The sequence below is a fragment of the Nicotiana sylvestris genome, chromosome 7 (genome assembly GCF_000393655.2).
Source record: "Nicotiana sylvestris chromosome 7, ASM39365v2, whole genome shotgun sequence".
NCBI classification, from domain to species: Eukaryota; Viridiplantae; Streptophyta; class Magnoliopsida; order Solanales; family Solanaceae; genus Nicotiana; species Nicotiana sylvestris.
The window spans coordinates 119,085,618-119,157,706 of NC_091063.1; the positions used below are offsets into that span (position 1 = coordinate 119,085,618).

The window sequence follows — 72,089 nt, forward strand, 5'->3', positions numbered from 1 at the left end:
CAGCTGGAGGCTGCTTGGGTCGTTACTGGTTGTCGACTGTAGTCGACGGGAATGGGAGGTTGACGACGAGGAGATGAAGAAGCGGCCATGGATGCTTGAACGAAGAAGAAAACGCAGATGTCGTTTGGGACGAAGATGAAGAAGCAACAGCCATGAATGACTGTTGTGTGTGTCCATTTCCACTGTGTGTGTGTGTATATTGACGTGGTGAGGGGGTGGTTGTGAGGATGAGGGGGAAGGGCAGCTGCCATGGGAGGTGATGGTGGAGCTTGAAGATGGTGAAGGAGAAGAGAGAAAGAGAAGGGGGGATGAGTTTAGGGTTTTTTAGGGTTTTTTTTTGTTTTGTTTTGTTTTTGAAATGCAAGATAGGGGTGTTGGGTTATGGATTGGGTTGACCCGGTTTGAAATGGACCGGGTCGTGGGGAAGGTTGGACAATTGTTTGGGCCTGGGGTTGAAATTTGAAGAAGTGGCCCAATCCGATTTTTCTTTGTATTTTTGCTCTCTTTTCTTCTTTTATTTTTCTAAAACTAAATTCTAAAAATCCTTAAATTATTATTAAGAACTAAAAGCGCAAATTAACTCCAAATAATAATTAACGCACAATTAAGTAATAATTAAGCATAAAATTGTATATTTGGACATTAAATGCTAAAAATGCAAAAGATGCCTATTTTTGTAATTTTTATTTTTTGTAAAACAAACTTAATTACTAACAATTGTAGAATTAAATCCTACATGCAAAAATGCGACATATTTTTGTATTTTTATTAATTTAACAAATAAACATGCACAGACAAATACAAATAATTATTCAAAAATATCACAAAATTGCACACCAAGGAAAATCATTTTATTTTTGAATTTTTTGGGAGTAATTCTCATATAGGGTAAAAATCACGTGCTTACAACATGTGTCTATGTTGAAGAAGGTAGTTGGAGATCCGACACTCATTGTCCCGGTAGAGACTACTGAGGTTAACGAACAATTTACTTGTGAGGAGATTCCGATTGCCATTCTTGATAGGCAGGTCCGAAAGTAGAGAAATAAAGAGATTGCCTCCATGAAAGTTCTATGGTGAAACTAATAAGTTGAAGAGGCCACTTAGGAAGCTGAGGAAGAGATGAAGAAGAAGTATCCTCATTTGTTTGAATAATTATGTAGTTGTGTTCAATGAAAATGTTAAGAGCTAACTTTCTACAAATTATGTTTCCCTTGTGCTGCCTATGTTAAGGATACTCCTTTTTTGAGTTACATCATTGTGTTGTGGTTATGTTGTTAGGACTGGTTCCTAGGATTCTCAAACAGGTAGATATGCCTATTATAGGGGAGACTCTGGCAAATTTTTGGAAATTTAGGGAGTTAGTCAAAATTTGGAACTACTGGTGTGTGAAGTAATAGTTAAGTCACATTAGATGCTAATGGCAGATTTTGATCCTCATTCGAGGATGAATGATCCTAAGCGGGAGAGGATGTAAGGCCCCATAAAATTTTACCTAGAACCCGGGGTTTCGTGGTGCCGAGGCAAGCTAATGTGATTTTGAGGATTGTAATACAAAGTTTTTGGGTTGTACAATGCGTAGGGGAGTTGGAGGAAAAATTATTGTAGAACATTGTGTTTCTGCGATCTAGTATGTGACCACAGAATTACTCCGCAGACCGCAGATCTGTCGTGTAGTGGTGCAGAAAAAGGGACAAATATTGAAGGACATTTTGCAGTCAATTATGCGACCGCATAATTATTTCGCGGGCCGCACAATTTGTCACAGATCCAGCATGAGGAATTTCGATGGGAGTTTCTGTGGTGCGTTATGAGACTGCATAACTATTCTGCATGTCGCAAAACGGCCACAGACTTGGGCAGGCCAACCCAGTTTTTGGGACCGTTTTTACGTCCATTTTGCAAGCTACAGACCTGATCTGCGGTGCACTCTGCAACCGTAGAGTTGAGTTCGGAGGGTCCATTTTTTGATTTTACATCCCGACCCCATTTTGATTGAAAGCCATTGAGGCTCGTATAGAAGGCAAAAATCTAGTGTTTAGAGAGAAAGGAAGGGAGCAAGAGAGATGAGGAAGGGCACCCAACATCTCCATATATCAAATCCTTGCTCAAGCCTTAAAATCCAACAAGGAAAGCTCACAAGGCCTTCTTCTAGGAGGTAAGATTCTACTCCCTAGCCCTCAATTTTGGGATTGGACTAAAAGTAGGTAATGAGAAAGAGTGGTTCTTAGGTGTATGAGTTGTCCCTTTTGCATGCATGTAACAACAAGAGTTGTGGGGAGGTTGTTGAACTCAAATGGGTGAACATTGGGATGTGAGATGAAGGAAAAACCACCATAAAAGAACCTTGAAATCATATTGCACACCTAGTGCTTGATAGAATGCTTAAATGAGCTTAACCCATGAATCTTTTCCTTATTATGGTTCAACTTTGTCATGTCTCTAATAGATTGAAGTCGCTAGGATTTCTGAAATGTAATAGTAAATTAAGGAAAGCTCAAGCGAAGTATGTTGGCTAAACTTCTCTTTTAGAATTGACTCCCATGATGTTCTCGCAAGTCTCAAGTGTGATTGGCCCATGATTTTTATTCCTCGCCTCATGAGTTATTCCTAATAAATTCGATTATTCAAAAAAGCATGGTATCAGAAAATATATGTTTAAAATGTGTTTCAATTGCTCATATCACATTATGCTCTCCTTCAGAAATGTGTTCAAGTATGGTTTGTGTATTAAACTGTTTTGACTTTAATTCGTGTTTCAAACGAAAGTTATTATGCTAAATTATGGAAGAAAACTCAATGTGCTTAAGACTCATGATTGCTCATAAGCATATTTAAGGTCTTGGTTCCAGATGCTCTTGTTGTCAATAATCTATGATGATGCTTGAAAGTGAAGGAAGTAAATATGAGATATGACATACAACCATCGTGCCAAGAATGGAAACTACATTTGTGGCCAATAGTGCCAATGGAATGGAAAGAAGTGTGGAAATTATGAAATATGTTGAAACTCCTTTTTATAGTAAATGTTTTAGTAGTATCGTTTAGTCACCGAGGAAGGGTAGGTTTAAATAACATAACCCCGAAACTCCACATGCCGGTGTAGGAGTGATTAAAGGGTAAATTCCCCCATTGATGTGTTGAGATTGTTCCCCTTAAATGGGATGAGATTGATGTGTTGAGATTATTCTCTCTTAATTTGGATGAGATGATTGCTAGCGAAATGTGATATGATGTCGACCCACACGACATTGTGGTGAGACGGCTTAGCCGATTCGGCTAAGTTCGGATGCTATGTTGCGCTCATGGTGGTATTGTGATTTGATGTCTTGAGTGAGACGGCTTAGTCGAATGGGCTATGATCGGACTCCGTTCTAATAACATGGTAGTATATTAGTACTAAAGACCTCCCAACTTTAAAATATTGAAATTTATCTTTCTCTTAACTTGACACTTTAATATTGTTTGAGGCTCTCATTAATTCCATATTTCTTTCTCATTGCACTATTACTCGTTCTATTGAGAGGGTATTTAGTCTTACATACTAGTACTATTCCCTATATACTAATATCCCTTTTGCCGGGGCCGCTTCATCTTTAATGGTGCAAGTGGTCTACAACAGGCGGTATCTATCAGTGGTAGCAGTACACCCTCTTCTCAGATGACTTGGTGAGCCCCACTTCTTTTTGATGTATTGTATCTTTTGTCCTCTATGTATAGTGTTTTGAGGTATAGCCGGAGCTTTGTTGCCGGCAACATCATACTACTCTTTTGTATCCATTAGAGGCTCCATAGACGTAGTGTGGTTTGTTTCTTGGTTTTGGAAAAGTTAAACTAAAGGTGTTATATTTGCATCACTCATTTCCTCTTCTAAACTATTAATGTAATGTAATATTTTGGGAACTCTTGATTGAAGTTCTAATGGTAATGAAATTGTTGTTGTCCATATAATATTCTCATTGTCTAATTAATGGAATATATCTTAACTTTATTCTTGGGTAAGATCAGGTAGATAACATAAAATAGGCTTGCTTGACCGGGGTATCTCGGTTGAGCGTCGGTCGCGCTCCCCGAGGTTGGGGTGTGATAAGCTTGGTACTAAAGCCTAAGGTTTTAAAGTATCCTAGGATGTCTCGGAGCCGTGTCTAGTAGAGTCCTTCTTACCGGTGTGTTGTCGACCACATCTACATTTAGGAGGCTACTTGGAAATTTAGGAATGCCACCTTTCTTTGATGTTCTAGATCATGCGATAGCACTGATTGTAAGATTGTTCCTCTTTTAACTCATGCATTGCTCTGATTTTTAGTACATGGCGCCTAGGAAGAAGGCAAGAACTGGCCAAAAAGGCAAAACCACCCCAGGAGTGGGTGTTGATTCCATACCTGATGATGCGGGCGAGCATCCAAGGGGTGAGGGTATTCCCCCGACTACTACACCACATGATTCTACTATTCTTGCTTAGACAACACCAATCCCTACTTCCATCGAGGGTGCATCTATTCCACCTCCAACAGATACTCTGATTCCACCACCAGTTCCAACATTTCTGATGGGGACCCTAGAGGAGCCATATAGATGTTGGCTCAGATAGTGGATTCTCAAGTCCAGATACCTACTTCTTCCAACCAGCTAGGAGATTCTATTAGCTCCAGGGTGAATAGGTTTCTACAGTTAGATCCTCCAGTATTAGCGGGCACTGATCCCGAGGAGGATCCCAAGGACTTTATTGATGAGATGCACAAGACTTTTCGAGTTATGCGTGCTACTAAGACGCAGGCAGTTGAGTTGGCCTCCTACCGCCTGAAGGAGGTGGCATATTCTTGGTTTGAGCTGTGGGAGGAGTCCCATGAGGATGGGAGCCCTCCGGCAAGGTAGAGTGAGTTTGCCGACGCCTTCATTATACTAGTCCACATTCTGCTATACAAACTTCTCCTTTTCAACTCCTCTATGGTTATCCTCATCCTTTGCATTTGTCTTATTTACCAGGTGACTCAGATGTTGCTTCTATTAAAGACATCTCCTTTTTGCGTGAATTCAAACTTCAACTGGCAAAGTTTCACCTCACTCGAGCTCAACAGAGAATACAGTCTCAGGCCAATGCTCATAGGTCTGATAGACATTTCCAAGTAGGTGACTGGGTCTATGTGAAGTTTCGACCCTATCGACAATCTTCCTTGTCCACCTTCCCTTACAATAAACTTACATCTCGCTACTTTGGACCATATCCTATTGTTGAAAAGATTAGTGTCGTTGCCTACAAGTTGTTCTTGCCTCCTGAAGTTCTGATCTATCCTACTTTTCACATCTCCCAACTCAAATTCTGTCATGAAATATCTGCTGAGATAGTGCATCCTCCTGTGGTTAATTTGGCCAGTTTGTTTTTGCCTCACTCCTGAGCAAGTCCTTGAGAGGGAGTTGATCAAGAAAGGCAATAAGGCTATTGCCAGTGCCTTGTGAAATGGACAGGTTTGGATGCATCCTATACCACTTGGGAGCTTGCGTCTGCACTTAAGGCTCACTTTCCTTCCTTCATCCTTGAGGACAAGGGTGTTCTTCAACCAAGGGTATTGATACACAAATTGACAATTAGAATTTTGAAAGTTAGTTAAATGTCTTGGCGGGAAAAGTAGTTATCACCTGAGTCACACTCTCTACATTTCATCATTTACCTTTTGTATTTTCTTTAGCATGCTTTAGTCTTATAAATAGCAACATTCAAAATGTAGACTATTTCCAATATTATATTGGATGTGAGTCCTCTTTTCCCTCTTCTCTCTCTCAATTCTGCCTTTCTCTTCTTCTTATTTCTTTCTCCTCTTATTTTGCTCGATTGCACTGTTACGTTGGCTTGGTTCCTAGATTTTGGTATCAGTGATGGACTATCTCACCAAGTGGAGATAATTTTGAGAATTTTCTATGTGGGTACAACTTCTACTGAACTTGCTGGGTATTATTATTAACTAATTTTTCTTATAGAAGACTTCAATATCTCCAGTAAGAAAACGTAGCTTAGGAACAAGATTGGTAGGTGGGTGTAGAAATTCTTGATTTTCTACTTTCTGGTGGCGGATGAGCGGCGGCGATAGAGACACGATGCTGGTGCAGTGTCCTTTAAAAAAGTGGGGTTTTTAATTAAAAAATAATACTATGATTTTAGACCCATTCACACACTTATGACTTAACAGTAGTGAAAGGCACCTTTTTTTGCCCTTATAACTTTATTGTGTTTAATAGGCACATAAGAAATGAAACTGAAATGTCATACTGATCCTAGTTGAAATGCTAAAACGAAAATTTGAGGTGTCTATGTATAGTGGAAATAAAAAGATTATTTAATAGGTCATATGTGTGAAGTCGTAGCACCCCGCATTAGAATGGACATGTACGCAATATGGTAAAAGCAAACGCAGTCCTCTTTATTCATCTCCCTCTCCATAACTTCATTCTTATCGAGACAGGAAAAACCAAGACACTTTTTCCGTATCTCTTATAACTATTCTCGACAGATCACTGCATCTATCTCTTCAGATAAATTAAATGGGGACTGGTTCATCCAAGAACCCGGATACCAGCTCCCATGGCAGCAAGGATGACCAAGGCGGAGGACAACTCTACGTCTCTCTCAAAATGGAAAATTTCAAGCTCAAAGGCGAACTCGTCCCTCACATCTATGGCTCTGTCCCTCTCATTGGCTCTTGGGATTCTTCCAAAGCTGTAATTCATCTCCTACCTCATTTCTATGTTTCTATCTTCTTTCTTATAGCTAATTATGCAATTCAAAATTTAATCATCAGCTTCCTTTGGAACGGGAATCAACTTCTATGTGGGAATTGAGTTTCGTGGTTCCTCCTAATCACGGTTCGCTCCTCTTTGCATTTTATTGTTTCGCATTTCCTCTAAGTTGTTGAATTCGTGGAATCAAATCAATTTATATTTTTTGGTTTGAGAATTATGTAGAGACATTAGACTTCAATTTCCTCTTGAAGCCAAAATACAATAACGCCCCCTGTACAGTGGAGGAAGGTCCCACTCGTCATCTAACTGGTGGAACATTGCAAGGAGATGTGCGTTCAGCAATTTTTAGGTTGGATGACGAGGAGATTATTGAATATAGAGTGTTCATTAAAGCAGATAGAGTTTCACCATTTGATCTTGCAGCAAGCTGGAGAGCCTTTCAGGAATACCGTAAGCCTTCTACTGTTCGAGGTATACCAGATGTTAGTATGAACTCTACAGCCGATACGGGCCCCGAGGTAAGTTGAGGTGCATTACCCATGCTTCTTTCTTAACCTTTTAAGCTAGAAGCCTTTGGATAGTCTCTCCATCAATGAATATTTAAATAGTCTCGTTGGAATTTAGGTGTTTTTTGCTTTATCATACTACCATGCTTTGATTTGAGGTTGGTAAACTGCAGTATTGCAAAAACTAAAGGTAGTTGATGACTAACCAAGTCAATTATGCTACTTATCACGACAAAAAAAGCAACTCGACTACGCTTTATGCACATATTTGAAGGCATGTAAATAGAATGATTTTAGCTATAACTAGTCAAATATAGTGTTTGGTCTTGGGATTAAAACTGTTATAACCATCAGTGCTCATAAGTGCTATCATTTTCTGTTCTTGACTGTCATGGAGTTGTTCACCTTTCTTGCTTCAAAAATGGTAAATCATGAATATTGCTTAGGAGGCTTGTTATCTGTTAATCGTTAACAGGGTGATATGAGTTCCACGTAACTTCATGACATTCCATCACATTTTAAACATTCTTTCTGGGCAGAATGGCTCATCAGCGAGTCTAGAGCTCGATCTAGAACACTATGTTGTCCCTGCTCCAGCAACCTCTGCTTTGGTTTATGCGGCTAACTTGACAGCAACTCCTAGGTCACTAAATCGCACCAAGGTATTTTCAGGGACTGATGGATCTACCAGCATGTCCAGTCCCTCAAAAGATGGTCATGCTCCAAATGATCGACCTGCTGCAGTAAAGGTTTTCTTGTTGCCTTTGTTTCTTATTTGTGATTTCATTTGATTGTAAGACTTGAGATTCTGTTCTTTGCACTCCATGCTTATTACACGGAATATACTCCATAACATAGTTACATATTGATATTAAGAGGTTTACTAATAGTCCTGAATTCTCTTTCTGGCATTCTATAATTAGCAGTCATTACTATTACTGTGAGTTTGGTCTAGGATTTAGTTTGTATGGGATAGTGATCATCATTGTCTCCCAGAAGATATTCAATGGCAGTCTAGCTAATCATCTTATCCCACCAAAATTCTTGTATGAAGAAAAGTTAAACCATTTATGCGTGTACAATTTCATGACCAATTATACATGCACATTTTAGTTTTTTGCCATTGTTTTGAATTAAAGGGACTGCATTGGCTGCCTGACATCCATCTGCGTGCTCAATGTCTAGGCAACTTAGTTTGCTTACCTTTTGGTCTTCTTTGTTCCGTCTATGTTATCATTTGACTTCAACATTATAGCTTGTTGTTTGAGAAGTCATGTTAGTTTTGAATTCTGCTGTCTTGGTATCATTCAGGATATGGAAGTAATAATCCCAGATCCAGCTAGAGTTCCTTCAAGTTCTGGCGTGGTTGAATCCAAGTCTATGGTAAATTCTTCATCATTGCAAAAGCAAGATAGCCACAGGGGACTCCTTGTAGATAGGGGTGTGGGGTCTCCTAGACTAGTTAAATCACCCAGTACAAGCACCTTCACTCTTGATACGAAGCCTGACTCAGATACCAAGGTCTGTAGCTATCTAATAAAGAACAGCAATGAATAGTGTCATAAAATGTCATTCTAGATATGTTACTTTTACACATCTGATCTATTATTCACTGTTAATTCTTAGAATATGATGCCGGCAGCTGCAGGAGCTGTTGCAGCTGCAGCTATATCCGATCAAATGCTTGGACCAAAGGAAGACAGACATCTTGCAATCGTCCTGGTATCCATTTTGTCAGCTTTGGTTCCCAATGCTTGTGCTTTTATTTTACATTTTCTTTGTGGAACTATACCGTATATAATAGCTGTCCTGTGCAACTCTAGTAGAGGAGTAAGCAGTATCTTAAGACTTGTATTCATGCAGGTAGGCTTGCCGGCTCGTGGCAAAACTTTTACTGCTGCTAAACTTACTAGGTATCTTCGATGGTTAGGTCATGACACCAAGCACTTTAATGTTGGGAAGGTAAGTCATGATTTAAGATATTCTGCAATCTCTCGCGAATTTGTAAAAAAAGTAACAATCTCTTCCTTTTGTGTGACAGTATCGGAGACTAAAGCACGGAACTAATCAGGTAGTTTTATTATCTGAATTGAACTTTTTCTCCTAATTTATGGTGTTAAAAGTTACAGTTCGTCATTTGGTAGGACCCCATATGCAGAATAAACTAAAGAAAAAACAGACTCTGCACGACTCTCAACAATACGCGAAAAGGTGGCTCGGGTATATTTCCTGTGTTTGCCGGAAAAAGACCTCCGGTTAACTGATTTTTCTTCCCGGAGTCGTTGGAATTTATGCACAGCGATAAATCTGTCACGATTGCTCTGATACCATGTGAGAAAGAACGGGAGAAAATAATATTATTGATTAATTAATTAAAGTGTCGTACAACCCTATTTATATACAGTGAGTACATAATAATATTTATCTACTTCCCGATGTGGGACACTTATACACGACTAACTACTTAATATAGACAAACTAGATAAACTAGGCACCATCTTTTGAAGCTCCGATAAACTCGGATGTCCTAAACGTTTGTGAATTTGGTCTGGAGGATCTGTAACTGGACATGCTGGGGAAGGATTGAGTGAGTCAATGTAGTAAAGGCCTTGTGATTCACGTCATGTGCCAATTAAACCTAGAAAGTCGCCAAAATTTGACGCACGCCAGCTGTTTGACTTTCTCGGATTGTCTCACTCACGCTCTAAGAGAAGTAGTACACGGAAAATTATATTATTGATGTTATATTAACTATAACAAGAACCCCTATTATTACCTATCAAAAAAAAAAACAAGAACCCCTATTTATAACAATACACAATAGCTACTCTCTACTCTTATTCCATGTGGGACCTACGTTGTCGGATCCTCTAAAAGTAGTGTGTTTTTAAAGGATCTGACACAGGTGTGGCAATATTTTGTGAGAGTCCGCGCAACATTGTGGGACTGCACTTTTTTACGTAACTATCTAACATGAAGTGAGTCCATAAGTTGTGGAGATCACGTATTGAAACTTCTTCCCCTCGGAAGTTTGTATATGTATTAATCAAAACTAACCTTGTGAACATTTGTTTTTTTTTGTACATCCTTTTGACGCAGTCTGCTGATTTCTTCCGGGGTGACAATCCAGAAGGCATGGAGGCGCGTAATGAGGTAATGTCTCTAAGATACAATCTTTTTAGTTTTCTCCCACAAAAAAGATTCATGCTTAATTATGTATTTATTTTCATCTACTAGAAGCCTGAAATCATCTTAAAGGGTTGCCACTCTAGCTTGCCAGTGAACTGGAATAGTTGATGGAATCATCTTCTGGCATATAGTATGCAGAAGAATTGCCCTTTTCTTCTCCATCATTAATCAGCTTCCATTAATTGGATAGAAAAAGTGTTGCTGGTTTATCGGTATCGCGTTATTGGTTTAATGGTTTGAAAATGGTTTTGTATTTTATGCTATTGGCTTATCAGTTCAGTTAACGTTTTTTTTTTAAATTTCCTTAATGGTTTAACCGGTAACTCAATAAGGTATGTTAAATTTACCCTTTTACCCTGGTTATCCACTTAGGGCATTTTGCAAAAGCTTTGGCGGAAAAGGTGAGATTATGGATATGTTTTGTGTAGAATTTCGTAGACTTTGGCAAAACTAGTGACTGCTAAATGGAGCTGTGTTGAACTTGTAATCCTTTTCATTATTTAGTTGGAAGTATGCTTTTCTCCATATTAGAAGGATAATGAATTAGTATCTTGAATCTTCTGAACATGGTGTTTTGGACCTTTGACTAGCTTTACTTAATTGTTCTTCAGCGTGTACTGTTGTTCCCTGTGTGTATTGCACTGTCACTGGATGCTGCTGTTCTTGTTTCGTTATGATCTAACTTTCCAACTCATGGCATGTTGCTCTCTTAATGCCGTTTCTCCTTTTGGGGTGTAGATAACGCGGATACATTCTTAACAATATTTGTCTTTGTTTCTTTTCGTGGTCCGTATAAAAGTTACTTTTAGATATTGTCCTACAGTGCAGGTCTTGATGATACCAATATAACATGCGGCACTTCAAATAGGGGTGTAATATATTCTATTGCAGGCGTTTAAAAAATATAAGCTTCCAGCCCATTTGGGTTAACCCAATAACCGAACCATTAACGACCACTACCGACAACCGATATCTTATTGGTTTGGTTATTGATTTAGTATGTTTATAAACCGATAACCCATAAACCGAACCGATAACATTCAAAACTAAACCGACGATAAGCAGTCCTACTATTATTTTGTACCATTTGTCCAATTGTCTTGCTTTTGGGATATTTGGGTTGGTGTTATATTTATGTTGTAAGGTTTTTAAAAAGGAATATATTTCATTTAAACTCATCGGAGTTATTTTTCTAGAGTTACATTTGATATGAATAGCCATAGGCCTTTAGATTTATAGCTTCTGTTAATACCTGGAGAAATATCGGTTTCACTCGGTACCTTCAATTTCTGTTCTTGTGCTTGTAGCCATGTTAAGAGTTTGTAATCCGACCAACCTTCCAAGGCTGATATTTGGAAAGTATATTTTAGCTTATTACCAACATTTATTATGGTTACGTTATACTCAGTTTATTCATTGAATTAACTTTTTCTGTTGCAAATAGTTTTAATCAATCACATGCTACTAGGTAGCAGCCCTTGCAATGGAAGACATGATAGTATGGATGCAAGAAGGACGTCAGGTAAGTCTTATATGATTTTTGTGGAACACCATTTTCTTCTAATTTGTCAATGTTTATATCGGTTGAAATGCAATGATGTACTTTCAAGGTTTTACACCTCTCAAGCATAAAGAAGAGAGAAAACGGAAGTGCCCCCTAAAGTTTTTCATAAAACTAGTGAAAGCGTTCTTCAAACTCACGCGAGAAGAATGTAAGATGAAAAGAACCTTACCCACTCATTCTTCAATCCCGTAAGATTGCAAGAAGTGTTGAATAAAGGAAGAAGAAATAAATAAACGAGCACACATTTTTGATGCAAGAGCTTAGAAAAACTAATCACCAATGTTTATTTTCAGCATATTGAGCCCTTTAAATAGGCTTTACAATGAGTAAAACAGATAAGGTTAAGGAAAACTAATCCTAATTAAATAGGAATAAGAATAAGGCTAAGAAAAACCTATCCTAACTAAATAGGAAAAAGAACTCTAGTATGAATGGAATACCAATGAACAATCCTAGTTTGACTAGAACTATAAATATAATCCTACTAAAACAAGAATTAAGAACTCCTAATTTTTAAGGAAACGAAATCCTAAACTTGAAGGAAAAGAAATCCTAATCTTGAATGGATTCTTGGACTTCTGCAATTTCTTAAGATTCTTGAGCCTTAATTGGACTAGGTCTAATTAGTGTAACTATTTTAAATTCGTGGCTCAATTTTCCAAATCAATTGGCATCTTCGTGAGCCTAATAAGTCTCCATTGTTGTAGAAAACATGGCCTCTATTTGTGCTTCTCTAGCACCACGATTTGAGCTTGTATGTTCATCATTCTCCCTTAGTTGAAAAGGAGCCGCCTTCGAGTTATAGGAATAGTAGGGAGCAAGATCTACTACATTGAAGATAGGTGATATCTCAAAGTCATCGGGAAGCTCCAAGCGATAAGCATTATCACCAATCTTTTACAACACCTTCTAGGAGTTACGACAAAGTGCATGGCGGTTTCAGTTTGGGAGTTAGAAATGAAGGAGGAACCTCACTATTGGATTTCACTAAAGCCTTCGATTTGGTTGTAGCTAACTCATATTTTCAGAAGAAGGAGGAGCACTTGATCATCTTCCAAAGTAGGTGGCCAAGACCCAGATTGGTTACCTTGAGAAGTCATAAACTGATGAAACTTAGAAGATAAATATTCTAAGGCATTATCATTGTGAAAAGTGCGAATAGAAACACCAAATTGATTTTTGATTTTAGCACAAAAATTCTGGAATATAGAAAACAACTCAGAACGATCTTTCATTAAGAAAAGCCAAGTACATCTTGAATAATCATCAATAAACCTAACAAAATAACGAAATCCCAAGGTTGAACTGACTCTGCTAGGACCCTATATATCAGAATGAACTAAAGAGAAAACAGACTCTGCATGACTCTCAACACTACGTGGAAAGGAGGCTCGGGTATATTTTCCAAGCTGACACGACTCACAATCTAATGTAGACAAACTAGACACCATCTTTTGAAGCTTGGATAAACTCGATTGTCCTAAACGTCTGTGAATTAGATCTGGAGGATCTGTAACTAGACATGCTGTGGAGGGATTGAGTGAGTTAAGGTAGTAAAGGCCTTCTGATTCATGCCCTGTGCCAATCGTCTGTCCCGTATTGCAGTCCTGCATAATAAAAGAATCATCAATAAAATATATACCACAATGGAGGGCACGAGTCAAATGACTAATAGATGCAAGACTAAAAGGACAACCAGGATAAATAACGGAATCTAGAGTGACAGAAGATAGGGGATTAGCTTGTCCAACTTCTTTTGCCTTAGTTTGACACCCATTGGCTAAAGTAACAGTGGGAAGAGACTATGAATATACATTATTCGACAAAAGTGATTTATTACCCGAGATATGATCAGAAGCGCTTGTGTCCGTGATCTATGGTGCAAGAGTACTAGACTGGGAAACACAAGCAAAAGAATGACCAGTAACAGAAGTATCAGTCTGAGCAACTGAGGCTACTCGTGGAGATGTCTGCTTACTTGCTCGATATTGAAGGAACTCATTATATTCTCCTTTAGATAAAGAAAATCCCTGGTTGCGTGTAGTCTTGATCTAGGCAACATAAGCTTTTTTTTTTGGGGGGGGGGGGCGACCATGTAAAGAATATCATACTTCACGAGTGTGTCCAAGTTTATGACAAGAAGAACACTTGAGTCTAGATCTTCCAAAACGACCTCCTCCTCATCTGTTCTCCATAGTTTGAGATGCCCGATTGTCTAGTGTCTGTGATGCGAGAACAGATGAGTCAAGTGTCTGTGATGATATCACTGGATGACTTGGTGCTGTAACGAGGCAAAGTAATCGAGAGAATAATTCATCAACTATGTGGACAGTCGGACTAGCCAAAATCTGGTCATGTACTGAATCAAGATCATTAGGAAGTCCAGCGAGGGTAAGAACTAGAAACATCTTCTGTCGCTGCTCTTGTTGCTTTTCAACACTAGCAAAAACTGGTATCAGCTTCTCAAATTTCTCCATAACTGCCTGTACTTGTCCCAAGTAAGTAGACATACCTAATTCTTGTTTCTCTAAGTTTGTCATCCGCGATATCACATCATAGAAACGAGATATGTCATTAGTGTATAAAGTGCGAGCTTTTTCCCAAACCAAATAACATTTCTGGATTGGACGAAACAAGGGCATCGACTTGGAATCAATACAGAATACTACATAACTGAGCATCGATCTTTCCCAAAGTGCTTTGGCCATTTCATCTATTTCGCTAGACTTTTTGATTAAATGATCTTGAACACCTTGACCTTTACGACTCAACTCGACAGAAGAAGCCCAAGCTAGGTAGGTTGAACTTCCCATTAAAGGTTTTGAGGTAATCATAACACAAGAACTGCTAGAGCCCGTGTTTTTAGACCAACTCCCAAAGACAACATTGGATTGAAGAGAGGTCTATAAAATTATCACCAAATAACATAAATCAATTGAAACTCGAAACAGATGAAAGAGACATTGTATATGCCGGAAAAATTACTGTAGCTGCTGGAAAATCAATGTAGTCACCGAAGAAATCTCAAACTGCTCGGAATTAAAAGAAAACAGTATGGGCCTGGTCGGAATTACTAGACGATGAGACTGTCATGAAGAAACTTTTCCAAAAAGTGGCCGGAACAATGGTCACGCACCGGTGCGTGGGTCTGACGCGCCGCCGGCTCAGAAGTTCTACAAGCGCGTGAGAGCATGTTGCTGTTGTTCTGCCGGTGTGATTTTCTGGGGTTTGCTCGCCTGAGAATTCTGTTCCTGTTGGTGGTGTTATTTTTCATAAAAAACAAAAACAGCCTGAAATTCATTGGAAAAAAGGCACGGTAACTGTCCCGGACTCGCTGGTTACTGCACAATGGGGATCTCACTAGTTGCTCTGATACCATATGAGAAAGCATAAGAAAATATATTATTCATGTGTATTAACTATAATAAGTGTAACAATAAACAATACCTACACTACTCCTATTTCATGTAGGACTATGCTTATTTACTTTACGACTAACTAACTAACTAACCGTGAGGACAATCAACTTGTATATGCCCAAGTCCTCCGCATTTATGGCATTTCTTTTTAAAAATAGTTTCAGAAGTCATGGGCTTCCTTCAATTTCTGGATACTTGGTTTTATTGTAGATGATTGTGGCTTTGTAGAGCTCAAACTAGTACTCCCATGGTTGGAAGTGTTCGGCTTTTGATGGTAATTGATGAAAATGTGGCTTTGGCTTCCCTATGTTGTGTCTCTACGACCTTGGCTAGTTTGACAACATCTCTAAAATTCCAATGGGGCTGCAATCATATCACATTCGCAATAGGCTTATTTAATCCAGTCAAATAACGAGAATTAGGCGAGCTGGTTTTTCCTTAATGTCACTCTTGAGCCTAAGATTTCAAATTCTCTTGTGTATTCATCCACGGATAAAGTTCCTTGTCTAAAAGAATGAAACTTCAAGTAAGAATCTTCTTCATATGTCTCTTGCAAGAACTATTTGCACAATTCTCATTTCATTCGCTCCCAAGTGTAAATTCGTGTTTTCCTTCAAGCTCTCGCTCCCTTTTGAGGTTTTCCTACCATAGCGATGCAACAAGCTTGACCTTTTTCTCATCAGAATATTCTTTATAATCAAAAACACACTCAATAGTTATAAGCCAATCAATGAATTCATCACCTTGAGATTTGCCATCATACTCCAGAATGTCAAGCTTCATATCATCACATTGATTCCTCTCTCGATTATTATTGTGTGGTCTTCTCTGATGTCTCCTTCTATCATGTTGATACTGAACTTCGTCAGAGTCATACTCTTCACTACCTTGATTATCAGAGTATTCCGATTATGAGTTTTATCATTGTGAACATGGTGCCTCTGTACTCTTATGCCGTGGTCAGCTATAGCTTCTTCCGCTTGCTCAATGTGTCCCCCTCTACGCGATTGAATTGGTGGATCTCGAAGTGGAAGACGTGGCGGCAGCACTGGTATATTGTGTCTTGGTGGTGGTGGAGGTTGTAGGCGTTGTGGCGGATTTGGTGGCTGGTATTGAATCACCAAACCTTCAACCAATTCAGTCAGATTCTGCATTGATTTCCTCAAGTCATCTAGTTGCACTTTAAAGCTATCTAGCTGCACTTTAATTTCTTCATTGTTTCGTTCGAGAGCGGTAGTTCTTAATCTTTCAATCTGAAGTTGTTCATCAATTGAAAAGGATCCCCAGCTTGTTATTTTCTTGTCTGGCGACATGATGAACAAGATAGCAATTCAACAATTCGGACCTGTAACCTGTGCTCTAATACCAAATTGATGTACGTTCAAGGTTTTGCATCTCTCAAGCACAAAGAAGAGAGAAAACAAAAGCCGCTAAAGTTTTACACAAAACTAGCGACAGCGTTCTTCAAGCTCACGTGAGAAGAATGTAAGATGAAAACAACCTTACCCACTCGTTTTTCAATCCCGCAAGATTGCAAGAAGCGTTGAATAAAGGAAGAAGAAATAAACAAACGAGAAATCATGTTTTTGAAGCAAGAGCTTAGAATTACTTTATTGATAAGGCTAAGGAAATAGGCCTTACTTTATAGAATTACTAATCACCAATATTTATTTTCAGCATATTGAGCCCTTTAAATAGGTCTTACAATGAGTAAAATTGATAAGGCTAAGGAAAACTAGTCCTAATTAAACTAGAATAAGAATAAGGTTAAGAAAAACCTATCCTAACTAAAATAAGAAAAAGAATTCTAGTAGGAATTGAATACCAACTAACAATCCTAGTTTGACTAGAACTATAAATATAATCCTACTAAAACAAGAATTAAGAAATCCTAATCTTTAAGGAAAAGAAATCCCAATCTTGAATGGATTCTTGGACTTCTTCAATTTCTTGAGATTCTTGGGCCTCAATTGGACTAAGTCTAATTAGTGTATGCATTTTAAATCCGTGGTCCAATTCTCCAAATCCATTGGCACCTTTGTGAGGTCAATAAGCCTCCATTGTTGTAGAAAACATGACCTCCACTTGTACTTCTCTAGCATCACAATTTGAGCTTGTATGTACATCATGCAGGTAGGAATATTTGATGCCACAAATAGCACAAGGGGAAGAAGGAATATGCTTACGGAAATGGCTGAGGGAAAATGCAAGGTAGATTTTAGTAACTTTCTCAAAGTTACCTTTGTAGAAGATTATACTGTATTTAATATGTAGTAGTACTGAGTGCGAAGGCAGAAATTGTTAAGTTCCCGTGATGGATAAATCATAACTTTTGTTATTTGCAGTATCTTCCTCAGTAAATACAAGGTCCTATTTTATATATGGGGTTGCAAGTTGGGTTGGTGGGATAATATCCGAGTCCTCATAGCTATGAAATCAATGTGTTCTTACTGCTCATTTGAGAGGAGTTAGTTGCCTTCTTTTGTTTAGTCAGCAGGATTTCTAGAGAAATATGAAGTCTCTCTCAAGCTTCATGGGTGTCTTTTTAATTCCTTGCCAATAAAGCTCTGCATTGTAGCCATCCCAAGGAATTGCTAGAATTCTTATGATCTCAGTAATTTAATGCTTATGCGCTGCAAAAGCTTTTCTTTTAACATTATTATCATACCATCACAAGATAGGGGTAAGGTCTGCGTATGCACTACCCTCCCCAGGCCCCTCTTGTGGGATTACACTGGTTATGTTGCTGTTGTTGCTGCGCTGCAAAAGCTGTTCTTTTAACATTGCCGTGAATTATCTTATGTGTTTCTCTTTTCTTCGATATGTTAACTTTATTCTACTACTGGCTGGAGACAAGCCACAGGAAAATTTTACTTTGTATGGTGATATTTATTGGTTGATTTGCTTTGTATGTTGATATTTGTTTGTTGGTTTTAATGAATCTTTATATATGGAAGTTTTAGACTTCTATCTGATTGTAATATCCTCTCCTGATGCCTGTTGTTTTTCTACTTGCAGATTATTTTCTTGGAAACAATTTGCAATGATCCTAATATAATAGAAAGAAATATACGTCTAAAAGTTCAACAGAGCCCGGACTATGCCGAAGTGTACAATTCTTATCACTTTGTTTTTCGTATGTTAGTGAAAAATACTCATACACTAGTGGCATTTTTTCAACAGGCCTGATTTTGAAGCTGGTTACAGAGACTTCAAGAGTCGCCTTGATAATTATGAAAAAGTGATATTCTTGATCATAATTAGTATGGTTGTTTTCGTTCTATTTGCAATATTCACTTTAGAATAATATTACGTTGTTTCTTTGTTTTTCAAGGTTTATGAGCCTGTAGAGGAAGGATCTTATATCAAAATGATTGATATGGTTAGTGGCCATGGGGGACAAATACAAGTAAGTGACCTTTTCTCATAATCATAGACTTTGTGGTTCATCTGTATCGTTAAGCAAAGAACGCTTCAAAAGGTTGAAGAAATGTGGTCCCAAATGCTGCATTCTATGTCTAAGGAATTCCGAATTTGATTACACACAATTCAAACTATTTGATTTCTTCATGTTGACTTGATTACTTCAGTAAATGCATCTGTGTGTGTGAGGCTTAGCTTAAGCGACTGTGAGGGAATAAATGAATTCTCTAGGAAATCCCTTTTTTCAGGATAAGTGGCCTGTAGAAACTTCTGTAGGAACTTTTTATAAAGTGACATGATTTTGAAGGATCTCTTCTCGTTTCACAGGTGAATAATATCAGTGGCTATCTACCTGGGCGGATTGTCTTCTTCTTGGTAAGTTGCTGCTTATTCTACAAAGTGTATTCTGTTCTCTTCCAACCTTCTGTTCTCTCTTCAGGCATCTTTTGATTTTGTTGATTAAGTTTTGTTGGCCATGAAATATTTCTATTTAACATTGCTATGGATCTCCATTGTGGACCTCCTCGGTGGACAGAATACAAAAAGGAACTTGCAGAGGCTGCAGATAAATGTGCATCAATAGATAATTAAACCAAATGGATCTATCATTTAGGTCTTAAATATTCAAGATCTGTTCTTGTAGTTGACATCTTTGTAAGAGACACTTTTTAAAGTAAAGCGTTCAGTATGACTCCAAATATCCTTGCGACTTTTGATGTAAGTGATTAATGTTCAGTACAGACTTGTCAATGAAACTTAGCTTCCTTATTACTGCCAGTTACATGGTATGAAATCTTTATATCAGGTGAGGAACGTATACTTATTTTTTCTGTATGTAATGCGGCCTCTTGTTATCCTGAGAAGGCAAGGAAGAAAAGATAGTTTTCTAAAGTTCAGCATTAAAGTTGCAATTTTGCGTATGGTGGTTTGCCTGATCTAGAGATTCTTTTTTTCGCTAAATAATTCGCTTTGTTTTAGAATTTTGTTGAATCCCATTATAGACTTATCTGATATGCAGGTCAATACACATCTTACGCCTCGTCCAATTTTGCTTACAAGGCATGGAGAGAGCCTAGACAATGTTAGAGGCAGAATTGGTGGTGACACTGTATTAAGGTCTCTCTAGAAACACCAAAGATGCTAGTTTTTTTCCCTTACCTTGCATAATCCTATTTACTTTTTATTTGAGATATCAGATGGTAAATATGTACCATTTTACAATCTGCAATGGTACGAAAGCAAATTGTTGACCTTTAATTTGACTTACCTATTTCATTCAATATCGAGTGAGGACCGTGGGAGGGGACTCGGAACACTTCCCAGTTATGATGGGGTTACACCAGGAGTCAGCCCTCAGTCCATTTCTTTTTGCCTCGACGATCGACGCATTGACGTGTCACATACAAGGGGAAGTGCCGTGGTGCATGTTATTTGCAGATGACGTTGTTCTGATTGATGAGACACGAGGCGGTGTTAATGAGAGGTTAGAGGTTTGGAGGAACACTCTGGAGTCTAAAGGTTTCAACTTGAGTAGGACCAAGACAGAATACTTGGAGTGTAAGTTCAGTGGTGCAACCCAGGTAGTGGACAAAGACGTGAGGCTTGATTCACAAGTCATACCAAGGAGAGAGTTTTAAATACCTTAGGTCAGTTATACAAGGGAATGGAGAAATCGATGAGGATGTTACACATTGTATTGGGGTTGCATGGATGAAATGGAGGCTCGCTCCCGGTGTTTTGTGTGATAAGAATGTGCGACCAAAACTTAAAGGTAAGTTCTACAGAGCAGTGGTCAGACCGACTATGTTGTATGAGGCAGAGTGTTGGCCAGTCAAGAACTTCCATGTCCAAAAGATGAAGATGACTGAAATGAGGTTGTTGAGATGCATGTGCGTGCATACCAGAGTAGATAGAATGAGAAATGAAGTTATTCAGGACAAGGTGGGCGTGGCCCTCTGGAGAACAAGATTCGTTCGAGCATGTGAAGAGGAGAGGCACGAATGCACCGGTGAGGAAGTGTGAGAGGTTGGCCCTGAAGGGCCTAAGGAGAGGTAAAGGCAGGCCGGAGAAGTATTGGGAGAGGTGATAGGCAAGATATGACGTTGCTTCAGCTTACTAAGGACATGACCATGGATAGGAAGGTGTAGAGGTTGGAAATTATGATAGAGGGTTAGGACAGGTAGTCGAGCGTTGTCCTTGTCGGTAACAGTAGCTTTAGTACGTGATTTAGTGTTATTTGTGTATTCTCGTATCCCTTGACTTCTGTGATTAGTTGTTATTGCTTTCGTGTCGGCTTTCTGATTGCAGTACCTAGTGTATTTAATTTTGTATTTTTGCTTCGGTTTTCTAATTGGTATGCTTGTTGTTGTTGCCCTTCATTTTACCTATCCTAAGCCGAGAGTCTTCTGAAAACAGTCTCTCTGCCTTCTTGGAGGGATAGGAGTAAGGTTTGCGTACATACTACCTTTCCCGGACTCTACTTGTGGGATTAGACTGGGTTTGTTGTTGTATTTCATTCGATAAATGACCTGCTGCCACTGTGACTTCACCCATTAACTTCTGTTTTGCTTTCTTAATGTACTTGAGAATATTCCCCCCCACCCCATCCCCACAAAACCCCACCCCTGCCCCAAACCCCGAAATGTTTTTGTATATTATCTTATTTGCTCTGTTTACTTGAGGGGGGTGGGGGTGGCGGCAGAGGGAGAGTAAAAGCAAAAACCATTGGTGGCATAATAAACTTCAAGGTTTAGAAAACAGAATTACGAAGAATAATAGAAGTCGGGTACTCTAAACTAAATCCTTCCATATAACCACAATGTTTCAAAAACCATTACTGGTTCAGAATCTCCGGCAGAGTCTTGAAACGTGACTTTCTCATTTATACCTCCTTTTGTGCTGGATTTGTCATCTGAAACGAGAATTCATCTATATGACACATGATAATTCCTCTGGTATGAGTAATTTGGATTCTAGGCATAAAAAAATGCACTCCATGGCTTTGGACATAGAAAATTCAATTTACCATCTTCCTGTGTGACCTTTTAAGTTCATACATGGTATTGTAAAACTTCGAAGCATTTCATCGGCTGAAGATATCAGTCATTTGTTGACACTAAGGTTTAAGATAGGATAGGAGACTCTTATTGGTGTTTTCAATTTTCATTTATATTGGTACTAAGGAGTTACGTGTGTATTAAGTGTAGAGTCCCAACTTCCTCCAGGCCTCGAAGGTTTAGGTAGTTGTTGGAGATCATTTGCTGCTGTTTCTAGCAATTTGGTGCAAGTTTTTTACTAATGCATTCGATCTTCTTCCGAATCTCAGTTTGATTCTTTCTTGTCAAGTCATGAACTTTAGACTCTTTTATCATATGTTTGCTTATATCACTGACAAACTACTCTAACAGTGAAGCTGGGGAGGTCTATGCGAAGAAGCTTGCCAAATTTGTTGAAAAACGACTGAAAAATGAAAAGGCTGCTTCTGTAAGTTGTACCAATTGATGGTTAATTGCATAAATTTTTTCTTTTTCTTTTTGATTTTGATCTATGCATTTGTCGAAATGTATAAAGTTGAGATTGCCCTACTTTTTTACTATGGGGCATCTTGCAATAAGAGGCGAGGCTGGGAGAATGTTTGTCATTCTAAACATTAAAACAATTGATAAAGCATAGGAGTGACGATCAGTTTCATTTCACCTTGATATATATATATATGGTGGGTGGTTCTCTCTCAGCACAAAATATCACGTTCCTGAGGGTACCTGGTAGTGCTACTCTGCAAAAAAATTGCTAGATAGCTTAAATTTAATTCTATTGCTAGAGAATTTGTATAATATGCTCTCCTTTATTTTTTCATTGGCCTAGATATGGACCAGCACACTGCAAAGAACAGTTTTGACAGCTAGTCCAATTGCTGGATTCCCCAAGGTTAGCTATCATTTGAGTCTTTCCATCCCAACATTAACCTCAGATGATTCTGTTTTATTATGTCCCCGCACTCCTTTGCAGATACAATGGCGAGCCCTTGATGAAATCAATGCTGGTGTATGTGATGGAATGACTTATGAGGAAATAAAGAAAAATATGCCTGAAGAATACGAGTATGCCACAACTATTCTTAACCTTGTATGATGCATTCTTCCCCATTCTCTATGAAAAACGAAGGTAATCAGCAGTTCGAATGTTCATGATTTTGTTGAGACAGTCAACAAACTCGAAACACATACTGAGAAGGAAATAGTACTGCTACCAGTTTATTCCAAAGATGACACTGAAGTTCTAACCACCTAAGATCTTGTACAAAGATCAAGCATTTTAGCGGAGCTGTTTAATTTGAAGGCCTTCGTGTTTGACTTGCAAATCAAAGATATTAATATTGTGATTGGCTTGGGAGGTTGTAGTATCTTGTCACTCACTTATTGACAAAAATTACACACCTCTGACAGGCCATTGCTCGAGTAAATATAAACTTTTCTGATTTCTCATGTTACTTGTGGTCTAGTGAGAGTGAGTGAACACTACTTAAGCCAATGGTTAATATGGGATAATACTTAAAAACCTCAACTACCAGTTTAAAGGAATTTAAGTGGAAAAGTGGAAGAAACAGAACGAAGAAGGTAGATTATACTGGGAAATATCACCTATGAGTCATCTGTATCTCTTCTCTGCTGCAAGGCAATTAAACTGTGACGCAGATTCGTACCAGCAAGACGGAAATAGTTGCCATTATTTTGCAACTGTGGCTTATGTTCAAGTTTTGGTTCAAGAATAACTCTCTATAGAGTCAGTTTTGTGCTACCGAGTCTGTCTCACATCTTTAGAATACTCCATAAAGAGAAGAACCAAAAACAGTGGAGAGAATGAGGGCCGGGTGTTACCTATGAGCATCTTTATCACTTCTCTGCTGAAAACAGTAAATAATGAAGCAGGTTTTGTACTAGCAGGAGAAGATGGTCGCCATTATTGATCTGACTGTGGTGTAATCTCATTTTCTTAGTTAAAAGTTAATCCTCTGTCGATTGGTCTTGTGAGAGCAAGTTTCCTTTGCTCTTATAGGGTACTCATTTTTGTGGTCCGCTCTTCCTCTTCATATTCACTGTTGAAGTTGTCTGTTTCTATATTTTGAGTGGAAATGTTGGGGGATGAGTCGAGTCCATTCTCTTGTAGTGATACTATTTATGTCATTTTCTTCCTTTTTACTTATTACAATTTACAGGTCACGTAAAAATGACAAGCTGAGGTATAGATACCCCCGAGGCGAGTCTTACCTTGATGTCATACAGAGGTTTATTGTCAGAATGCTTTCAGTTAAACAAACTTTAGAACTCACAATTGCATTCTATTGAGATTCAACATGCTGCAGGTTGGAGCCAGTGATTATAGAGCTTGAAAGGCAGAGAGCACCCGTGGTAGTGATATCACATCAGGTGGCAAAAGTTTCAATAACATGAAATGTTTTCCTCTGCAGTGTGCGGGTACCGCATTTGCTGGAACCAGTAACATGTTTCATTCTAAGTTTTCTTGTAGGCGGTATTGAGGGCTTTGTATGCTTATTTTGCTGATAGGCCTTTGAACGAAATTCCACATATAGAGGTAATTCCTTTAATAATACAGTAACTACTTCTATGTTGCATTTCCATGTGAAGCAATTAATGAATATGATTGTTAATTTGTTACCAAAAAGAACATGGATGTATATCTGTTTACATCCTTGCTCTTTTTGGTAGTTAAAAGTGTAGTGTTAATGTCATATATAATTGTTTTCAGAAACATAAATGAAAGATGCTGAATATGGTTAGTTAACCCTTCCCATATAGAAAAACTACACCTTAGTGTTTTTTAAGCAGGGGTGTACCCAAGGGGAGGGGTATGGGTTCACCTGAATCCCATGCTCTTCTCCTTAAATCATGTATAACAATGTTATATTTTTTCAAAATTAGTTAAATATATATGTGTGCACCCAAGCTTAAAGAGTTCTATGGTACAATGAGTATTGGGTGCACTTTTACAAGTGAAAGTCGGGGTTCCAAATTCCACGTCTATCTTATATTTTTTCCTTTCTTTTTCTAGAATTGAATTTGGAGGTTCAAATTCTCAAGTCTATCTTATTAGTTTTTCCTTTCTTTTTTTAGAATTGGATCCACCTGTGGGGATGAACATATCTTATATCCCCTCGTGAGTTTTTAAAGTACTTTTTTTCTTTTTCTTTCTTTGTTTGGTTTACTCTTTTCTCTGACACATTGAAATCTGTATTTTTCTTTTGTCATCACCGTTATATTTTGTAAAAATAAATCGAAGGTCTATAAAAAAGTTAGCTGCTATGGTGGAGGATGTAGCATACCATGAATAGGTTCAACCGATCCCGATATTATTGATACGGAGATGGATACATATGTGAAGGAACTATTAAAATTACAATTAAAAAAAAAACCTAGAATTTCAAAAGTGTAATGACTAATGAATTCATGGTAAGAACCTAAATATTAAACCCATTAAATGTAGATCATGGACTCACCTCTTCGTAATGGTGCACCTATTTTCTCAAACTCTTAGATACGCCTCTGTTTTTAAGTGAATGGTAGCTAAGGAACTGATAGGATTTTAACAGAAATCTTGAACATAAATCTACCCTTAGCTTTTTTTTCCCTTTCCAAGATCGTGAAATGTTTAATACTAAGGAGTCATTTGGTAGGGTGTATAATAATAATACTGAATAGGATGTATTACTAATGTTGGGACTAGTAATTCTGTGATTAATTATGTTGGGATCATTGTTTATTGATTGTTCGGTTTGGTATATTAGAAATACCATGCATTGCATAGGGTGTTTCACATGCTTATCCATGTATTAAAAATCCGGTTTGATACGTATAAGAATAGTATTGAATACTTGTTTTAATTATACATGGTTTGAAAAACACTACCAAAGAAGGAAATAATAATATCAAAGCTAATACATGTATTATTTTCCTTAATACATCCTATCCAACGCCCCCTAAGGGCTAGCTGATAATTGTACCATTCTCATCATTGATACCAATGTGGAAAGTATCCTAAGCTTTTGAACTGGAATCGTCTCTTGATTATATTTTGTGGTTATTCATTTCCCTGGTCCATTTTGCTCGGTGAAACCGAGTTTTCTAGCAACGGCTCATCATTATTAATATATCGCTAAGCTATTTGCTTTCCTGGTCTCGTATTGCATCAGACTTTTAATGCTCTACTAAAATTCCAGATGCCACTTCACACGATCATAGAGATACAAATGGGAGTTACTGGAGTCCACGAGAAGAGATACAAGCTGATGTAGATTATTGCTGTTACTTTACTAGCATTTTTTTTTTGGTTAAAATAAAATTTTTATTTCACCAAGTAATGACTTTACATGCATCTAACTCATTTGGACTATTGAGTTAGTTTCTCAATATTTACAACCATTTCTATACTTGCCTAGACTGGGTACCAATTCAACCTATCTAATACACTTTTCCATTTACCATTATTTTGACCTTTAATATGTAACTGTATGGCTATATCTCTTGTTCTCTCTCTGACTTCTTGCTTCTTCAATTGAAACCGTCTAGCATTTCTTTCACCCCATATATGATAGACTGTAGCTGCAAAGAGGAATCCCAATATGTATGTCCATGGTCTGGTGCTAACTTTGCTTGCCACCCATTGCACTTCTTCCTGCCAGTTCCCTATCCTTCTCTGTATGCCTAGTCAGCCCAATTAAGAACTCCACATATGTTGTGAGTAAGTACATTTAAATAACATATGCTCCAATGTTTCATCTCTTCCAGTTGTGCACAGTACACACCTTTTGTCAACTTGGGTTCCCCATCTCTCTAGCCTGTCCACAGTAGCCAATCTATTTTGTATTGCTAGCCATAAGATAAATTGATGCCTGGGAATAATGCTTTGTATTAGTACTGCTTTCTTCCATTCTACTTTCTGAAACTGTGGAGTAAAAAATTTGTATGCTTTCTTGATGCTGAACTTCCCTTGTGATTCACAGCTTCTTAGGATTGTTGCAGGATTCCCATAATTCTCTAACCATTTTCTTGCCTCCAATATTTTCCTAACTAGCCAGCTTGCTTGTTTAGGAATAGGACAATCTGATATAGTCTTCTGCTTTATGTAAAAACAGTGAATCCATTTCACCCATAGACTGTCTTTCTTCTGGTTGACAGCCCACAACAGTTTGCGAATTGCTGACTTATTCCATCTGTAGAAATCAAGTATGTTCAGGCCTCCAACTGCTCTAGGCATGCATAGTTTCTCCCAAGCAACTAGAGCTTTTCTAGACACCTCATTTGTACCTGTCCAAAGAAATATTCTACTTATACTGGTCACCATATTGATGATCTTCTTAGGCAGCAAGAAGATCTGAGCCCACTATGTCTGCATCTCGAACATGATACTTTTTATTAGTTGCAACCTTCCACTGTATGATAATAGTTTGGTTGACCAACATCTAACTCTTGTAATCATCTTCTCTACTAGGGCTAGACACTGATTAACTGTAAGCTTCCTTGAAGATAAAGGGACACCTAGGTACCTGAATGGAATTTCATCAGTAGCAAATCCCATCTCTTGTATAATCTGGTGTTTGAATTCATTAGGCACCCGTGCCATATACAATGAACTCTTCTCCATATTGGCTTTAAGCCCAGACACTTCAGAAAAATGATTAAAAGCATGCAGCATCAACTGGATTGAAATTTTGTCTGCCCTGCAACATAATAACAGATCTTCTGCAAAACATATATGAATTAGGTTGAGCTTTGAACGTCTGGGGTGATAGTTAAAGTCAGGATTAGCATTCAACTACTTCAAGGTTCTGTTCAAGTTCTCCATTGCCAATACAAACAAGTAGGGTGACATTGGGTCCCCTTGTCTGAGCCCTTTTTTTGCTTGGAATCTGGTAGTCAGTCCTCCATTGATCAACAAGGCATAACTGACAATTGAAACACAAGTCATTATCCAATTTACCATCTTCACAGGAAAACCAAATTCAAGCAACACCATCTGTAAAAAGTTCCACTCCACTGAATCATAGGCTTTTCTAATGTCAATCTTTACCATACATCTAGGTGACACCCCTTTTCTAGAATATCCTTTCACCAATTCATGAGCTACTATGACATTGTCTAGTATACTCCTTCCTTCAATAAAAGCTGACTGAGATGGACCTACTATCATATCCACCACTGTCTTCAACCTTTCAGTTAATATTTTAGCAATAGTCTTGTATATAGTTGAACAACAAGCTATTGGTCTAAAATCTTTAACCAAGGTGGGAGTTGGAACTTTAGGAACCAGGGTTATAGTAGTACAGTTAATTTCTTTCAAAATCTAGCCATTCTCAAAGAATTGCATAACTGTTGTTATTATGTCTTCCCCAATAATATTCCAGTTTGCTTTAAAGAACTTAGCTGGGAAGCCATCAATTCCTGGAGCTTTATCATTGGGAAGGTTTTGAACAATTTGACTTACCTCCTCTCTAGTAATAGGCTTAATCAAATCTTTCTGTTGGTCAATAGTTAAGCATGGGCCATTCCTTGCAATAGTTGTATCAATACAAGGCAACTCCTCAGCAGCAGTACCCAATAGCTTCCTAAAGAACTGAAGAAATTCTTGCTGAATTAGTTTTGGATCCGTGATTAGAACTCCTTGTTCATTCTGTATAGTAGAGATCTTGTTCCTTGCCTGTCTAGCTTTCATATGAGCATGAAAGAATCTGGTGTTTGAGTCCCCTGAGGAAATCCATGTAGCTCTGGATTTCTGTCGAAGGACTCTTTCATGAATAGTGCCCCATTTCTCCATCTCTATTAGTATCTCTTTCTCTTCATTGATCAGGCTACTGTTAAACAAATCTTCTGCTAAATTGTCTTGAATTTTCCCAAATTTGTGCTTCAAATTCATTATCCTGCCTTCTAATGATGAGTATTCTTTATTCAGCTGTTTAGTCTATGCTTCCACCAGCTTCAACTTCTGCCACACTCCATACATACAATGCCCCTCAATATTCTGTTGCCACACATTATGAACAATTGCCTTGAAAGAATCCTGTTGTAATAGGACATTTAGCAGTCTGAATGGCTTCTTAAGGTATTTTTTAGCTATCACAGTGTTAATCACAATGGGAGAGTGATCTGAACACTCAGGATTCAGATAGTTGGCTTCAATACTACTATAAGTTTGTAATCATTCAGCATTACCAAACACCCAATCAATATGACTATATATCCTTTCATTCTCATCTCTTTGGTTGCACCAGGAAAACTGCCACCCTTTTTTAGTCACCTGTCCCACTCCCAAATCTGCGATGCAATTCTGGAAGTCCACAGTCTCAGCAGGATGAATTGGTACACCATTAACTCTATCATCACTAAACAGTATAGTATTAAAGTCTCCCAATAGGATCCAAGGTCCATTTATAGAACCTTTAATGTTCCTTAGTTGATCCCACAATGATTTTCTCCCAGCAATAGTATTGTAACCATACACATATGTCAATTCACAATTGAATTGAGATTGTCTATCCTCAATAAAACAGTGAATCAACTGTGCAGTACTATATCTAATATTCACAGCAACTGAAGCTCTCCTCCATCCAACCCATATTCTTCCATTAGGGGCATGAGTATAGTCTGTATAGAACTCCCAATCATTTCCAAACTTTCCGATAACTTTTACAGCTTTATGTTGTTTAACTCTAGACTCAAGGCAACCAATCAGATCTATCTTTTTCCCAAGCAAAAGTCCTTGAATTCTTTTTGCTTGTGGGCTTTATTAAGCCCTCTAATATTCTAGGAACAAAAAATCATGGAGGTTGTTTCTTAGCAAGTCTCTGACTTACTCTCTTTTCAACTGCTTCTTCATAACATCTCAAGGCTGAGTATTGGTTTAGCCCTAGGGTTTCCTCTGAATCACTATCCAAATCTTCCTCCTGGTGACACTGATCCTCATGCTGATTTCCCTGCCTTTGTCCTTGAAACACTACTATCTGCTTTCCACTTCTTTGAACTTGCACTTTGGTAGGGAACTATGATCTTCCTCAACTGCAATAGGATCTTGTGGCTTGATATTTGGTTTGATCTGCTTAACCTTCCATTCCTTCTTCTCCTGTGCTGGCTTCTGCTTCCCTTTTTTCTGATCTTTCTGCTGGACATTTTGTTCCTGCTGATCCTCTTTTCCACAACTTTCAGTGAAATGCCCAAAATGTGCACAGTTTTGACAGAATCTAGGCTTCCACTCATAGTCTATATCTTGCTCCCATATGGTTCCATCAGATTTTTCAATAGTTATCACCTCTGGAAGTTGCTGAGTTATGTCCATATCAATGAGGACTCTAGCATATGATATCCTATCTCCTGTTGCTGTCAATTTATTAGTACATATTGGCCGACCTAGATAGCTAGCCAATCTGCCCAAATTATCCTCAGTCCAGCATTGAAGAGGTAGCTTAGCGAATGATACCCATAGTGGAACAAGTCGCATAGGCTCCTTGTTCATTTTGAAATCTGGTATCCATTCCTTTAAGATCATCGGCCTACTATTGAAAGTATATGGTCCATTCTGAAGCAATAAGTTCTTATCATCCTCCGATTCAAATTTGAATATGAAGTATCCATGAAGGAATACTCTGGGAGTTGACACAAATTGCCAAACTCCATACACAAATTGTAGCATCTCTTTGAAACTAGGCATACCTCCTAATACATAGCCAATCAAAGCATTTCTCCATTGTCTACTCTGTTTCTCCATCTCGATCTCATTTAATTGCACTACTTTAACTCCATTTTTTATGATTGGAGGGAAAAACTTCAATTGCATACCTAGATGTTGAGCTCGATTGTTTTTCACCACATCCGCCATAGTAGGACCTTTAGCTTCAGAGTTTCCTTTGATCGGACTTGGTACAGCTTGTTCCTCAGGGAAATTCAGTCTTCGAACAGTAGCATTAGTTGATTCCTCCTTCTGTAACATCACTGGCATCGTCGTTTCCTGTTGCATGCAGCTTGATCCTTCTCCAGTCGTTACCCAATTACTCAGTTGCAGTGGTTCCATAGCTTGAGGGACCCCTGACTGTGGAGTAATGACCCTCATATCACCATCTACCTTCATCATAGCAGTTGGAGCTTTGCCTGCCTGCCGTTTCCGGCGCGGCATCGTTGATAGAGCACGTTAGCAAACCTCTGCTTAACCTGCGCCTTCAAAGCAAACTTAACCGCTAGAGAGAGAAAGTAATTTTATCTCACAAAATTACTACTAGCTTTGAGAAAGCGATTTTCTAGTTGATGACAAAGAAATTCTTTTAAAAATGACGAGAGTATGACATCAGAGGACATCCTTTTGGGCAGGCATCTTCTTTCTCTCTCTCTCTCGCAATTACATCCTCATTTTTTTTTTTTTTTTATGATTTCGATATGGCTTCTGAAACACTTGCCGTTTAGCTAGTGTGTTTTGATATTGTCCATTTTACGTCTGATGCCAAAGCTTAAAGACAATGAATAGGTGTGGAATTTTCACTAGATATCCGCTTTTGCATATCTTATATAAACTATAGCCACTTTTTTCAAAGTTTTCAAACTTTACCACATGGTGAATTATAAAGAGCTAACAATTCTTTTGGAACATTGGAAATAGAATACAGAAATCTAATATGTGCTTTTGGAGAAAGGGTCTGCCTTCTACAGGGTTATTGCTATTTTTGCATTAAGAAGAATTATAGTTATGAGTGTGAAAATTGAAAGTAGGAATTGATTCACGTGCACTTGAAATTTTTGAGAAATTAACTATAGCCTACATATGTTGCAAGCTCTTCATGATTTGGTATGTGAATTATGACAAGTGGGCTTGCCAGTTCACAATTTTAGAACTTTAAGTAGAAGTTTCACAGTAGTTCTCAAAATCAATTTTGCGTCCCTAAATTTTGATTTTAACATGTCCGAAACATGCTCAAATCTGTTCTTTTCATTTGAGAAATACTCATCGACTACCAAAAAAGATGAAAAAACTACCCTAGAAGCCCGTGGTGATTGCACTTTTGCAAGAATATGATCAAAAGAAAAAACCTTAAAACCATTTGAGAAACCTATGATAGGCCATGCACCACATTAGCTTTAACTTTTTAGTATCTTTGAGAATTTTTTTCAATGAGCTTCTTATGATTTAAGTTTAATTTGCTAGGCAACTTTCAAATGACATTTGTTTAATATACAACAAACCTATACCTTCTGTATACGGGTGAAATCGGAGTTAAGGGCGCACCCTATTTCCCGGTGTATCAAACAGAGTAAGAGTATATGAGATCGAAATCGAAGCCAGGAACTTTTTGTAGCAAGGCCCAAACGGAATGCTCGCCATCGGACCTGATAATGCAACACCCCCTGAATCCAGAATGAGCTCCACGACTTTGGAAAACATGGCAAACGATTGCACACCACTAACAGATGGCCGTGATACCCGTACCCAACCGGATATCACGGTGCGGATCTCGCCCGATGTCGGTAGTGGATTAGTAATTAACGAGAAAGGAGGATTTTTACCTTTTTTAGAAATATACTAGAGATGAAACTCTCTTATTATATAAAGAGAAAGTTTCAATAAGACACTGTAACACGCATACCAATGCATTACAATTTTATTTCTCTGCTTTTTAGCTATTGCAAATTCTTTATTTTACTTTTGTTCTTTGTTTTTGATTGAATTTGAGCCAAGGGCCCTGCTGATGGCAGAAACTATTGCCCAATCCAAGTCCAAGTTAGGCCATTATGTTACGACTGACTTGATTCATTGTGTCTTTAATTCATTTATTTAATATTCTTGATTATCCATGTTGAATCTATCTGCATATCCTTAAAATCGCGTACAAATTTAATTACTATTCGTTTTAAGAGTAAACAGTTTGGCGCCCACCGTGGGGCAAAAGATAATAGTGGTGGTTTGATACAATCTCCATAACACACTCTATTTTGCGCTTGTTCTTTAGTCTCAATTTCAGGTCACCTAAAAAATTTCAAACTCTCAGTCTGCCCACTTGAGCGTTGGGGTTGAGTCTAGCCATCATGGCGAAAACAACAATCTGGTGCCTACCAACGAAGTGCCTGGTAAACGGCTAAAAATGCATATTTTTCTGTGTACTTTCATCTCATAACTTGTGTGATTACGAGCGATTATATGATTTTTTGTAGTGAATTATACTCATTACGTGCACTCTTATGTATAGGAGCAAGTTGGATGAAAGATGAGCAAAAGACGTTGATTTGGGACCAAAAGACAAGAGAAGTACTTCGTTCGTTCACTCTCGCGTGCACACAAGAGAGTGAACGAGCTAGCTGACGAAAAGCTTGAAAAAAGCACCGAACTAAGCTAAAAAGTAATGGAAGTGCACAGGAGACTTGGGAGGCAAAGAAAAAGAGAAGTACTTCGCTCGTTCACTCTCGCATGCGCACGAGAAAGTGAACGCTAACCTGAAAAGTGTTTTTCAAAGTTGGCTTGTATTATTTCGCCCCATGCTACCTCTATCTCATATAAATAGTCTTTAAACTCACTTTTGAAGGGAGGATTCGACCTAAGGAGGGGAATCGGCCTAAGGAGCAAAGCGGAGAATTCTTCTACGAGTTTTTCACTTTCTTCTTCCTATTTTCATTATTGGTTATGAATTGTAGTATTGTAGTTTTGCATATTAATATGAATAACTAATTTGTTATCTAGGGTTTTGATGAAACCTTTTGTAGGATGAATTCTTGATATGTTTTGATATAAGTGAGTCTTTGAATTTTTCTATTTGTTCAACTACGTGGTTATTTTAGTTAATTGAAGAGCTCTCAATTAACAGTGCCTATTTATTATGTATTGCTTGGAAAAAGAGTACATATTTAGGTGGTTGTTGAACAACGTCACTCCTAACGTATATGAGATATCAATGCGGTGGGTTTAAAAGCGAGATTAGAGATAACGAAGCTTTACGTGATCATAATAAGCAGTGAAAAGGTGTGAGCTAGCGTAATTCGAGATAATACGACTAGTACATTATTGTAGTTGTTCGAGAGAGAATTACGATAAGTCGAGTGCTCATGATCAGTAGAGAATAATTAAGCAATATTATAGAATACGTCGTGGGAAGGATTCCGATAACTCGAGAAATCATAACTCTAGACATCCTTAATCTCGTCTCCAACCCTTAGTAATTTTAATTAATAATTTATTACTTTAATTTGTTAGTTAATTAGTTAAACTAAGAATCTTAATATTTCTAACTTAGGAATTGTTCGAGCTTGTCTTCTTAGTGATAATGAACAATTGTAGCTAAACCTTAGTTCTTTGTGGGATTCGACTCTGGACTCTTAGACCGAATTATATTTACAGCGACCGCTTATCCTTTTTAGGACTAGAGTTGGGCGTGACCATTGCCCCCTACTGACCTTAACGGAGTCCCAGTTTCTGATCCAGTCGACGCCAATCCGCAGGTTGCTATCGATGTCAACCTTCCAACTGACCTCGAAAATAGCATTCGCGGAGGCCCCCGACCAACAATTCGAGAAACGCCCGAAGGCAAAGGTGATGGAATAAGCCTGCGGCTAATCTTCAAAATGCTGCAAGCTCAACAGACAACGATAATATAGCTACAAAATCAAGGCTACACCCCTGGCACGACCAGTCGCAGGAGAACACCCAAAGAGACGAACAAACCACCGAGAGCTCGGGTGAAGTTCAGACTGGGGTCAACCCCTAGATAATGAAAATGCTTGAAGCATTGAAAAAACAGGTGGAATCAGGAGAGAAGAAAATTGAGGCCAACGACAAGAAGGTAGAGACAAACAATTCCAGGGTCGATCAAATCCTGGGAGCACCCCATATTTAAAGGATCGGATTCCAAGAAGTTTATCCAAAAGTCTTTCCCTTCGAGCACTGCACCGAAGCTGATCCTGAAGAGGTTTCATATGCCTGATATTCAAAAGTACAACGGAACCACGGACCTAAAGGAGCATGTGACCTCCTATACATGTGTCATCAAGGGGAATGACTTGGAATATGACAAAATCGAGTCAATGTTGCTAAAGAAGTTCGGGTAAACTCTATCTAAAGGAGCAATGATATGGTATCACAATTTACCCCCAAATTTTATTGATTCGTTTGCTATACTTGCAGATGCTTTTTTGAAGGCCCATGTCGGGGCCGTCAAGGTCAAAACCAGAAAATCGGACCTTTTCAAGGTTAAACAAAAAGATAACGAGATGATTAAGGAGTTCGTGTCGAGGTTCCAAATGAAACGGATGGACCTGCCTCCAGTTGTCGATAATTGGTCCAATCAGGCGTTCACTCAAGGACCTAAGCCCCCAAGCTCTTGGCTTCACAACAGCTAAAACAAAATTTGGTAGAGTACCCAGCGGTAACTTGGGCCGACGTCTATAATAGATAACAGTCAATAATCAGAGTCGAGGATGACTAACTCGGAGCCCCTTCTGGGTCCATTTATCCCATTAGAGTCGACGACAGGTCTAAGAGTGTCATCAATCATGAATCGAGACCGATCCAAGACCGATGTTGACCATAGAGCAGAGATAGAAAGGGAAATGGGTCCGGGCGTCACCTCACGAGGAATGAAAAGGAAGCGATCAAGGGTCCAATAGATGAGGACTGATGTGCAAAAATGGTTTTGACAGGCTGCACCGGATCAGGGAAGCACCAAAGATTTTTAGAATATAACTTCAACGTTGATGCTTCCAGCATCGTGCAAGCCATCGGACGCATCAACAAGTGTCCTCGACCATTGCAATCCGACCCTACCACGAGGGACCCTAACTTGGTGTGTAAGTATCATGGAAATCATGCCTACAGGACCGAGGATTGTCGGCAATTAAGAGAAGAAGTTACCCGGTTGTTTAGTAATGGGCACCTACGAGAATTTCTGAGTGACCGAGCCAAAAACCACTTCAGAAATAGGGACGCCAACAAAAAGACCGTGCAAGAGGAACCTTAGCACATCATCAACATAATCATTGGAGGGGTTGATGCCCCTCAAGGGCCAATGATAAAATGCACTAAAGCATTCATCACGGGGGAAAAGTACACCCGAGACTACGTCCCAGAAGGAACCATTTCATCCAGCAATGAGGATGCCGAGGGAATCGTGCAACCTCATAATGATGCACTAGTAATATCCGTACTTATCAATAAATCTCGAGTAATATGTGTTTTGATTGATCCAGGTAGCTCGACCAATATCATCAGATCGAGGGCCATAGAGCCATTTGGGGTTACAGGATCAAATAGTGCCAACAGTACGGGTGTCGAACGGATTTAACATGGCATGCTAAACCACTAAAGGGGAGATAACCCTACCGATAAACATCGCCGGTATGATCCAAGAAATAAAGTTCTATGTGATCGAAGGAGACATGTGATATAGCACTCTATTCGGAAGACCATGAGTTCACAACATGAGGGCAGTACCTTCTACCTTACACTAGGCGTAGAAATTTCCTACACCGGGAGGAATCAAGATGGTCTATAGGGAACAACTAACTGCAAAGGAGATGTTCACAGTCGACGAAGTACTCACAGTGCCCACCGTCTCAAAGATCACAGAGTCGACCAGAAAAGCCGAAGTTAAATAGCAACCACCATTGCCATCCCCGGCTAGAGCGGAGGAACGGGGAGTGGACGAGGAGGATGATTACGGAGTTCCAAGATCGTTCATAGCCCTTGATGATACCGACGCCACCAAATCGACAGTCGAAGAGTTGGAGCAGGTCACATTGGTCAAACATGTACCAGATCGAAAGATATACCCGGGCACGGGGTTAACCCCCGAGCTCAGGAAAAACTCATCAAATTCCGTAAATCTAACATATATTGTTTGCTTGGTCCCATCTTGACATGACAGGGATCCGCGGGAAGTAACCACTCCTAAGCTGAGTATGGACCCGAAGTTCCATCTGATTAAGCAGAAAAAAGAGACAATAGCCCGAGAACAAACATGCATTCATCAAGGATGAGGTATTTAAACTCCGTAAAATAGGATCTATGGTGGAGGTTAAGTACCAGAATTGATTAGCTAACGTAGTAGTGCCTAAAAAGGAAATAACCTAAGAATGTGTGTAGATTACAAAGATCTAAACAAGGCATGCCCCAAGGATTCTTTCTTTTGCCTAACATCGATTGCATGATCGATACGACAGCCGGACACAAAATACTCAATTTTCTCTATGCCTATTCCGGGTACAACCAAATTCGGATGGACCCGAGCTATCAAGAAAAGACTTCTTTTATCACTAAATTCGGTATCTACTGTTATAATGTAATGCCTTCGGATTAAAAAATGTCGGTGCCACCTATTAATGCCTAGTAAACCGGATGTTTGAAGAATAGATAGGGAAATCAATGGAAGTTTATATTGGTGACATGTTAGTCGAGTCCCTACGAGCAGAGGACCATTTGAAACATTTGCAAGAGACCTTCGACATATTGAAAAGATACAACATGAAGCTGAGCTCGGAGAAGTGCGCATTTGGGGTCAGATCGGGAAAATTTCTCGAGTTCATGGTGTCCAATTGAGGGATCCAGATCCATTTCGATAAAATCAAAGCTATAGAAGATATTTCCGTAGTGGACAACATCAAGGCCGTTCAAAGGCTAATCGGGCATATAGCCGCCCTAGGTCGGTTCATATCAAGGTCTTCGGACAAAAGCCATTGGTTCTTTGCACTATTAAAGAAGAAGAATAACTTTTCCTGGACCCTAGAATGCCAACAAGCTTTGGAAAAACTCAAACGATGCCTATCGAGTCTGCCCCTGCTGTACAGTCCGAAGGCAGACGAACAACTGTACCTTTACTTCGCGGTTTCTGAGGTAGCGGTAAGTGGAGTCTTATTTCAGGAAGAGGAAGGTACGTAATTTCATATTTACTATGTCAATAGAACTCTAGGCGAGGCCGAAACAAGGTATCCCTACCTGGAAAAATTGGCGCTCGCTTTATTGAGCGCCTCTAGAAAACTAAAATCGTACTTTCAATGCCATCCCATATGTGTCGTAACCTCTTACCCACTGAGGATCATCATGCACAAACTGAGCTCTCGTGCTAGTTAGACAAATGGGCCGTCGAAATCAGCGGGTACGATATCGAGTATCGACCCCAAACCACCATAAAATCTCAAATTTTGGCAGACTTCGTGTCCGACTTTATGCCGGACCTAATACCCGAAGTCGAAAGGGAATTATTGTTAACCTCATGGGCTACTTCGGGAATTCGGGCCCTTTTTATAGACGGTGCCTCGAACGCAAAGAGGTCCGGGCTCGGCATCGTATTGAAACCACCTACAGGAAATGTAGTTAGGCAGTCTATTAGAATTGTGAAATTGACTAACAATGAGGCCAAGTATGGGGTCATGATTGCAGGTCTCAAATTGCCTAAAAGCCTTGGGGCTGAGGTGATCGAAGCTAAGTGTGACTTCCTCCTCGTGGTAAGTCAAGTCAATGGGACATTCGAAGTAAAAAAGGAACGAATGCACAAATACTTTGACAAATTACAGGTAACACTACATCAATTCAGGGAATGGGCCCTGGAGCAAAGTGCCTCGAGATCAGAAAAGTGAGGGTGATGCTCTGGATAACTTGGGTCATCGATCGATGTCGATGAATTTTGTTCAGGAATGGTTGTAGAACTCATGAAGTCACTGATAGAAGAAGGCCACGCCGAAGTAGATTCGACGAGTTTAACTTGGGATTGGAGGAACAAATACATAGACTACTTGAAAATAAGAAAATTGCCCTCGGATCCCAAAGAATAGAGGGCCCTGCATACCAAGGCTGCTAGAGTTAGTTTGGTCGAAGGGACATTATTCAGAAGAACATTCGACAACCCTCTAGGCAGATGCTTGGGGCCTAGGAGATACCGAATATGCCTTGAGAGAAATTCATGAAGTCACTTGTGGCATTCGGGGCAGAATCTTTGGTTCAGAAATTAATCAGGATCGGCTATTACTGAACCAAAATGGAGAAAGATGCAAAGGACTTTCGTACAAAAGTGTGACAACTACCAAAGACATGCCCCAATGATATATCAATCGGGGGAAATACTCCACTCGATTTTGTCTCCATGGCCATTTATGAAGTGGGGAATGGACGTCGTCGGTACCCTACCATGGGCACCTGGTAAGGTTCAATTCATACTGATCATGATCGATTATTATTCAAAATGGGTCGAAGCTCAAGCTTTTGAAAAAGTCAGAAGGAAGTCATTGGCTTCATCTGGGACCACACTATATGCCAATTCGGGATACCGGTAGAGGTTGTTTGCAATAATGGAAAATAATTCTTCGGCATCAAGGTAAATAAATTTTTCGAATGCCACAAGATCAAAAAGATACTATCAGCGCCTTATCACCCAAGTGAAAACGGGCAGACAGCATAAACAAACAAACCATACTTCAAAGCTCGAAGAAGAGGTTGACCGATGCCATAGGGAAAGGGAAGGAAATCCTATCCGAAGTCCTGTGGGCATACTGTACGACCGCGAATTCTAGTATTGGGGCACCCATTTTTGTTGATCTACGGGGCCGAAACCTTAATACCAGTTGAAGTGGGAAAACCGAGCCTCAGGTTCCAATATGTGATAGAAGAGTCAAACGACAAGGCCATGATCACAAGTTTGGAATTATTGGATGAAAGGAGGGAGGCCGCCCTGGTCCGGTTGATCGCCCAGAAATAGCGAATAGAAAGATACTATAATCGAAGAGTCAACCTCCGACACTTTAAGATCAAGGACTTGGTGTTGAGGAAAGTGACATTACACACCCGGAACCCAAACAAGGGGAAGCTGGGACCGAACTGGGATGGACCATATCGAGTTATCAGAATTACCGAGAAAGGCTCGTACAAACTCGAAGCAGGAAACAGTATGCAACTGCCGAACAACTAGAACGTGACGCACTTAAAGCGGCATTACTGCTAAGGTACGAACTCAATTATTCTTTAATCATGTTATAAATCAGACTAACATTTGCAGGTAAACGACCAAAGATGGATTTGGCTATTAGGTCTGAAAGCACGCGTTGCTTTCCCTTGAACCAGTTTTGTCTCAAAATGGGTTTTTCGGCAAGATTTTCAATGAGGCAACAGTAAAACGTGCTAACTTAGATTCGAAGATTGGTTTCATGTCGGAGTCAATGATCTTTCACTTCATGTCAATAATATCCAAGCCCTCTCAAGCTCGATCTCGAACACTGGGGGCCAATACCCTCAGATTAAGGTTTTTAGCAAGGAAAAAAGAAAACATTGTATGCTAGAAGCTAAGACTTGGTGGTTAGGATTCATTGTAAGGGCCAAATGGTCGTACGAACCGTGCTCACATAGTCCACTCTAGCCATGATACAAGTTTTTATGTGTTTTCAATCATGTACTTTACACACTAAGAAATGAAAGAAAGTTTCGTCTCGCTATTATGCATTTTTTGCTTCTTCGATTCCGGATCCTAGAGTCCACGGGCTACCTCTACTCGGGGACTATCGAGCCCAAAGGCCACCCTTATTCGGGGACTGCCACATAAAGAAAATTTAGATGACCTAAGGTAATGAATCCCGGAGGCACCAAACCTATTAGGCGGTGCCCAAAAATAAAAGGCTATGGCTACACTAGAAACAACTTGGAGATGCACGAAGTTCGTAATCAGAAAGTAAGGCCTTTCCAAAAACTCAAAACCTACTAAAAGGTCTCCCTCGACAAAGCATCATCTAAAAATACTTAAGCATCTTAGGAACCTCTGGTCGCTCTAAGGTTTCCGCTCCGAGGTTTCGAAGCCATGAGCAGACAAAGTTGCATCAAAGTCGCGCTTCGATCGAACTTGTGGGAAATTAATACCTAGGAACTACATCCGATTCTATGCTAAGACACCAAAAACTATACACAAATAAAAGATGCTGGAAAAGTGAAGACACGATATTGCCAAAAAGGGAAAATTTCATATATATTCCAAAATATATTTACAATGGCCCAGTAAACTGGCCCCAACATGGACAAACATATATATATATATATATATATATTAAGAGAGAGAGAGAGAAAGCAAAAAAAGGTACTGATGCATCTATGCCTGGTCTTCACCGGGGCCCGACTCGTCGCTAGAACTGTCGGAGCTCTCAGATCCCTCTGAGCCTTCGGTACCCTCAGGATTGTAAAGCTCCTTTACCTCGGCCTTGATCTTCTTAGCTCCCCCGATATCAGACGATATGTCGAAGCCTTGGCCGTGGATCTCTTCGAGGGTCTCTCTTAAGGACAACCACTTCATGTATTCAGCCTTTGTCTTTAGGCGGATCTTGGCTGCCTCCATATCGACCTTGTGCTGGGACACCATTTCTTCGGCATCAATGGAGGTTGTGCCCAATTTGGGCTTCAATACCTCATATTCTCTTCCGAGGGCATCCTGTTCTACGACGGTCGATCTCAGTTGTGCTCGGAGATCATCATTCAGCTGAGACCATTTATGAGCTTTGTCCTTCGCCACTTGAAGTTGGTTCTCAACCTATACCAGCTCTGCTTTCGCAGTTTCCTTCTCCGAGGTCAGCAGGTCCATCCTGCCCTTCCACACTTCGGTCATGGATTTGACTTCATTAATCTCCGTTTAGAGCTGGTTGATCAAGTCGATCTTCTATTAGACCTACGAAGTTGTGTTGTTAGTCACCACGACTAGCTCCTCGTTTTTAGCTTCAAAGACCTTTACCTTTTCAACTAGGTCGGTATGCTCCCGTTTCTGGATTGAGGCCTCCTTTTGTACTTTGTCCAACTCGGCCTGGAGGTCTTTAAGGGCCTCGTCCTGTTGCTCACTAAAATGCCTATACATGTCCTTCTTTTGGAGCTTCTCTTTGAGCTCGAACTCGAGCTGACTGATTTCCAAGTGATAACGGAGGAAGAATTTGTGATGAAGCACTAAAGCTTGTAAAATAGTAGAACTAGTAAGAGACATCAAGGGAAAACTTAAGCGACATTCATGAATGGAGTATGAAAGTGTTAGAACCTTACCCAGTTCAGCGCTTGCTACGCTTCGTTAAATAGACTTGACGTGCCCACCTCCTTCATCTTTGTCTGGTCCTCCTCGGTCACTAGACATCAGAGGTTGCTGGCTACACCTACCGTAGCATACAGGATCCGTGTATCCTCCGGGACTATGAGAACAACCTTCCTCTTACACTTGGCGTCCGTGCTCGGCATAGGGAATTGCTTCACCAATCTTGGGCTCGTACTTGGCCCATCAGCCCCCGAAGGCACTTCCTTCTTCGGGATCACCAGGTGACCCAGCCCGCAGAAAACTTCCAACGTGGATATTTCTATGCCATCGAAGAAGAAGTGGAGAGGGTCATCTACACCCTGAAATCCTTCACTTAACTTTTCCTTACCCACTTGGGCCTCTTCAAGCATTGACTCGGTATAGGAGGGCGTCTCGATGATGTCTATCACACTGGTCGCCTCCTTCAGAATATGAACGACTTCTTGGGAGGTCACATCCCCCGTCTCCACTTCGGCCTCTTGAATCAAAAGGGGATCGGCCTCGTGGCCCCTTTTCTCGGTCGTCACCTGCTCCCCAGTAGGGATCGATCTATGGGCGACAAAGATATCGTCCTCTTTGGGCTCATCCCTAAGCCGGTGAAGCAAGTCAGATTCGGGCACCCTGGACTTAGTATTCTTCTTGGGCTTAGGAGCCTAGGTACCCGCCCTCTTTTTTATCTTCACCCTAGGATCCGGGGAACCCGATTTTTTTTCTCTTCTTCTCATCCGCGGAGTCCCCTGGCTGTTTTGAAATGGAGGGTTTGATGGGTAAGGGCGTATCCTTATCCCCGTCACGGCCTAAGTTCAGTGGTCTTAGGCAAACCTACGAGGGAAAGGAAAAAGTCAGCATTATATAAGGTTGGGGCTTAGTAAATACTATTTAGGGGAGAGCCTTACCATAAGAACGGGCCTCCCATTTTCATTTGGAAAGTTTGCGCCATGTCCGCTCATAGTACAACATCTGATATTAGATTCCTTCAATCCACTTCTTGAGCCAGGGGATCACGTTAGGAACACGGGCAACAGCTGCACGACCATAAATAGTAGCAATGAGAGAGGAAATAAAAGAGAAATTGACACTTAAGGAAAGACTACAGTTATGAGATACATTCCACTTCTCGGGGGAGAAACTCGGGAGGGATCAAGTCTTTAGTTTTTACCCGAACAAGATGACCCTGCCAACCTCGGTCTCGATCCTCATCTATGATCGAAAAAGAGATCTTGCCAGCTTTGAAAATAAGCTTGATTAGTTCCCTCAGAAAATTCGGGGACTATACAGACAGAGTAAGTGGTCGAAGGTGAACCGATGAGATTCAGCGAGGAGATTCAGTGGTGTTCGCAAAATAACATAAGAGGATCATGATCCTCCATAAGGATGGGTGGATTTTCCCGAGCCTCACTTTGTACCTCTTGCAAAAGACCAGGATTACCGGGTCTACCGGACCCAGCGTGAAAGGATAAGTGTAAACACATAAATATCCCTCCTTGTAGGTAGTAATATTGTCCTCAGGTCCGAGGACAACCACGTCTTTGCCTTCCCATTTACAATCCTCTCAGACTATGGGAAGGGTATCTTCAGTAATGGAGCATATATATCTCCATGGTCCTTTGCCTCAGCCTTGTTTGACAGAGGCCTTCTCGACCTTGAAGTCATCCCCGATAGAACAACCCCCGGGTGTGATGCTTTTCATAGAAGGATCAGGAAGCACCTCGAGAGCATCTACCTCGATATCTGCAGCCGGGTGGGAAGATGAAAGGGCCGTTTGCTATGGTACTGACATGGATGTTTTGGCCATCATGAATTTGGAAAATATATGAAGATTTGAACAAGGCGTATGAAGATTAGAAATGAAGACATGAAGTTCTAGGTGAAAATCCAAGAAAAATGTGAAGGTTTGAAGGTTAGAGATGAAGATGTGTAGGTTCAAGAAGTGAGGTATGAAGATTTGAGAAACTTGGAAGCCTTTAAAAAGTTCGAAGGTAAGAGCTAGGATTAGAAAGTGAAAAAAAGTGAAGAGGGTTGAAGCTTTTATAGGGAAAAATGCAATCATTTCGCGATGTGTCGCATTCGAAGACAACCAACCGATGATCAACACGTGTTCGAAGTTAGAACGGTGCGACTGATGGCCCATTTTGGCTTGTCCGTCATCTCGGTCGAAACGTATGAAGGAAGGATTCGGGGTTCATCTATTGTTTTCCATCATTTCGGCAAAATCTACTCTTTGAAAAACGAGGGGACTTTATGTATACGGGTGAAATTGATTAACGCACACCCCGATTTTCCTGTGTATCAAATGGAGTAAGAGAATATGAGATCGAAATCGAAGCCGGGAACTCTTTGTAGCAAGGCCCGAACGGAATGCTCGCCATCGGACCTAATACGGCAACACCCCCTGAATCCAGAATGAGCTCCAAGACTTCGGAAAACATGGCAAACGATTGCACACGACTAACAGATGGTCGTAATATCCGTACCCAATCGGATATCACGGTGCGGATCTCGCCCGATGTCGGTAATGGATTAGTAATTAACGAAAAAGGAGGATTTTTTTTACCTTTTTTAGAAATGTACTAAAAATAAAACTCTCCTACTATATAAAGGGGAAGCTTTTATTTCAATAGGACACATTGTAACACGCACACTAAGGCAATACAATTTTATTTCTATGCTTTCTAGTTATTGCAAAGTCCTAATTTTACTTTTGTTCTTTGTTCCGGATTGGCTTCGAACCAAGGACCCTACCGAAGGCAGAAACTATTGCCCAATCCAAGTCCAAACTGCTCCATAACATTACGAGTGATTTGATTATTCATTGTGTCTTTAATTTATTTATCTAACATTTTTTATTATTCATGTTGAATTTACCCTATATTCTTAAAATTACGTACAAATTTAATTGTTATCCATTTTATGAATAAACACCTTCCATGAACCGCACCATTACAGTGTCTTTGTTTCTTTTTATTGATACGTAGACACGCGTTTATTGGGCCAAATCGTTGGTAATACAAGTCAATTATCGCTCCTAGAAGATGTGTTAAGCATGCACAGTGCCACTTTAGCAGTTTTATGTATTATTGGTACACTTTTAACTAGCTTTAAGTGCTCAATAGGTAAAATTCTTTGACAAAATGTCTAAGTGGAAAATATGAATAAGCTTGTGGAGTTGTCTATGTATTTGACCCTTTATACAATAAATAAGACTTATTAAGAGTTAATTGGTTGTAAAACATAAAAGAAGTATACTTGATGAAATGAGATATCAACAAATTCATATTCATTATTTTATACTTATAGAAGCAAAACTTATACAGTAATCAAATTGTAAGCCTGCAAAGGACCTATGCAATAATAAATCGTTCTTTTATCTGGTAAAGGAAGAGGCGGAGCTAAGATTTCAACTTTATGGGTTCTGAATATTAAACCGACGATAACTTTATGGGTTCTAACTTTAGTATTTTGATATATTTAATAAATTTTTTAACACACATATATTATTTAAGCAAAAACTATTGAGTTCCCGGGTAAAGGAAGTGTAGTATAGTCAACGAACAAATCTTGTGTCACGACCCAATCTTAGGACTAATCTGCTGCCTCCGTGAATATAATGGTCTATGCCTCTGGATTAGGTCAGGTGTCACGAGGCTGGCCTTTCCAAAGTTGTGAAAAGATCCAGCTTTACCAAAAACATGGAGGAAAAGGTGGAAATTATCCCCAAAATAGGGAATAAGCTAGTGGTTCATAGGGTCTCAAGTCAGTAAGCTTTTAAAGCCTCTGCTTCTCTTTCAAATTCACATGGGACCCCTGAAACTAATAACTCCAAGGCAGTTGTGAGTTGTGACCCTCTTCATCCTACCAAAACAACAAAGCATGCTAATCCCACAACGAATTGCGTACCAGTGTTTTGACTGAATATTGAGTTTAACAAATAAGAAGATTTTTTCGATGAATAGGAAATGTATTTAAATATATTTTTTTTCCGTTTCAATTTAGATGATTTAGTTTGATTTGACATAAAATTTAAGAAAAAAAAGGACTTTTGAAATATATGTATAGGGTAAAATATGCTATGTTAAGTAATTGCATAAGAGGATGACACGTGGAACCAGAGGCAGATGATAGCTAAGACCGAAAACAACTGTTCTATTTGTTATCGGAAAGAATGATGCTCATAAAGATGGAATAAATGCATGTGCCACCCGGTAGCATTTAATGAAGAATAATCTACGGCATTTAGTACATTGCCCGTTACAAAAGAATATGACATTCATGCCCGCTGTTACACATTCTTCAATGGCCATCATAATTGGCATTGAAGAGGAGCTTGATCCTAGGACCTTATTCCCTAGGTGTAGCTATAAATAATTAGCTCTATTATAATTGTAAGGGAAGGAATTTTCTAGCAAACTTACGTTATAATCTATTCAAAGCTTTATACAATTTTATCTTCTTGTATTTTGATTTCATTGTTGTTGTGTCCGGAAGCCCTGCTCCCGGAACTACTGTTTCTGCTATTTCATCTACATCTCAAGGCTAAGTATTGCGTATTTGTTCAATTCTTTTACTATATCAGCATCGAATTAATTCATTTGTCTGGAAACCACGTATAAATTCAATTGTACCATTTTACGGGTAAATAATATGTGGTCCTAAAAGTTTAAAAGGCAAAAGCTTTGTGCAGCCGTTACTTTTGTGTGACTATAAAAGCTTCTCATTAAGGATAAAGTGAGTAAAACAAGAACTTTAAAGTTAAATTGTTTTCAAATATAGAAATGTGTCCTTTTTTTTTGTGGAACGAACTAATAAGGAAAGTGTGGCCGTGGAAACAGCCTCTTGCAAAAATGCAGGGTAAGACTGCATACGATAGACTCTTGTGGTTCGGCCCTTCCCCGAATTTCGCACATAACGGGAGCTTAGTGCACCAGACTTCCTTTTATTGCACATAAAATAGGAGACCTTTCCCAACATATTCAGGCTTAGTAAAATGTGGTTAAGATATTACGTGACGATGGTATTTTTCTAGTGGCACAAAAATAAATGGAATAAGAGTACAAAGAACCATATACCGTCCAATAATACAATAGTCATTGCGCACAGTCACCAATAGCTGCCGTCGCCTTCACGAGACCTTTATTTCAGCCCCCTTCCCCTGTGATTGCTCTGTTTTTCATGCATGACTCTAACACTTACCTCCTTAAGGGATTCCCTTTTGACCTTGTAAATTAACCAGGGAAAAAACAAATATACTAATTTTTTACATATATATACTCTCTCTCCAAATACTAACAAATCACCCGCAAATACAGAAGAAATCAAAATTTATTCAGTCTCCAACGATTTTATTTTCACGGAAACGTAATCCCAACTCAATGTTTCTTACGCCCTTGCACCAAATAAGTAGGAATTTCAATTCATAACTTCATTACCATAGAGACTTCTTTGAAAGCTACTTCTTTGTTTCACTGTTTTCATTAAACTCACACAAAGCAACCAAACAATGTTCAGTTCTCCTCCTCCTCCTCCTCCTAGAGAGAACTTCATCCATAGTATTCTATCATATGATAGCAATATCATGCTTGCAGCAATCATATCACTGTTTTTTGTAATTCTCTTTGTTTTACTTCTGCACATTTATGCCAAGTGGTTCTTGGTCCAAGCTCGTCATAGGAGTGGAAACTCTATTTCTGTTTCTCATGTTACCACCACCCCTGCAAGTATGGGTCTCTCAAGATCAGCTATTTCTTCAATTCCTTTGTCCAATGAGCAGCAGGAGAAAGGATTAGAGTGTATAATATGTCTCAGTTTGTTCGAAGATGAACAAGTTTGCAGGAAGTTACCCAAGTGTAGCCATGCATTCCATGTCGATTGCATTGACATGTGGCTATATTCTCATTCCACATGTCCCATATGTCGAGCACCTGTCCTCAATGATCTAAACAACAAGACTACTCTTGAATCAAGTAACCAAGAATTAATGACATCTTCTTTGGCTGATCAAGAAGAATCAATCTCTACATTAGAGATTATTGTTGATGTTCCAATTAATGATCGATCAGAGAATGAGAATAGCTTAAACGTGGATGATCCATTGTCAGTGACTTCTTTGGCTGGTTCACTAAGGAGAATGCTGAGCAGAAACACATCTGAAAGAAGAAAAGCTCCACCATCTGCGAATGTTAATTAACTCGTCTTTATGAAATTGTTAGATTTGAGAGAAGGAGAAGTTCTCTAGTATTTGTACAAATCCAAGAAATAGGTAAACCTTACAATGTTAGTACTAAAAAATATGAAGGAGAGAGAGAGAGAGTAGTTAATTAATGATCAGCCATTCAGCTTTGTTTCTATAGATTCTCGAAATTCAGCTAAGTATCGGTCAAATCTGAATTCGATGCGATTTTCTTTACGCACACGACCGCCCCCACCAAGAGCTAAATTTAGAGCATGTTTGTGCACGGGTAAAATTGATTTATATTAAATGATTGAAAGATTGCGTGTCACGTGGAACCGAAGGCATAAAACAGATGAATCGAGTAAGAATATAAGTCGGGGACAACAATTGCAGTTGGTATTGGACAGATTCCGAAGAGAACATAATCAATAGATTTCGAAGGGAGCATAATCAATAGAAGTAAAACGAATGTTTGCCACCACATGTCATTTAATGAAAAATATTCTCTAACATTAAATAGGCAACTGTTGTAGAAATTTTTGGCATTCATGGCCTGTTGTTACACCTTCATTAATGGTCCCATTTACTGTCATTTAATAGGTACTTGATCCTATGATCGTGTTTTCTAAGTATAGCTATAAATAGTAGTTTCAACAGCCATTGCTGGGGCACGAAATCTCTGGAAAAACTTATGCTATACTTTATTTTCAAGCTAAATGATACAACTTTACTTTCTGTCTGATATTGCTATTATCTCTGTCTTCGGAAGCATTGTTCCCGGAGCCAGGTCTGCCATTTTCTTTTGATTTTAACGCTAAGTCTTATTTTTAATTTAATTTATTTATCATTTTGGATAAAATTAGTTTTCTTGTCTATAAACCACATAACAAATTCAATTGTACTATTTTACGGGTAGACAATTTGATGCCCGCGGGGCTTAGACAATTGTGCAATTTAGTTGATCCTTACATATGTTACTAACTCTTTGATTCTTTGTTTCATAGAAAAAAATCAAAAAATAGTGGCTAACAATGTCAACATCACACACAACATTGACGCACACAAAAATCTGTCTCAACACAAGGATTCAATAAGTGACATCCGCAACAAGGGGGATGTAGCAACTGCGATCCATGGAGGACAATATCCCCGATATGTGAGGGAAGCGATTCCCGATGATGCTGAGGATGAGCATGTTGCAGAAACGATAAGGATCTTGAGAAAGCAGCAAAAGGCCATCATGGCCCATCTCTCAAAGCATGACTAGGTCATGACGGAACTAAAAAAGGCATTATCAGGCGCTTCCAACAAAGCAAACGAAAGAGGCCCAGCTCCTCTCGACGTTCCTGCAAATCAAGTGGTTCAAAGAGTTGATAATAACACCCCGAGACATGAGGTCAGCTTCAACGAATTTGGGGAGGATTGGTAGCTGATCCGGTAACGACAACGGTAATGATCACTTCAAAACCGAACTCATGAGATTCATGAGGGAAATGAATAAATGGATGGATCAGAACGCGAAAGAGTTCCACGCTCGAATGGGTTGAAGGGTTCGAACTCGAAGAAGTACACCCAATTGCTAATTAAATCGAGTGCAACACTAGACTTGATTCTGAAACGATTCAAAATACTAGACATACCGAAGTACGATAGGACTTCAGACCCTGAGGAGCACATCGCAACTTATACAATGACATTGAAAGGAAACGACTTGGCCCGATATTAGATTGAGTCGAATCTGCTGAAGAAATTCGGAGAAACCCTCACGAAAGGGGCCTCGACATGATACTCACTTCTACTCGAACACTAGATAGATTCCTTTCAAATGCTCGCAGATTCTTTCATTAAGGCCCATGCCGAGGCCAGGAAGGTCAATGCCCGGAAGGCAGACATATTTAGAATTTCGCAAGGAGAGTTCGAATTGCTACGTGAGTTCGCGATCAGGTTCTAGAAATAAAGGATGTTGTTACCGGCCGAGCCAGAAGAATGAGCAGCCGAGTCATTCACTAAGGTTTGAACTCGTGGAACTCCGATGCATCCCAAAAGTTGAAGGAAAGCCTATTTGAGTCCCAAGCGACCACATGGGTATATGTCCATAACCGATATAAATCAAAGATAATGATAGAAGATGATTAGTTCGAGTTCCCGACATCAACCAAGGGTCGGGACCAAGACAAGAACCAGGATAAATTCAAAGATGATTTTGATGCAGATCGATGATTTTCTAAGGGCTGATTCTTGCCGAATGAGAGAGCTGAAGGGCGTGAAAACAAAGGGTTCCAGTCCGCAGATAGGTTCGCCCTCGATAGAAGAACTGACCGTGGTCAGAACAATAGGTTGTTGCAAGATAAAGAGGTATCGGGGTCCCGAGATTCTACTTATCCCAGGTTGTCAGAGTACAATTTCAATATTAGCATAGTGGAGTTGGTATTGGCGATGAGCAATACCAAAGAGGCACTATTCCCAAAGAAAACCAAATCCTATCCCAGCCAAAGGGATCCCAATTTATGGTGCAAATATTATGGGACTCATGGCCACAGAACTGGGGACTGTCGTCATCTACGCGATGATGTGGCAATGTTACTGAAGAATAGCCATCTTAGCGAGTTCTTGAGCGACAAAGCTAAGAGCAATTACAGTCGCAACCGTGACAACACAAAAACCTTGAAGATAGGGGAAGACCCTCCTCGACAAACAATCAACATGATTTGCGGAGGGAACAAAATCAATGGTTTAACCTTCGCGGCGGCCAAAAAGATAAAAGTATCGGTAACCCATGGCAAGAGACTCTAGGAAGTCGCTAAAGATGACATCACCTTCATAAAAGCGGACCCAACAGACTTCTTCTACCACATAATGACGCACGCTAATTTCTCTTAGTGTTCTAGATTTTAAGATTAAACGTGTTTTGGTTGACCCAGGAATCTCAGCCAATATCATTTAATGGAGAGTGATAGAACAAGCCAAATTAACTGGAAGTATCATTCTGTCAACAAAACTCCTCGTCGGGTTCAATCTGGAGAGTATGACAACACGAGGGGAGATCTTGCTGCCTATGAATGATGAAGGGGTCACAAAGACTATCTTATTTGAAGTGGTAGACAGTGACATGGGCTATAAGATAATCCTCAATAGACCATGGTTACATGAGATGAAGCTTGTACCATCAACTTATCACCAACTAGTAAAATTCCCGACCCTAGAGGGAATCAAGCAAATAAGAGGAGATCAACCTGCAACAAGACAAATGAACGCAGTGTCAATTTCCAGTAATAAGGTTAAGGATCCCAACAAATTGATATTATTGGAACAGACACCTACTCCAGAGCCGAGCGAGGATGATAAAGATGAGGGAGCATCGGAATTCCACAAGGTACCGAGATACTTTCAGGTACCGGAAGAGACAAACGCCACCAAGTCCACGACGAAAGAGCTTAAACAAGTATCTTTGTTTGAGGAATTCCTGGAGAGAAAATTTCATTTGGGATTAGGACTTAATCCCGAGCTCAGGTAAGGGTTATTAATTTCCTTAAAACTAACGTTAATTATTTTGCATGGTCGCACTCGGATATGAGAGGTATCCCACTAGAGGTGGTCGTGCATAGGCTAAGCCTGGACCCAAGCATCCCTCCGTTTTGGCAAAACAAATTCCCGATAGCCGAGGTCAGAAACAAGTTTGTGAAGGAAGAGGTAACTCGATTAATTGACATATGTTAAAATCGGGAGGTAAAGTATCCCGATTTTCTAGCTAATGTAGTTGTAGTTCCAACAAAGAATAACAAATTTTGAATGTGCGTAGATTACAAAGACACGAGTAAGGCTTGCCCAAAAGACTCGTTCCCACTGCCAAACATTAATCGAATGATTGATGGAATGAACGTGCACGAGTTAATGAGTTTCCTCAATGCGTATTCCGAGTACAATCAAATTAAGACGAACCCGGAGGATAAGGAAAAAACTTCGTTCATAACGAACTTTGGCACATATTGTTATAATATGATGCCCTTCGGTCTTGAAAATGCCAGAGCCACTTATCAGAGACTCGCGAACAAGATGTCCGAGAAACAAATAGGTAAAATAATAGAAGTCTACATTTATGACATATTGTTCAAGTCTTTAAATGAAGGTGACCATTTAAAGCACCTCCAGGAAACCTTCCATATCCTGCTTCCATATCCTGAGGAAGCACAACATGAAACTCTACCCTGAAAAACATGCGTTTGGGGTTAGCTGTGGTAAGTTTTTAAGTTTATTCGTTTCACAAAGGGGGATCGAGGTAAATCCTGACAAGATCAAAACCATCAAGGACATCCCAGACCAGCTGACAAGCGTCAAAAAGTGCAAAGGCTAACCGGGAGATTGGCTGCTCTAAGCAGGTTCATCTCTCGGTCCTCGAAAAAATGTCATCACTTTTTCTCACTTCTGAAGAAGAAGAACAATTTCAAATGGACTCCAGAATGTCAACAAGACTTAAAAGACCTGAAACGTTACTTATCGAGCCCCTCATTACTATCAAACTCGAGGGAAGGTGAGCAACTGCTAATATACTTAGCAGTCTCTAAGGTAGTGGTAAGTGCCGTTCTAGTCTGGGAGGACGAACGTAAGCAATCTCCTGTCTATTATGTTAGAAAGTTTTTGTCAGAAGTGGAAACTCATTATCCGCACCTCGAAAAACTGTCTTTAGCTCTCGTAGTTACCTCTCGAAAGCTTAGGCCGTATTTTTAGTGCCACATGATAGCCGTTGTGACAACCTTTTCCTTGCTGAATTCTCTTCACAAACCTGAGTAGTCAGGTTAGTTGCGAAATGGGTAGTTGAAATTAGTGTATTTGATATTGAACATAAACCTAGGACTGCAATCAAATCACAAATTTTGGCCGACTTTGTGGCCGATTGCAATCTCGCGCTATTGCCTTTGGCTGCAAAAGAAGCGGTGATAGTGTCGAAAATGACATCAGGAGTTTCAGCCTTGTTCACAGATGGAGCTTTCAATGTGAAAAGGCCTGGGATCGGGGTGGTCCTATCACGCCTTCGCGAGAGACCCTAAGGTTGGGCATAAAAACTGTTCTGTTGACTAACAATAATGCCGAGTATGAGGCTTTGATTGTAGAACTTGAGCTGGCCGGAGACTTGGTTTCGAGGTTATTGAAATCAAATGTGATTCCCAACTGGTAGTAAACCAAGTATTTCACCCTATTTTGCACTAGTCAAAACAAGATTCAACTAGTGGTTTCTCTGTTGTTGATAAAAGAGAGTTGCCACCTAATATTTAAAGGTATACTAGGGTACCTATTTAATTGCTAAAGGTTGTATTCTTTATTAGTCTGCTAACATGTGAGATTATGAGTAGGAATTCTTTTTCTTCTAAGGGGAAGGTGTTGGGCACCACTTAAAATCTACCCGAGGTAGCTCCACATGACTTAGACTAGATTTAGGACTAATTATTTGTACTATGCTTTAACTAGTGTTTAGAAGAGTGTGGCTTACCTTATTTTAGAGCATAATGCGTATAAAGAAGGAGTGTAGTTTAAAAAGTTATGAGTTTATAGAAGAATCTTAGAAAATAATGTTAGTACATATATGCTTGAAAAGAGCTTTGGGAGATATGATGTTTGTATGAAAATATGTAAAAGAGAAGCTAAGTTAAAATACTTTGTTTCCTAAATCATAGAAGTTCATACTCTAATGAGATGTTATGAGAGAAAGGCTAAGATATATCTTGGTTCTTAAATATTAAACCTGAGGAGATTGCTTGGAAACTTTTGTCTGGACGACAACACCTTGTTCTTTTTTCGAAATGACTTTATTTTCTTTTAGAAAATTAAGCACGCGACTCAGTTCTGTTTTTTTTGAATGGGGGACTGCCACCTTTTGTTAGTCCTTTGAGCCTCAAAATCATTAAGAAAGAGTTAACAAGGCATAATGAATTAATAACAACTCATGATTAGCGGATGTAAAATTAATTGCTAACTAAGACTTCTTTTAATCCAAGGTTCTTTAAAACTTGCTTAAGTTGTTTTATGAATTAAGAGTTAAGATAAAGCATTCAATCCAATATGTGCTTGTTACATACATGTGAGATAAAACAACAGGGACACAATAAAGAATAAAGACATAGTGAAATTATAGAATAGCAATATTAGTAAATAAAGGAGTGGAGGGAAAGAAAGGACTCTGGTGTTTGGGCCTCAAAGAGGCAGGCCCAGCAATACAGAGACAATCAACAACTAACTCTAGACCTTCTGAGACATAGCAGGGCTATATTTGCGCCTGAGTTCTTAAAGAACTCAGCAGGCCGAATCATTGTACATGTTTAAAAGAAGAAGAAAGTCATTAGAAATATAATATCATATACATGATCTTGAATGAGAACATACAAGCAAAGAATAAATGGAAGATAACTAACAATATTTAAATACTAAGAAGGTAATGCTAATGTGGTGGTTATGTATAATAAATGATCCATTTTTAACACCTTTCGTTGTCATTAAATACTAAACCTGAAGAGAATAATAAGTGTCAATAAATTAAGGGCTAAGGAGAGAATTTCACTCAAGGTCGATTCCCCCCTTTGAATCCCTCGACACTTCAAAATTCACAAGGGTCTCAAGGCCCAGGGCAATGTTTGTGCCAGGGAGAGCAGCCCAACCTAAAGTAAAACTCTACTCCCAAATACTCCTAACCACTAACTACTCATTTTCACTACAGGTTTAAGTGCCAATAAGGCTCTTTCAATGAAAACCAACTAATATGAAATTCCCTACATCAAAAGCATACCCTATTATTAATAGAATAACACAAGAAATAGTTTGTTCTTCATGACTATGTTTCCAGTATTAAGTGAATGAAACATATATTGAACAAGTTTAAAAGTCAAGTTTCTAAGAAAATATGGAGACATGAACACTTATACTATTGTTGCTAAAGAACGAAATAACTAAAGTCACATATCTTACAGACAGATAAAAACACATAGTTTGGAGCTGCAATAGCTTAGGAATATAGATGATGTTGCCCTAATAGATTGATCACATATTAGTTTAACATTGAATATTGTCATTAGCACATACATAGGTTGATAATTCTACTTGGAACCTTTTGAAATCCTTAGTAAGTATTCTGACAATGACATAGGCAAGTTATTGTATTCAATCAGTAAAAAAAAGATGTTTCTCCAAGACCAGATTCAATTTAGACGAACAGAAAAAGAGTGAACTTAGTGTAGTTTCAAAACAGTGTTCAAAAGTATGAAGTCATGAGGGATAAACAAAGATTTATGCCAAACGTTCATTCATCCATACATATAGAGGTTTCAACCAAAGATATGACCTCACTAGATAGGATGATCCTCAAGCATTACAAAATCGGATTGTCAGTATCATTAAAGATTTAAGAATAGGGAAACACCATACTAAGAAGACTTAACTCAGTTATAAAGACTAGGGTTAATAGCTACACATGATGGATTTGTATTCAAGTTACAACGACAACTAGCATTAAACTTCATTAAACACAACCACAATCTAATTCATAAGAGGTAGCTTGATCGTAAGAAAACATGTGCAGAATGATCACTGATGTTCACAGAAGGTTCATCCTAGTAAGACTGTTTATAACTAACAGTTAGACATGGATATACAACTTTTATAGTGATGACTCAAAGAATACTTAAGGATTAACAAGCACTTATGTAAAGAAAGGAAGCATTTTGAACACTCAGACTTCACAAACCTTAACAAAGTGTTGCAAGGTTACAATATGTATTTTCATTTATGTTCTAACTAGAAACATCTAACATCAAACCTAAGTATAGAATAACAGAAGTCAAAAGAATATGGCGTGATAGGTATGAAGATCATAACAGAACATTAGAGGAAAGTCTGAAGTCTATGTAGATATGAGAAATCATTAAGGCATGTTAAGCTGCTTAATCACATAGCATGTTTAATATTGAATTGAAGTCATTAAGGTCACATAGCCACTCAATCTGTCATGACACAAACTGGAGGGTCATGACTAGCACCCGGGCCATATTTGCCGAGCACCAACGTATATTTTATCTAACCTTCCTTATTATCTTTAAGGGCCGACAAGATTAATATAAACGGTAGAAATGAATCATGAACAACCAACAATAAAAGATAATGGCATGAACATACATAACATGGGATAACCAGACAGCCAAGAAACAATATATAAGGTACAACCTACCACGCTGCCATGAAAGACTATACAACAAAAATCAGTTGACAAGGCATACCAAGCTATACATGAGTCGACATCTATCTATGAGCCTCTAAAGGAACATAAGTGCTGCAACATTTTCGGAACAGAGCCCCGATATACCCATAATGTCTATAACAAATATGCATACTAAGATCATGGCAAGTTTGGAGAAAGGATATCGCCAATAACCGCTGAACTGGGCAGCCTACTATCGTGGGAGAGCTACGTCAACCCATCTATCAAGACCTGCATCACGACGTGCAACGTCTACAAATAAAAAGGACTTCAGTACGAATAAAGTACTGAGTATGTAAGGAAGGGAACCATAAGTACGAAATATAATGTAAGCAGGGATAGAGAATATAAAACCTGTAACATTTGGGTACCTCTGAGGGCTACTGACATGAAATGCATGATACATATGTATATAAACATAAACTTTTAAAACATACGCCTCTGTGGCATCATCATCTTCATATCGTACCCAGCCATAATAGACTCGATAAAAATGTACCCGGCTATCATAAGGCTCGGTAGAATCGTACCCGGCCATGTGGAGCTCGGTAAAACCCAACTGATCAGTGGTTGCACAATAGGTGCCATACCCGGTCGTCTATAGCGCGGCTCGGTAGAGTAAAATAGATACATATATATAATGCATGATAGACTCATTGGAATAATATTCTGAACCTTTCGAAATGACGTAAGGTTGGTATCCTCTATACACGTTATTACGACTAACTCTTCATCATGAATCTTATAAGAATAAGGAAGTACCAACAACATTGATGTGATGACCTAAAAGGTCATCACTCGTTTTGAAAGTAAATTCTATATTCCGAGGCCTTAAAAACCTCTTTTTGTCTCACCTCAATTTACGTGTGCAGTCCAGGCACATTTTCGGAAAGCTTTTATGTGAAATCTAAGTAAAATAAGGAAAATGGCCTTTAAAATTGAATAAAATTGACTTTGGTCAACATTCTTGGTAAACGGACCCAGACATGTGATCTGACGATCGCATAAGGTCCGTAGTAAAATATGGGACTTGGGCGTATGTCTGGAATCGAATTCCTAGGTCCAAAGCCCGAGAAATAAATTTTTTAAAGAAAATTATTTTCTGGAAAAATATAAAGGCTTTTAGAAGTGAATTGATGTAATTTGTTGATGTTATCGGGCCCGTATCTTGGTTTTGAAGCCCGGTACAAGTTTAAAATAATAATTAAGTTGAATCTGTGAAGTTTGATAAGAATTAGAGTTCGTTTGGTATAAATCGGGCTTTTATTTGGGAAAATGCAAATTCTGATGTTCTTAAGTGATTTCATGAATTTGAGGTTTAATTCATAGTTGTTGATGTTATTTTTATGATTTGATCACACGAGCAAGTCCTTATGACGTTTTTGGACTTATGTGCATGTTTGGTTTGGAGCTTCGAGGGCTCGGGTGAGTTTTGGGTAGGCCACAGAGTGAATTTGGACTTAGAGAATGGCTGTTGTAGATTCAATGATGTTGCAGGCTCTGATCTCGCAATTGCGAGGTTAGGCTTCGCAATTGTGAGCCCAACAGGCTTGTCAATTGCGAGGGATTGATCGCATTTGCAATGAAAGCCCAGCCTGCCAGTGTTCGCAATTGCGAACACCCCTTCGCAAATGCGAAGTCATCAAGGGAGGGACAGTATCGCAATTGCGACTATTTGTTCGCAATTGCGAGGTTAGCAGAAAATGCCTAGGTTTGCAAATGCGAGGCCTTGTTCGCATTTGCGAGCTTCGCAATTGCGAAGTACCTATCGCAATTGCGACATCTGCGACCAGTTAATTGGGATTTAGACAGATTTTTCTTTATTTTTCAAACTCTCTCAAACCCTAAGGTCTCTTGGGCGATTTTCTAAAGAAAAGGTTTTCTCCAAATCAATTGCAAGTTATTTCTAACTCATTTTCTTTAATCTATAACATTTTTTCACATGATTTCAATTCAAAATCAAGGATTTTCAAGGGGGAAATTAGGTGTTTTGGGTAGAACTTAGGATTTTCAAATTTTGGGGATTTGGACCTCGATTTGAGGTTCGATTTCAAAAAAAATTATATATTTTAGTTCGTGGGTGAAGGGTAATCGGGTTTTGGTTTGAACCTCGAGTTTTGACCATGTGGGTCCCGGGTCAATTTTTCTTAACTTTTTTGGGGAAATCATTAGTAAACCTATTTGCATGCATTGGAATTGATTCATTTAGCATTTATTGATATCGTTAAGTAAATTGTGGCTAGATTCAAGCGAATTGGTGGTGGAATGAAGAGGTAAAGCGGTAGTTGAGGCTTGAATTGTGTTCGTGGCATTGAGGTAAGTATTTGGTCTAACCTTAGCTTGAAGGATTAGGAGTTATGTCTTAATTGCTATGTGTTAATTGTTGAGTACACCATATAGGTGTCGTGACGAGTATCTATACGTTGGTGTCAAGCATGCCCGTGAGTCTTATACTATGATTGATGTGACTCTGTTTCGTATTGTTCATGCTTTATATGAAGATTTCTATTGTTGAACAAGGCTTGTGGAAGTATTGTTGGTAATTGAACATTGTAGAGTGTTGGCTCAAGTTGAGAATTGAGTTGTGAAGTAAGTCTGGATAAGAGAAGGGGTTTATGATATTGTCTCCCTTGCTGGGATGTTATTGGTTTTGATATATCTCCCTTGTCGGGATGTTATTACTCATGATATTGTTTCCCTTGCCGGGATATTATTGTTATGCTATTGTTTCCTTGCCGGGATTCTATTGTGATTTTATTGATTTTCTTGCCCGTATTGCTTTGTGATTGTTGCTTGGGTAAGGAAGAGTGTAAAAGCATGAAGGGTGATGCTGTGCATGATATTTGTGAGAGAGTGTTAATGCACAAAAGGTGATGTCGTGCCGCACGATATACAATGCCGTGCCATGATATGAGTGATAATGCACGAAGGATAATTCCGTGCCATGATTATGTGAGGTAAAATCATGAAGGGTGATGCTGTGCCGATTATATTGATTCTTATGGTGAGGACGAGAGTAAAAGCACGAAGGGTGATGTCGTGCATTTGTCTTTAATTTCCTTATTATTGCTTACAGTTGAATTTTCGTGTTCCTTTCACTTCTTTATTGAGATTTTGTTTGTACATGATATTTTCCCCGAGCATGTTTCCCCTTCCCATCTTTAACTGCTAGTTTTTGTCATTATTACTTGTTGTATATGATATAACTGCACAGGTTTATTTGGTAGTCTTGTCCTAGCATCGTCACTACTTCGCCGAGGTTAGGTTAGACACTTACCAACACATGTGGTCGGTTGTGCTGATACTATACTCTGCACTGTGTGCAGATTCGGTGCTGTAGTTTTTGGACCAAAGTGAGGTTGCTGCCTTCAATCCATCAGGTGACCCGAGGTAGTCTTGTAGGCATCCTCAGGCCTTGGCGTCCTCTTCCTATCTAGTTTTTCTCCCGTTCTTTACTATTTCAGAGACAGACATGTATCTATTTTGTCTGGATCCTATTTGTAGTATTCTTAGATAGTCTGCGAGATTGTGACACCAGTTGTGGGTGGCTTATGTTTATTGAATTATATCGGTATTATTTTAAAATTGTTACCTTTAATTCTTCCGCTTTATTATTTTCACTGTTTATAAAATGTTAACTCACAATTGTTAAGGGATTAAAAATGAAAAGGTTTAAATAATTGGAATAATTGGCTTGCCTAGCTTTCTTTAATAGGCGCCATCACGACTCCCGAGGGTGGAAAATACAGGTTATGACAAGTTGGTATCAGAGCTCTAGGTTGCTTAGGTCTTACAATTCACGGACAAGCTTAGTAGAGTCTGAGGGATCGGTACGGAGACATCTGTATTTATCCCCTAGAGGCTACAGAGTTAGGAAAAACTTCACATCTATTCTTCTCTATCATGCGATTTTGTTCTCTCACTGCTAAATTGAACTCTCTACTCTTGTTCTTTCACGGATGGCGAGGTCATGTACGGCTTCTTCAGCCTAGCGGCAACTCAGACTGGTGATGGATCAACTACATCTTTAGATGTCTTATGGAGGTTGGACAGGTTCACCAAGCTTTTCACTACTACTTTTGGTGGTACATCTTCTGAGGATCCCCAAAATTATTTGGACAGCTGTTATGAGGTTCTACAGAATATGGGGATAATGGAGACCAATGGGGTCAACTTTGCTACTTTTTGTTTGTCTGAATCCGCCACGACTTGGTGGAGAGATTATTATTTGGCTATACCAGCTGGGTCACCAGCTTTGACTTGGAATCAGTTCTCTTAGCTATTTCTGGAGAAGTTTCTTCCTATCACTCAAAGGGAGAACTATCAGAGGCGATTTGAGCGTTTCCAGCAGGGTTCTATGACTGTCACTCAGTACGAGACCAGATTTATTGACTTTGCCCGTCATGATCTTCTTATACTTCACACTAAGGAGAGAGAGTAAGGAGGTTCATTGAGGGACTAGTTTAGCCTATTCGATTGCAGATGGCTAAGGAGACGGGGAGCAAAATTTCTTTCCAGGATGTGGCCAATGTGTCTAGGAGAGTTGAGATGGTTCTATCACAGGGGAGTGGTCAGGGGTCTGACAAGAGGCCTTGTCACTCGGGCAGGTTCAGTGGTGCCTCGTCTAGAGGTAGGGATTATTTTGGTAGGGGACATTCTTCCAGGCCATTTCATTTAGCACTTCAGGCTTCTCACGGTGCTCTAGGTGGCCGTGGTTCTCATATGCAGTATTTAGATTAGTTGCCCTACAGTGCACTGCCAACTCCCATCAGTGCACCACCAGCTCCCTTCAGTGCACCGCCAGCTCCCATCAGTGCACCTCCGCTCTAGAGTTTTCAAAGTGGTTATTCAGGCTGTCAGGTTCAACAGTCTTAGTAGCCGAGAGCTTGCTATACTTGTGGCGATACGAGGCATATTACTAAATTTTGCCCTCGAGCACCGAGCAGCTTTCAGCATCAGGGTTCCCGTGCTATGGTTCAAGCATCGAGTGTTCCACCGCCTGCTCAACCAGCTAAAGGTGGGGGTAGAGGTGCTAGAGGTGGAGGTAGAGGTATTAGAGGTGGAGATTAGGCCACTAGAGGTAGAGGCCAGCCAGCAGGAGGCCGTCCCAGAGATGTAGTTCAGAGTGGTGGGGCCTAGCCCCGATGTTATGCTCTTCCAGCCAGGCCTAAGGCTGAGGCTTCCGATACAGTTATCACAGGTACTGTTCTGGTTTATAGTAGGGATGCTTCAGTTCTATTTGATCCACGATCTACATACTCCTATGTGTCATTTTATTTTGCACCGTATCTGATCAAGCCTAGTGATTTTTTGAGTGCTCCTGTATATGTGTCTACATTGGTGGGTGATTCTATTATGGTATATCGTGTCCATTGTTCATGTATAGTTATGATTGGGGGTCTTGAGGCTCGACTAGATTTATTACTTTTGGACATGGTTGATTTTGATTTCATATTGGGGATGGACTAGTTTTCACCTTACCACGCTATCTTGGACTGTCATGCCAAGACTGTGATCTTAGCCTTGCCGGGTTTACCTCATCTAGAGTGGAGATGGACTCCTGGTCATTCTACCCGTATGGTTATCTCATATATGAAGGCTCGGCTTGTCGTGCCCCCTTTTCCCCTCTTTGCATCAGGAGATCGGGTTTATAACATTTTGGGTATAGGACAAATCAGTCCTTTTGGGAACTAGGTTTCCATTTGAAGAGTCACCACCTAATGATTTAAGGTGCATTAGGACACCTATAGGGTTCATTTCTAAGTTTGTTTGATAACCAGAGATAGGATAAGGGCTTGAAATTATCCCAAGGGGAAAGTGTTAGGCACCCCTCAAGATCCACTAGTGTGGTTCCCGACCAGACAGTTTTGTGAATTTGTACAATTAGCAAATAGACAAGTATAGGCTCAAATAGTAGGGGATTTAGGTTTAAACACATAAGAGTTTGAAAGAACAATTATTAAAAGGTGAATTTTGAAAAGAAGTCACAGTTCTACAAATACTTGAGAATATAAAAGAAAAGGGGGGGGGGTCCAAGGTTTATTTATAATATGGATCACATCAATGCGATACCCGGTATGACACTCCTCAGAAGAAGGGATACACGTGGTATTAGCGCACTGGTCATCATATCCATATCTACCATTCCCACCCCATTAAGGTATTAAAACGCGGATTGGTCTCGACCTCTATTGCATGATATTACCCATCCTATTCCTATCAGTCCCGGAGGAACTTAGGACAACTATTCTTATAAGAGGGAGGATTTTGGGCTGACTCTTGAGTTTTTAAAGGTTAAAGACTAAGGCGATATTCAAAACACATAGGACTGCACATTAGGGGAAACATATAAACAACTAAGAGGCTCATATATACCTCCTCAAGTAAAGCATATAAATAGCATGGCTTAAACACATTTAGGGTCAGAATTTAAAGTACTAAGGCAGGGGAGTTTTAATTGTTGAAGCAGATCAATTTATTACATAACTCAGATAAGAAGTCCGAATCAGGCCAGCCTGCTGGTTGTAGCCGTTGCTAATTAAACAAAGGCGGATTCAGTTTTGTTGTTATTACCTAAGGCTTGCCTAAGTGTGTATTGGTGATGTCCTATAAGCATGATGTCTATTACTGATTAAGAATGCAGCAAAACAATGACAATTTTAAACGAGCGATTTGGATCCTATAGGTATGCTATCTAAACTGTATTAATAAAAGAGTAGGTTGTTTAAAACTAATTCAGAACACTACGAGTTAAACTGATTTTTAAACTAGACTGGTTTTAGATCCTATAGGCATGATATCTATTATTTCTGATTTTTTATTTCATATAGACATGATATCTAGTTGAACGAGAAATGAAGCAGACAAGACTTACTTGAAATTTCTATAGGCATGATTTCTGTGAAAAATACTGATTTTAATCTTATAGACATAACATCTGATTATAGCCATTTAGATCTTATAAGCATGGTGTCTAAGTGTGGTAATATAACATACAGAGTTCATTAAACAAGTCCTATAGGCATGTTCTCTATCTGCGTGAAAGTGGAGCATGAAGAACTTGAACTAAAACAGAACAGATCTTATAGGCATGATGTCTACCCTTCTAATAGCTAAACATGCATAGTTACCCCATCCCTTTCACTAGCCCACCACAATATTTGTTAAATTATTACAGACCAAGTACTGAAACAGAAAAGTGCAAAATAAGAAGTTACAACCATAAAAAGCCTAATTCTGACTTCCTCTCCGAGTTATGGAATAAACCACCTCAAATGCCACTTGTTTCAAAGTCTTTCTCAAACCTAGGTGTGTCAAAATTCCCTAAGGGTCTCAAGGGACCCCGGGCAGTGCTTACACCCAGGTTTGCATAACCAGATAGAGATGAGTGCAGTGTGGAAGGGTCAGCCCTTATGTGTCGAAGTTCAGAGGGAGCTCAAGGGTCCAAAGGCAAGGCTCACACAAGAGGGGCACAACCTAGGTTCTAAGAGTATAGTGGAAGTGCAGAAATAGAGATTTATTTAAAACTGTGTGAGAATAGTAAGGGATAAGGGTGATTTGAAAATAGTAGTAGTAAAACTATAACTACATAGAATCAATAATTGCACCAAGGGGTCAGGGGTTTTGGGAATACATTGCATGAAGCATATGACCCAGAAAGGGTAAGGTTTGGTCATGCACATCTATAGATAATGTTGGCATGCCCACAAACCAGCCAGAGAACACAAACACAAAGAGGGGATGTGGGGTTTTGGGATTCATACACATAGGAGAGCATTAATTTAAAAGGGAAAGGGAACACATTTCAACATGCTAGTAATGTAACATGACTGCATAAACATAAGCAGAAATAGACAAACATGAGAGAAGTTGGAACAATTACAGAAAACATATTGTTGTTGATGCTTGAAAATGAACTAGGACATACCAGTAAGAAGCAAAGTGCAGAAAGGAAAAGTAAGCAAATTTTCACAGCCTAGCCTTGTCTTTCAGCCGGCTAGACAAAGCAGTAGCACAAGTAATAGTAGAGAAAAGAGAGAGTTTTGAGTGAAGTGTGTGTTCTGAATTCAGATGGTTCGTCTCTTTGAAAGAAAAGAGGGTGGGTATTTATAGTTTTGAAAACAGGTGAAGAATAAGGTAATAAGTAAAGTCTTAACACAAACATGGAAACAATCACAAGTCAGAATCAATTAACCCAAGCAATTCTCTTTAATTAAGGAATCTTTGTTTAACGGGTAGCAGCATGTCTAATTAAGGATGGAAAATCAGTTTGAAAATAGATTTATTATTGCCATAAAAGGGGTAGTAAAAGCATGAAGTAAACAATCAAGTCTAAGTACAAAGACATGCTTATGTTGGAAAAGATTCAGTAAGGTAAAATATCATAGTAAAGGAAATGGATCAATTAACTTTAAACAGATAAGTAGAAATTAGGGCTCGTAAAAGAAAAGCTTTTGCAATCAGTCACAAGACCAAGATCAAGCAATGAAGAAACATGATTCTGCACATCAGTATATAAATAGAGTGAACAGAAGTATCAGACATGCGAGGCCAAGCACATTGGCAAAAGAAACAACATACAATAGTAGTAGAAATAAGCATAGGATTCAGTAGTGAGCAAAGTTAGATAGTCATGGCTCACACGTATAGCCAAAGTGAAGAAGAGAGTCAAAACAAGTAAAGGTCTCACAGTAACAAGTGAGGAAAACCTTTTAAGAAATTAGGATTTCAACAATAGTCGAGTTAAAAAGATAGTGAAACTCATAATCAGATAGGTCACATAAAAAAAAGAGAGTCTAAAACAAGGAACCTTTAATTGAGTCAAGTATACTTTCAAACAAGCAGGCTCAGACCAAAAGACCTAGGGTTTTCCACAATAATCGAGTTTAAAAGATAGTAAAACTCCGAATCAAATAAGTCAAACAAGAATGAAGAACTTAATCGAGCAAGTACACATTCAAACATGCAGTTTCAGAACTCGGATGAGACAAAAAGGAACTAGGGTTTTAATATGCTGACTCAAGTAGAAGGAAATCATAACAAGCAGTTTGAACATAGTAAAACCATAAAACAACATCAAGAATCAAAGAAGAGATTTTTTAAAAGAGAGGTTAAGAGAAACCCTAATCAGAGAAAATGAAGGGTAGTTTTGGAAGAAAAGTTGAAGAACTTTCGAGAAAACACTTAAAACATTCATATCAAGTATAGATCTAAAGTAGATCTGAAAGAAAAATCAAAAGATCTTAAATATTAGGGTTTCGGAAAACCCTGAAAAGGTGAGAAAGACCTTGAAAGTTTCCAATCTAACCAGGAAAGTCAAGGATCTACCTTGAAAGGCCATGAATGGCCGGACAAAGGTCATGGCTGGCCGGAAAAAAGCCATGAACAGAAGTCGAGCAAGGGCTGGACTAGATTCCCTCGAGGTCTGGCCATGAAACCATAAAAACAAGCACTCAGGAGCCGTAGGAGGCTGATACATATCTCAAATGACCATGAGAGGCCATGGATTAGGCAGGGGTTGAGATAGATTAGGGTGGGGTTAGATGGCGACGGCTAGGGTTCTTGAGAGGTTTCAGAGAGAGTTGAGAGAGAAAGGGGATTCAAAGGCGGCGGATGTTGAGAAATGATTTAGGTTTACGGGTCGTTCAGGGTTAAAAAAGGAAAGAGATGACGGTGGCCGTTGATCTAAATGATCAACAGCTAGGATGAAAGAGGTTAGGTGGGGAATTCGGGTTGGGTCGTTTAAATGGGTTAGGGGTAGGGTTTGAGTTGCAATTGGGATGGGAAATTGTATCTAGTTTGGGCTCAATTTTAGGCTGAAATTGAAAGCCAATCTGGCTAGATTTTAAATAGCCATTTTCCCTATTTATTTTATAAAAATAGTAAATTAATTTCAGAAAACAAATTAAAAGTTCTAAGATGATTTATAACATATAATTAACAATTTTAAATATAAGACTTGATTTTATGAATATAAAAGCATTTAAATCTTAAAAGAGGCTAATATTGTAATTATGTGCAATTTAGCTTAAAAATACTAAATAAATTTGTAAAAATATGCAAAATTTACCTTAACTATATTCTAACATAAATATGAAATTCCAATAAATTAATTACCAAAATAATAATTTTGGAAATAATTATTAGGTTTTATGGATAAAAAAGGGAAATAAATTGATTTTAAAAACCTTTAAAAATTATGAAACACTTGGATATACTCATATATGTGTGTGTGTGTGTGTATATATATATATATATATATGCCATTTTGAAGTTATTTTGCATATTGAAAAATATATAGAAAAAAATTGGGTATCAACAGCTGCCTCTCTTTACCCGGGAAGGATGAAAGAGTTGTCGGGTAAAGATATGATGACCAATTTTGACCGAACGAAACAGTTCAAAGTAGATAGGCTGCACCCTGGCTTCTAAGCTGCGTACATATCCCTGGTTTTACAGGAATCATGCCATATGTAGTTCAGGATCCGTCGGCGGAGTATGCCGATGGAGACTTTCCAAGAATGGATGCAATATCCAGGACGGGGTGAGTGGGCGGCTTGTGAGACTGGTTAAGGTTTGATATGGCTGCAGGAACTGGAGCGGGATTGCTCCTACCGGGATAGCTGTTGCTCGCCGGTGTACCTGCAATTAGAAATAATATAAGCGTATGCTGTGTATAAATTTAAACATGATGCAAATTCCCGTCGGACCATGAATGTTTTCTTTGGACGGTTAGGATGACATACTTTAGACTATGACGTCCTGGGACATGAAGCGTACAAAAAAGGATTCACAGGCCATGAAATGATGCTCTCGGGCTGGATGATGCCTCCGAACCATGATGCCTTTGAATAATGATATGCAAAAGATTAAAAGGGATCCTTAGGCCATGACATGATGTTCTCGGGCTATGAAGATGATGCCTCCGAACAATGATGTCTTCAGACAATTTGGCGATCTTTCAGCCCATGAGATAAAGTATGTGGCAATCTTTCAGCCTATGCGATGCAGTATGTGGCGATCTTTCAGCCATGCAATGCAGTATGAGGCGATCTTTCAGCCATGTAGATGCAGTATGAGGTGATCTTTCAGCCATGAGATGTAGTGAGGTAGTGTTTAGCCTTATGCAAGGATGAAGGCAGTGTTTAGCCTTATGCAATTCAAGTGCAGATGGAGGTAGAGCTTAACCTCGGAAGGCAGAATGATAGCCTTATGCAAATTGGGAGGTAGAAAAGTAGCCTTATGCAAGAATACAGATGGAGGTAGAGCTTAACCTCGAAAGGCAGAATGGTAGCCTTATGCAATGCAAAAATGCAGATGGAGATATTGTTTAGTCTCGGAAGGCAGAATGGTAGCCTTATGCAAGAAAAATGCAGATGGAGACAACGTTTAGTCTCGAAAGAAAGAATGGTAACCTCATGCAAGAAAAATGTAGACGGAGACATCGTTTAATCTCGGAAGGCAGAATGGTAGCCTTATGCAATGCAAAAATGCAGATGGAGATAAAGTTTAGTCTCGGAAGGCAGAATGGTAGCCTTATGCAAGAAAAATGCAGATGGAGACAGCGTTTAGTCTCGGAAGGCAAAATGGTAGCCTTATGCAAGAAATAAAATGGCAAATGGTAGTAGAGCTTTCTTAGCTGATAGTAGATTGCGACATTGTGATTGCTGGGGACATTGTGACATGCGAAATATCACTGGTGTGTGCGGATAGCAAAGGTTGGTAAATGCAACGGTTCTGAGAGTTGTGTTCCTGAATAATGTTTGTCCCATGGGTGTATAGTATGTTTGATGATTTCGCAATCCAAGTGCCTGCATCCAAAGAAAAATCGTGAGTTTTGTAAAGAGGGAGGTTAATTCGTATCCCCGCTGGCTTTGCTTGACCTTGCTCGACTTTGATCTGGTGATACTGTATGTATCATTAGGGTAGTGTTGCTAAACAAAGCAATTTCAGTAATATGCATGATTTTGTAAAAAATATGACATAATAATTTTCTAGATGAACCAACGACTGTGACGTGGTTCGGGACATTGCAACCTCTCTTGCTACGGAATTTTGAGGGTCCCCCTCAAAATTCTGCCCCAATTTAATGGGTTGACGCTTCTGACTATTGCTTGCGACGATCGGCTGAAATTACTTCGGAATTTTGAGAGTCCTCCTCAAAATTCTGCCCCAGTTTCCAATTGCGGGGGGAAATGAGAATTTTATTGAATTGTGACCGAATGCATAGGACTGGCTACATATCCCCTCTTAAATGGGAATCAGGTCAGGCGTAGTTCAATTTACATCATATAAGGAAATCATAAAGATTACACATAGTAACGCTTGACTGCATCTGAATTGATCGGCTTTGGCCAGACTTCTCCGTCCATTTCTGCAAGTATGAGGGTTCCTCCTATCAAAACTCGGTGAACTATGTATGGACCTTTCCAGTTGGGAGAGAATTTCCCCTTGGCTTCATCTTGATGCGGAAAAATTTTCTTTAACAATAGTTGCCTAGGTGTGAACTTTCTCGACTTGACTCTTTTGTTGAAGGCTCTGGACATTCTGTACTGGTAGAGCTGACCATGGCAGACTACATTCATTCTCTTTCCGTCTATATGGGCTAGTTGCTCATAACGACTTTTTACCCACTCTGCATTGTCGAGCTCAACTTCTAGTATGATCCCTAGGGAAGAAATTTCTACTTCAGCGGGAATGGCTTTCTACTTCAGCGGGAATGACATCCTCTGTACCATAAACCAACATATAGGGGGTTGCCCTAGTTGATGTGCGAACTGTGGTATGATACCCCAATAGAGCAAATGATAACTTCTCGTGCCACTGTTTATGCTTTTCTATCATTTTCCTTAATATCTTCTTGATATTCTTATTGGCAGCTTCTATAGCTCCATTCATTTGAGGCTTGTAGGCTATGGAATTCTTGTGTTAATCTTGAAGGTTTCACATATAGCTTTCATCAAGTCACTATTAAGGTTGGAGCCATTATCGGTAATGATCAACTCTGGAATCCCGAATCGACAAACAATGCGGTCGCGGACAAAGTTTGCCACGACTTTCTTAGTTACTTCTCTGTAAGATGCTGCTTCGACCCATTTGGTGAAATAATCGATTGCTACTAGGATAAACCTGTGCCCGTTTGAAGCAGCAGGCTCGATTAGTCCAATAACATCCATTCCCCAGGAGGCGAACGACCACGGTGAGCTTGTTGCATTAAGCTTATTTGGAGGTACCTTTATCATGTCTGCATGTATCTGACAGAGGTGGCATTTTCGGACATACTGGATGCAGTCCGTTTCCATAGTCATCCAAAAGTAACCAGCCCGGAGTATCTTCTTTGCTAAGACAAAACCGTTCATATGTGGACCACAGGTCCCAGCATGAATTTCCTCTAGTAGCCTGGATGCTTCCTTCGCATCGACACACCTTAATAATCCCAAATCAGGAATCCTCCTATACAGGATTCCTCCGCTGTGAAAGAAGTTGTTAGACAATCTCCAAAGTGTGCGTTTCTGAGTAGGGTTTGCAAGCTCTGGGTACTCTTCTTTTGCCAAATATTCCTTGATATCATGAAACCAAGTCTTTCTGTTTGCTTCTTCTTCAACATGGGCATAGTAAGCTGGCTGATCGTGGATCTTTACTGGGATGGGATCAACGAAATTCTTGTCTAGATGCTGTATCATAGATGATGGGGTAGCCAATTCATCGGCGAACTCATTCTGGACTCTGGGATCATGTTGGAACTCCGTCTTCGTGAACCTTTTCCTCAGTTCCTGTACATGATGCAGATACAAGAGTATATTGGAGTTCTTGGTTGCCCATTCTTCTCGTGCCTGATGTATAAACAAGTCAGAATCTCCAATTTCTAGCAACTCTTGAACGTTCATGTCAATGGCCATGTTGAGGCCTAAGATGTAGGCTTTGTACTCGGCCATATTGTTGGTGCACGGGAACCCGAGTTTGGCGGACACCAGATAACGCTGACCGGTTTCTGACACTAGGACTGCTCCTATGCCAACTCCTTTGAAATTCATTGCTCCATCGAAAAACATTCTCCAACTGTTATAGGGTTTTGCAATGTCTTCTCCTATGAATGATACCTATTCATCAGAAAAATACATTTTTAGGGGTTCGTATTCTCCATCCACGGGATTCTTAGCAAGGTGGTCTACCAGTGTTTGTCCCTTGACCGCTTCCTGAGTTACGTAAACAATATCGAACTCACTTAACAGAATTTGCCACTTGGCTAGCTTGCCAGTGGGCACGAGCTTCTAAAAGATGTACTTCAAAGGATCCATCCTTGATATAAGATATGTAGTATAGTGCCTCAGCTTCTGAGCTACCCAAGTCAAAGCACAATAGGTGCGTTCCAACAGAGAATACTGGGCCTCGTACGGGGTGAACTTCTTATTGAGATAATAGATGGCCTGCTCCTTGCTCCCCGTTTCATCATGCTGCCCCAAAACGCAACCGAAAGCTCCATCCAATACTGCAAGGTAGAGTAATAAAGGTCTTCCTAGCTCGGGCGGGACTAAAACTGGTGGTGTTGACAGGTACTCTTTGATTCTGTCGAAGGCTTTTCGACAGTCATCGGTCCATTTGGTAGCTGCGTCCTTCTTCAACATCTTAAAGATTGGCTCAACATCGGTCCATTTGGTAGACTGTGCTATGAACCGGCTGATGTAGTTAAGTCTTCCCAAGAAACTCATCACATCCTTTTTGTTCTTTGGTGATGGAAATTCTTGAATAGCTTTGACTTTTGATGGATCCAATTCTATTCCTCGGTGACTCACAATAAACCCAAGCAATTTTCTAGAAGGAACCACAAATGCGCACTTCACGGGATTCAGTTTCAGGTTGTACCTTCGCAATCTATTAAAGAAATTCCTCTAATCTTCCATGTGATCAGTGGCCTTCTTGGATTTGATGATGGCATCATATACATATACCTCAATCTCTTTGTGTATCATATCATGGAATATGGTTGTCATGGCCCTCATGTAGGTGGCCCCTACATTCTTCAGGCCGAACGACATCATCTTGTAACAGTACATTCCCCACGGCATAATAATAGCCGTTTTCTCAACATCTTTTTCATCCATCCAGATCTGATGATAACTCGCGAAACAATCTACAAATGACTACAGCTCATGCTTGGCGCAATTGTCAATTAGGATGTGTATATTTGGCAAAGGGAAGTCGTCTTTTGGACTAGCCCGGTTGAGATCTCGATAGTCGACACAGACTCTGACCTTCCCGTCCTTCTTTGGTACTGGCACGATGTTGGCTAACCATGTCCAGTATTCTACTACCCTGAGAACCTTAGCTTTGACTTGCTTAGTGACTTCTTTCTTGATTTTCAAACTCATATCAGGCTTGAACTTTCTGAGCTTTTGCTTTACCGACGGATATGTTAGATCAATTGGCAGTTTGTGAGCAACAATAGACGTACTCAGACCAGTCATGTCATCATACAACCAGGCAAATATGTCCTTATATCCCTTTAGAAATTCCGTGTATTCCTTCTTTTCTGACGGCGATAAGTGAACATTGATTCATGTTTCCTTGATGTTTTCTGTATCTCCCAAGTTAACAATTTCTGTCTCGTCCAGGTTGGGCTTAGGTCTGTTCTCAAAGTTCTCAACTTCCTTGACAATCTCATCTGGTATGTCATCTTCCTCTGAATCAATGTCTGTTTGTTGCGTTGTCTCATTGCATGTCACAATCGTTGGTTCATCAAGATAAGTAATAGTAATGCTATATAAGTAAAGTAATGAGAGAAAATAATAATGA

At 39.4% G+C, this 72,089-nt stretch overlaps 3 protein-coding genes across 7 annotated transcripts; 2 read left to right on the forward strand and 1 right to left on the reverse strand.

Annotated features, from left to right (window-relative positions):
• Nucleotides 1-6,345: 6,345 nt before the first annotated feature.
• Nucleotides 6,346-26,352, forward strand: LOC104249504 (6-phosphofructo-2-kinase/fructose-2,6-bisphosphatase-like). 5 transcript variants are annotated; one of them, XR_716772.2, is made up of 23 exons: nucleotides 6,346-6,714; nucleotides 6,795-6,858; nucleotides 6,958-7,253; nucleotides 7,781-7,990; nucleotides 8,553-8,762; nucleotides 8,868-8,963; nucleotides 9,105-9,203; nucleotides 9,283-9,312; nucleotides 10,341-10,394; nucleotides 11,899-11,952; nucleotides 17,547-17,624; nucleotides 18,432-18,523; nucleotides 18,597-18,654; nucleotides 18,748-18,822; nucleotides 19,164-19,211; nucleotides 19,855-19,952; nucleotides 22,244-22,319; nucleotides 22,701-22,763; nucleotides 22,845-22,936; nucleotides 24,052-24,092; nucleotides 24,199-24,262; nucleotides 24,363-24,428; nucleotides 26,071-26,126. XR_716772.2 is itself a non-coding variant. In XM_009805946.2 (23 exons), exons 1-23 carry the CDS (start codon nucleotides 6,538-6,540, stop codon nucleotides 26,143-26,145), a joined length of 2,244 nt encoding a protein of 747 aa, XP_009804248.1. In that variant the 5' UTR covers nucleotides 6,347-6,537; the 3' UTR covers nucleotides 26,146-26,352. The 5 variants fall into 5 exon arrangements, 2 of the variants coding, with proteins under 2 accessions (XP_009804261.1, XP_009804248.1); XM_009805946.2 differs by having other exon boundaries at nucleotides 6,347-6,714; nucleotides 24,052-24,120; nucleotides 26,071-26,352; XR_011400807.1 differs by lacking the exon at nucleotides 26,071-26,126 and having other exon boundaries at nucleotides 22,845-22,961; nucleotides 24,052-24,120; nucleotides 24,363-24,376.
• A 3,491-nt stretch (nucleotides 26,353-29,843) lies between these two features.
• On the reverse strand, nucleotides 29,844-31,013 carry LOC138873687 (uncharacterized). The gene has a single exon (XM_070152163.1). The coding sequence runs from the start codon at nucleotides 31,011-31,013 to the stop codon at nucleotides 29,844-29,846; it is 1,170 nt and encodes a 389-aa protein (XP_070008264.1).
• Nucleotides 31,014-46,962: 15,949 nt separating this feature from the next.
• Nucleotides 46,963-48,570, forward strand: LOC104249537 (RING-H2 finger protein ATL63). Its single transcript, XM_009805979.2, has one exon. It carries the CDS (start codon nucleotides 47,387-47,389, stop codon nucleotides 48,071-48,073), a length of 687 nt encoding a protein of 228 aa, XP_009804281.1. The 5' UTR covers nucleotides 46,963-47,386; the 3' UTR covers nucleotides 48,074-48,570.
• The last annotated feature ends 23,519 nt before the right edge of the window (nucleotides 48,571-72,089 follow it).

Coding starts and splice junctions, on each gene's coding strand:
- LOC104249504 (XM_009805946.2), top strand. CDS start 6,538: ATGGGGACTGGTTCATCCAAGAACCCGGATACCAGCTCCCATGGCAGC. Junction 9,313..10,340: donor TAAAGCACGGAACTAATCAG/GTAGTTTTATTA, acceptor CTTTTGACGCAG/TCTGCTGATTTCTTCCGGGG. Junction 18,655..18,747: donor GCCTTGATAATTATGAAAAA/GTGATATTCTTG, acceptor TTGTTTTTCAAG/GTTTATGAGCCTGTAGAGGA.
- LOC138873687 (XM_070152163.1), bottom strand. CDS start 31,013: ATGCCGCGCCGGAAACGGCAGGCAGGCAAAGCTCCAACTGCTATGATG.
- LOC104249537 (XM_009805979.2), top strand. CDS start 47,387: ATGTTCAGTTCTCCTCCTCCTCCTCCTCCTAGAGAGAACTTCATCCAT.